This window comes from Schistocerca americana, chromosome 1 (assembly GCF_021461395.2).
Source record: "Schistocerca americana isolate TAMUIC-IGC-003095 chromosome 1, iqSchAmer2.1, whole genome shotgun sequence".
Taxonomy (NCBI): Eukaryota; Metazoa; Arthropoda; class Insecta; order Orthoptera; family Acrididae; genus Schistocerca; species Schistocerca americana.
In genome coordinates, this window is record NC_060119.1 from 989,859,969 (window position 1) to 989,932,057 (window position 72,089).

Below are 72,089 nucleotides of genomic sequence, written 5' to 3' on the forward strand. Positions count from 1 at the left end.
GTTTACTACCGTATCAGTAAAAAATGGTTCAAATGGCTCTGAGCACTATGGGACTTCTGAGGTCATCAGTCCCCTAGAACTTAGAACTATTTAAACCTAACTAACTTAAGGACATGACAAACATCCATGCCCGAGGCAGGTTTCGAACCTGCGGTCGGAGCGGTCGCGCGGTTCCAGACTATAGCGCCTAGAATCGCTCGGCCACCCCGGCCAGCCATTATCAGTAATATTGTATTAACTTAAACATTTTAAATGATGTTAAACTGTTATTAATTGAAATCACAATGAAATTTTAGTGATTTTGTAAGTATTTATGAATTGGTGGAAGGCTGCATCAAGCCAGTCAGAAGACTGATGACTCAAAAAAAGTATTTAAAACCTAAAATTAACGAAATAAGTTTTATACATGTAATTCTGTGTCTCATATTCTCTTTTGTCCCTGAGCTTCGCCTTGTCACACTAATGTCCATTTCCTTCGTTATCTGTTATGAAATGTCTCGTACAGCAATCATCCATTACTCCTATATGTATATATTTCTGAAATATGAGAAAGGTTTCAGGAGCATTATTGTTTCCATTTCTTTCCTACGTAGTCTTCAATTTATATCTATAATCTTGAAATGAGATTACACAGGGTGTAAATTTTGTTGACAATCCAGAATAACTCGTGAAATATACTTCAGACGAAAAAAATCTGTAGAATCCAAAGTTGATTATTTTCGAGGGGGACATCTGCTGGTGCTAAAATTAGCCCACCAACCCAGCCCACTGAGGGTGGAGCGGGAGTCAGCTTTAAAATTTCAAATGGGAACCTCCATCGTTTTATTGCAGAATCAGATTCTACACAAAAATCTACGTACATTTTGTTGTAAACATTTGCTTTGATTCTTGGTAGTTGGAGCTGTAATTGAAGAAAATCCATGTTCTCATTTTTGCGTGGAAAGTGGTTGCGGATAAATAAAAAATACTTATTTACTCCGTAAATTTTGATTCGATAAAACTAAAAATCTCCCTCTCTCCCCATAGAGTGGGGTTTGTGAGAGTGGAACTAGAGTTTTACAAATGTTGACCCAAATATTAATTTTTTCCGCAGAATCGGATAAGTTTTGTCAACAGTTATAAAACTCTAATTGCTCCCACTATGGAGAGAGGGAGAATTTTAGATTTACCGAATCAAAATTCTAGAACTAAATAAGTATTTTTTATTTATCCGTAACCATTTTCCACGAAAAATGAGAACATGGATATTCTTGAATTACAGCGGCAACTACCAAAAACTAAAACAAATATTTAAGACAAAATGTATGTAGTTTTTTCTGCATAATCTGGTTCTGCAATAAAAAATGGTGGTTTCTGTTTGAAATTGTAAAGTTGCCTCCCGCCCCACCCCCAGGGGGCTGGGGTGGAAGGCTAATTTTATCGCCAGCACATGGCCCCCCTCGAAAATAATCAAATTTGGATTCTACACATTTTTTCACGTGAGGCTTATTTTTGAAGTTATTTTGGTTTGTTAACTTAAAATTTACACCCTGTATACTGAGCTTGAGATACATTTCTCCCATGGAATGTGTCGCACGTTGCACCTCTGCCTGATCAGTCATCGGAATGGCAGGCGGAGCAAGTGACGCGTGTTGGCTTCGGATCGGCGCTGGCGCCCATTGCCAGGCAGCTCGCTGAAAGAGTCCCGGGGGCAGCGCAGCCCTCCGCTTCCTGCACAGTGGCGGCGGCGGCGGCGGCGGCGGCGGGGGTGGCAGTGGCAATGGGTACCTCCGCCGAGGAACGCTGCGCTCAAAATCGATACGGCCCACCGCCCAGCAGCCGCTGCCGCCTCCTCCAGCAGCGATGAGAACCACTTCCACTAACGAGCTCCCAGATCACTGTTTCTGAATTTATACCCACGGCTATGACAAGTACCCGCTGTGAGGAAAGACAGCAGCTGGGGTGATCTCTTGAGACGCAGTTTACCTAGCTTTCGTGGCAAGCCCTTGAAACTTGTAGTTTCTAGTGGAAGGAAACACCACATTTTTGCGTAACACAATTCTTTTGACTAAACAATGACCTGGAAGTTCTGATTCTCCAGATTCCACATCCGTGTCAATGACACATCCAAATCAGTCAAATTGGGCAACATTCGAGCATCGACCGTAAGACAACCGCGTGCGTTTAACGGTTGTTCGTTTCATTCTGCTGTACTCCATGAGTGACGTCAAATGTAAAATTTGAGCAATAATAACATTTACATTTCCGTAGTAAAGAGCAAAAAGTGTTTTTGGTAATTTCATTGCTAGTTTAAGTCACATTTAGCAAGTCATCCTTTTACTCTCACATCATCAACGGAATCGACTAAGTAAGCCTAGGCTACGAACACTCACGAGTAACTGAATTAGAGTTAGACACTGTGTTGGGAAAGATAACATCTCTGTCACGGCAGCAAATTAATTAATTCGTCCTCTCATATTACCGAGAAGACGTCAGCACCTTTACTGCTTCGGTGTTACTGTGGAACGTATAACGGACAAGAAGCTCCTTTCCAGAGCATTTTATTGAGAAAAACTGTCGACCTCGCCGCAGGCAACATTTCGTCTCCAACGATGCGCAAGCGCTAGGTTTCCCATGTAACATTAACACCTGGATGCGGGTGAAACATTGTCGCTGCAGTCCGTCTTAATGAAAGGAAATACCTCTTACTCTAGAGAATTGGAACAGCAGATAAATAGGTCCCAGTGTAGCAAATCACTCGCCGATTAAATGCTTCACGACCTCAAAGTGTGTGACTTGCTGTATTATTTGTTCGTAAAGAACCGCTCCACGCTTACCGCTGCTCAGTGCATGTCACAGGTCGAAGGTCATAAAGGGAGGAAAATCTGTGTTAAACATTTGAAACATGGGAAGAAGATTCGTTGATACTTGACGATCACTGAATAATTTGAAAACAACGTAAAGACATGTATCTCCTTTGTTAAAAGGAAAAATGATTACTTGTGATGAGACTGACTCCAGTCACTTGCGTGAAATCGACTGTCCTTGACGATAGAGGGTTTTGGAGATCAACATACAGTTTTCCAGGTCACATGTCTTTGGGATATGTATATATGACAAGTAACTGTTCCATCTTTCACGCATTTTGATTTACAGGTGCAACAGTAACAGTTATTCACCATTGGTGTTACCAATTAACAAACGCGTAAAAAGTTGACAAATAACCGTAAAAGTTTCTTTCTTAGTGACAGTTGTAAATTAACGGCGTTACACTTAGCCACGTTACAATTCCGGTTTAATGGCTGCGGCATCTGTAGCATGCCATGTTTACTCCATAATTATTCCCGCCGGCCTGGGTGGCCGAGCGGTTCTAGGCGCTACAGTCTGGAACCGCGCGACCGCTACGGTCGTAGGTTAGAATCCTGCCTCGGGCATGGATGTGTGTGATGTCCTTAGGTCAGTTAGGTTCAAGTAGTTCTAAGTTATAGGGGCTGATGACCTCAGAAGTTAAGTTCCATAAAGATCAGAGCCATTTCAACCAATTGAATTAATTCTACACTACAGTAATCGATGAACGATACAAAAACCTACTGACTGATCACATGGAAACGATTGTTCGTCTACGAACATGGGCGTTGAAATGCATACCTTAAGGGCTGTGAGCACTAGTTCATCTTCGTTACTTCGAGGTGCACGTCTTATTCCGACAATTCTTTGGTTTCTGCGAGTTCAGAAGTGGCGGCGTGAACGAAAATAAGAAAAAATTGTTCAATAAACCTGGACTCTAAAGTAATCGATGAATCTTTGGAACTATGGGTATCTGTTCATCTTCGCTGCTGTGAAATACATACCTTCTACCGAACAAGTGCTCATAGCTATTAAGATCCGCATCTTAGAGCTCGTGTTTTCTTTGTTTTCTTACATACTACCAGTTCTGAAATTTAATTGGTAGAGAGTGAGGAGAGAGAGAGTATGAATGTTTGTTAGAAAAATCTATTCATAGCTTGAGGAAAGTTTTACTTTTGACACTCAACCGAAAAAGTAAGGTCACTGCCCATATAATGCTGTCTTTTCTGTTGCAATAAACTCTTTTACGGCGTTTAGTAATCAAACACGCTGTACAAACATAACAAGGTATCCGCAAACAAAGAAGACGTTAAAAAGAATTCTCTTTATCAGTAAGATTAAGAAACACTGGTCGAAAACAACGAGCATGTGATCTCCGTCATAAAGACAATATTCCACTAATCTCGATGTCAGTATGGCTAGAGGAATAGTTTGTGTAGTCCAACAAATCGTTCCTGTTTCATGACGTTGTTCATACACAGGATACTACTGAATAAGATGAGTGCGATCAATTTAAGGTACAGGTTGTGGCTCAGCAGTCATAGATGAGGTCGGCTGTCTTACTCTTTCCACGTTTTTCTGCAGGCTATGCCATCATTATAGCGCACACCTATTTTCCTCAGAATTTCTGACATATTGCACCACTTTACTTTGTAAAACGGTATTTCATGGTCCACGATCCTAAGAACATGTCTTTATTTTCCTTAAATTTTGCTTCCATTATCATGTTCAATGTGTGAACTGCCTCTTTAGTGCTTTTACATTTCCTAAAGCCAAACAAATAGTTGTTTAACAGATCGGTAAATTTGTTTCTCTTTCTTGTGCATATTATTATTATTGCTGGAAAGTTTGATTCATGAGACATTAAGCTATGTAGGTTAGTTTTGACACTTACCTGCCGTTGCTATAATCGCAATTCTGCAGATGACATTATTTCGTATGTCTTGGTACATCTCCAGTAGCATGGATTCTACAAAGAAACTTGAATAATTTGGTAGACAATTCGCTCAGTGAGAAACTCCGAAGAAATGTGGTCTACTCCTGCCTTCTTATTTAATCTCTAGTCTTACAAAGCTCGGTTTAACTCTAACACTGGATCCCATTAGTCTTCCATACCACAACCCAGTTCTTCTCGCGTCACGCTGTAGAAATTTCCTCGGACTCGTAGATGCCTTCAGTGTATCCTTTCCACCTATCCATTGTTTCCTCTTCGTTTAACAGTGGAGTTCCTCTTGCATTCTTAATAATGATGTTTTGTTTTTAATGTCACGGAATTTCTTTCGATTTTTATAGGCTGAATGTGTCCTTTCGAAGACCATTTTTTTTCTATCTCCTCCTGTCTTTCTAGCATCAATTTCGCTTTAGCTTCACTGCGATTCCTATGTATTTCATTTCTAAATGTCTTCTGTTGCTGTACATCTGCCTTATCCTGAGTATTTTTGTGCTTATTTTTTCGGCTTCTCTATTGCCTCTGCTTACCCACATTTCTCTCTCCAGCATAAGTGACTGCACCTTTTAGAGATGTCATTTTCTCTTCAACTAAAGCTACTAGTTTGGTATCCAGCATATACAGCCATAGGGAATTACAGATGCACATCATCATCCCTCAACTGATCTGCATCATAATAATTTTCATATAACTTATTCCAGATGATTTTCATAACCCTATCTATTAATCTTCATCCATATCTGAACCTGGGTGCGCTACACTACTCATCGGCTGATATGGAAATCACTACCTCAACGTGATGTAATCCAGCTCAGATCTTTCCATGACGCCACCCTTTCTAAGTAAACCTTCCCTTTTGTGAATGTGAACAGTGTATTCTCCGTTGCTATTTGAAATTTATTTCATATCTCAATTGCTCTCTGTCTTCTCTCATTCGTCTTACCGACCACTTTACATACCGTACTACCCTTGGTTGTCCTTATACAACTTCTTTACCTCTATATCTTTTGCTTGTGACGTCGGTATGTATACCTGATTTATTGTTATTGCTGTAGGTTTGGTATAGATTCCGACGAAAATAATCCTATCAATGAACTGTTCACAGTAACTCATTCTCTGCCTACCTTGCCATTGATAAGGAATCCCACTCCCGTTACACCGTTTTGTGTTGCTGTTTTGTGTTACACTGTTTTGTCTTAGCAGAAATCCTATTCTTCTTTCCATTTCACTTCACTGACCGCTACTCCGTCTAAAGCAAGTCTCCGCATTTCCGTTTTCATAGCTTACAAGGTCCCTACCACGTCCAAACTTCTGACATTCTGCACTCCGAAGCGTAGAATGTGATCCTCCCGTTGGTTATTCGAAGTAACTGATTCCTGGAGTGGTAGTCAATATTTCTTATTTTCCACTCCTTATCACACGTTTCGATTTGTATCATCTTCAAATCTTAATGGATACTTAATATCAGAAGATACTGCGAAGCGAAAGGGGTCTTAAGGAATAAAAATTAAAGATATATTGACCAATAAATTTATTTGATCATAAAATCGTTGCACACACCTTGAATGACTTCATGTCTAAAGCAGTGTTACTTATTCAAACTCTTCCTCGGAAGTCCTCTCCCAGAGAACCGAATGGGGGCTAATTAGTAATGTTTTGCCAATACAGAGATCATATAATTTTTTTCAGTTATGGGCCACACTTGCTGTGGATACACATATTTTTAACTGTGGTTTACATTGTCTTCTACATCCTCATGCCTTTGACCATTGTTTATTCCCAGACCTTTTAGAGGCAGCTTCCCCGATCACACTCCAAAAGGCATGAAAGTGTCCCCAAACACTGTCCGTTCCTTCGATCTCATAGTTAAGGCAGTTGGAAAGATAAGGAAGACTCCTTAAATTGGAAGTTTCCTGCGCCATTGCTAATTATTTTAATTCAGAATTTAAGCAGAGGCTGAATCGAATCAAGGACCCAGAAAAATTTTGTTACTAATCAAAAGACACTACTCGTGCACCACGTGCGTCCTAGCAACCATATGGCCTGCAATGATGCACTGACGAAAGCGAATTTGACGAAGGCGCCTGGCGCCTGACAACGAGCATCACGGAAACTATGAAGCTTGTCGGCCTTTCGCGTGTTGCTATCGTGAGCATCAATGAAATTTCATTGAAGGATAGTAATACTCAGAGCAGGTGACGCGCTTTTGGAACTTCGTGGCTCATCACACCTCATTACAGAACGTGGAGATCTGAGGGTGGCCAGCTCTGTAAGACAGGTTATGCGACGATCTGTGGCAGATTCGATGGCAGTGCAATGCCGCTGCACACACAAGTGTTGCGGAGCACATCGTTCAGCGCACATCACTGACGTGGATTTTCGCTGTTGACTATCCGTACGAGTTTCCGTGTTGAACGAATGACACCTTCAGTTCCAACTGCAACACCCTTGTCGTAATTGAAATAGGGCCTTGGATAGATTGGAAACCTGGCCATCATATGAAGCACGTTTCATGCGGTGCCAGTGGATGTTCGTGGCCGGATATTTCGTCAACCGGGCGGACAGCTGCTGCAAGCTTTGTGACAGCTTAGAACTATGTGAACATCTGTTCACACTTCTATCTCCCACTACGTTGATGGCATCTTCGAGCAGGATAACTGACGATGACAAGAGAACAAAATTGTGCCGCAATGGTTTGAGGAGCATGAGAGAGAAGTCATGTTAATGTCGTGGCCACCATATTCACCTACCTAATCTGTCCACGATGTAACACATCTCTGACGCTATGGGGCACCAGATCGACGTCCACAAACCACCTGCCCGTAAAACACAAGAATTACATGATCATTAAGTGCACATTCGGCCAAGGGCTTGTAGAGTACACTTCAAGCAGAAGCGGTGGTGTATAGCGTTCCAAAGTTACACTAAACCGCTATTAATCAGGTGGTTATAATGTCTTGCTCATAAGTGTATGTTAATAAGGCAAAGCAGCCAGTATGTGTGGAAATTTCGGCGTTCACCTGCAAGTAACCAGTAATGGTAGGCACTAGATAGTGAAAAATGAGCAAAAAGTTGACTGCCTTAGATACATTGTATGCAGGTGTTCCTAGCGAAATTAGATTCCCTGACGAGGTACCCATTGATTGCGAGGCCGCAACAGATCAGTGATGTTTATGGCATTCGACGCCCCACATATTGTCTACCGTGCGGCAACAACATTGGTAGCAGATGGCAACTGGGCGGGACTCGAGGTCACAGTATATGACTGCGGAACGCCGTTGAACTGCTTAGTCGACGAGTAACTCACAAAATGCTGCACTGCTAGCAATGTTGATTCAAAGCGCAGAAATGACAACGATAACCAAGCAAACATTTTATTACATCTGTAACAACAGTCGGCAGAAAGTAATCAGAGGAACTTCGCAGAGGGAGAAAGAAGAGGAAAATGAAATACACTATGTGATCAAAAGGACACGGACACCCCTAAAAACATACGGTTTTCATATTAGGTGCATTGTGGTGCCACTTACTGTCTGGTACTCCATATCAGTGACCTCAGTAATTATCAGACATCGTGAGAGAGAAGAATGGGGCGCTCCGCGGAGTTCACGAACTTCGAAAGTGGTTAGGTAATTGGGTGCCACTTGTGTCATACGTCCGTGCGCGAGATTTCCACTTTCCTAAACATCCCTAGGTCCACTGTTTCCGATGTGATAGTGAAGTGGAAACGTGAAGGGACACGTACAGCACAATAGCGTAGAGGACGACCTAGTTTGTTGACTGACAGAGACCGCCGACAGTTGAAGAGGGTCGTAATGTGTAATAGGCAGACATCTATCCAGACCATCACATTGGAATTCCAAAGTACATCAGGATCCACTGCAAGTATTATCACAGTTAGGCTGGAGGTCAGAAAACTTGAATTTCATGGTCGAGCGGCTGCTCATAAGCCACACATCACGCCGGTAACTGCCAAACGACGCCTTGCTTCGTGTAAGAACCGTGGAAAAACGCTTTGTGGAGTAACGAATCACGATACATTAGGCGGCGATTCGATAGCAGGGTGTGGGTGTGGCGAATGCCCTGTGAACGTCGTCTGCCAGCGTGTGTAGTGCAAATAGTAAAATTCCGAGGCAGTGGTGTTATTGTGAGGTCGTGTTTTTTATGGAGGGGCCTTGTATCCCTTGTTTTTTGCGTGGCACTATCACATCACGGCCCTACATTGATGTTTTAAGCACCTTCTTGCATTCTACTGTTGAAGAGAAATAAGGAAATGGCGATTGCATCTTTCAACATGATCGATCACCTGTTCATAATGCACGGCCTGTGGCTGAGTTGTTACACGACAAGAACATCCCTGTAATAGACTATCCTGCACAGAATCCTGATCTGATTCCTATAGAACCTCTTTGGGATGTTTAGGAACGCCGACTTCGTGCCAGGCCTCACCGACCGACATCGATACCTCTCCTCAGAGCAGCACTCCGTGAACATGGGCTGCCATTCCCCAAGAAATCTTCCAGCACCTGACTGAACGTATGCCTGCTGGAGTGGAAGCTGTCATCAAGGCCGAGGGTGGGCCACCATCATACTGAATTCCGGTATTACCGATGGAGGGCGCCACGAACTTGTAAGTCATTTTCAGCCAGGAGTCCGGATACTTTTGATCACATAGTGTATTAGCCTTTGTGCTAGATGAGTCAGTGGAATGAGGATGCGTCGTATATGCTCAGCTGTACATGAGGAGTACAATGAAGACGGTAAGTGCTTAACAAGTGAAAATGATATAGAAGCAGGTGTCGAGCCATGTAGCTCATTATCTTTGTCGGACAGGGAGCCACAAATCCCGTCTGCAGTGAAACGTCGTAAAAGACGATATTTACCCAAGGAGCGGTTACTAAACATAAGTACGTACATGGAAAATCATCTGTAGCGTAGTAAAAACAAAAGAAAGAAATATATATGAGCAGATTTCGAATACGCCGAGCGTTGTAGCTCAGTGATTAGTACACTGTACTCGCATTCGGGTGGACGATGGTTTAAAGCCGCGTCCGGCCTTCTTAATTTGGACTCTCCGTGATTTCTCTAAATCGCTTAAGGCAAATTCCGCGATGGTTCGTTCGGAAGGGCAAGGACGCTTTCCTTCTTGTACTCCGCCTCTAATGACCTCGTTGTCGACGGGACATTAAACACCAATCACCTCCCCACCTCCTTCGGCAGCAATATGACCGTGTAGTGTATAACAAAGACTACGGATCTTCAAGGGAGGTAATGCCTTGTTACAAAACCTGGTGCTCGCGCGTTTCAAGGAAGCTCTATAAAATTTTTAGGATATGCATGACAGTTACCTAGGACGCTATGGATATCAAATTGCGCACGACATGCACTGAAGTGCCAAGGAAACACGTATAGGCGTATATATCCAAATACAGAGATACATATACAGTCAGAATACGGCACTGCGGTCGACAACGCCTATATAACACAACAAGTGACTGGCGCAGTTGTTAGATTTGTTACTGCTGCTACAATGGCAGGGTATTAAGATTTAAATGAGATTGAACGTGGTGTTATGGTTGGCACACGTGTGATGGGGGACAGCATCTTCGAGGTAGCGATGAAGCGGGAATTTTCCAGTCCGACGATTTCACGAATGTGCCGTGAATATCACGAATCTTGTAAAAAATCAAATCTCCATCACTGCGGCCGGAAAAAGATCCTCGAACCAACGACGTCTGAAGAGAAAAGTTCAGCGTGACAGAAGTGCAACACTTCCGCATATTGCTGCAGATCTCTGTTCTGAGCCATAACAAATGTCATCGTGAGACCCATTCAACGCATCATCATCGATATGGGTTTTCGGAGCCGAAGGCCCACTCGTCTACCCCTGATGACTGCACGACGCAAAACTTTGTGCCTCGCCTGGGTCTATCAGCATTAACACTGGACTGTCTTGATTACTGGAAACATGTTACGTGGTGGGACGGGTCTCGTTTCAAATTGTATCGAGCGGATAGACGTGTACGAGTATGGAGACAACCTCACGAATCCATGGATCCTGCATGTCAGCAGGGGACTGTTCGAGTTGGTGGAGGCTCTGTAATAGTGAAATGCGTGTGCATTTGGTGTGATATGGTACCCATGATACGTCTAGGCACGATTCTGAGAGGTGACAGGTACCTAAGCAACTTTTCTGATCACCTGCATCAATTTATGTCCATTGTGAATTCCGACGGTCTTGAGCAATTCCAGCAGGGCAATGCGACACCCCACACATCCGTAATTGCTACAGAGTGGCTACAGGAACACACTTCTGAGTTTAAACATTTTCGCTGGTCACCAAATTTGACAGACATAAACGTTATTGCCCATATCTGGCATGTCTTGCAACATTCTGTTCAGAAGAGATCTCCACCCCTCATACTCATACGGATTTATGGACAGCCCTGCAGGATTCATGGTGTCAATTCTCTCCAGCACTACTTCAGACATTAGTCGAGTCACTGCCACATCGTGTTGTGGCACTACTGCCTGCTCGCGAGGGCCCTACACGGTACTAGGCAGGCGTACCAGTTTCTTGCAGTGTAGATTCCGGTGATTTCAAGGGAAGCAGTTGATGGCTAGATAACTTCAGAGAGTGCTTCAAACAAATCGTCAACTTAAGAATGCCCAGTAAGCTGCGGAATCGGCTCGAAAATTTATGGATGAGATAAACAAGCTTATCGTATCGTTCAGTATGAAATTTGTTTTCAACTCCGACCAATCGATATATGAAGAGGAAATGTACATGGGACAAACCTGGAAATTAGAAGTACCGAGAGAGTTGCATCAAGATCGATTAACTTCAATGCCTTAACCTATTCGTATACAATTATGCCGTCTATCAATCTGGATGGTAAACTGGCTGAAAAGTTATTTATTGCGCTTCGAGAAGTTGGTGGTGCTTTGCCCCGTACGATTCTTTCTCTTATGCGTGATCCTGTTCAAAGGTGGGTGAAGTCTTATGGGACTTAACTGCTAAGAGCATCAGTCCCTAAGCTTACACACTACTTAACCCAAATTATCTGAAGGACAAACACACACACACACAGACATGCCCGAGGGAGGACTCGAACCTCCGCCGGGACTAGCCACACAGTTCATGACAGCAGCGCCTCAGACCGCTCGGCTAATCCAGCGCGGCATGCGTGATCTTGCAAGGTCAACAGGCAATATTTACTTCACAGCAAACAGGAGTGAGAAAAGGGCGTACGAGAACTATAACTATCGTATAAGCGTTTCTTTTTGTCAATAGCCGATCAGAATGACTTGCTTTTACTTGATTTCTGGTCGGTGTATAAAAATCATACTCCACTAGAGCAAACTGTCACTCCTGCAAAGTTGTGACATTACAATTGATATCACCTAGAACCGCCGGACAAATTCAGCCTCTACCTTTAAAGCATATTATCGAACTATCTGTGGCGTGCCATATTTCATTCGGCGTTCATAATGCACGTTAACGGCTTTTTTTAACGTTTCATGAATGTCGACGATGTCCATTTTCTCAAGTTCATTGCACACATCCCATAGCAGCTTGATCTCTGCAGTTTCTGATGCACGTGGTGATTTATTGGCAGCTAATATTTTTCCTATCGTAATTTTTAATACAATACTTTCAAATGAGCGTTACTAAAGACTGAACTTATGACCGCGTACACATGTGCATCCTTGTGAGGAAATCCTAACGGTAATCAACAGTTGGAAGCACAAGCGTTTCATTTTAAGGTACGATGTGGAAAAATGCTGATAACTTCTAGCAAACTGGAGCCGTATCCTCAGCCAAGTTTACGTTATCATCGATTGTGAATGGTAGTTGAAAATTTTATACAACTAGTGTTTTTCAGGCACTTGGTTTGAAGTAAGCATTTCTGAAGTTAATTTTTTAGGACATATCCGGCCATACTGTAGAAAACAATGAACAGCCTTGGAATTTCTGTTGGCAGTTAATGTAACGGACACAAGTTTCAGTATCAGTATCACTTTTTCGTTTTTAATTGTGTTAGCTCTGATGTGTAATTCACACAAGAACTCTCACGCTCAATGTCGTTCGAGGTGTTCCATACTGATATAAACGCAATGATGTACGCCGCCGGCTGCATACTCTCTTTCACATCTCCTACCTAAAGGCCTCCGTCGTTTTCTTTGTGCACAGTAATAAATGTAACAAAATGTCATTCATTGTTTCCTTGAAAATATATTACTCTGTAATCTGATTTGTCCATTGTAAATGGACTTTTGGAAGCCTGTGACGATCATAACATGATTTTGTTTACAAATATCTTTTCTGATTCCAGTCACGGTTTTTTGTTCATATCTTACACGATGTGTTTCGGGAAATGATTCCCATTTTCAGGTGTGTTTTCACGTTGTACTATGCCATTTTTACGTTATATTATCGATGTGTTAGGCTCTACTTTTTTATTGCCTTTACTGCAATATATAAGGAACGCCCAATTTTTATATGTAGTTCGTGGCAAAATTTGGAAGAACTTTACCTAATTTTCTGCATTTGTGCAGAGACTCACACCTTTTAAACATCACATACAACTTTTCGTACACAATACGCACAGAGAATAACTTACGTAAACAAATAGTTACAAAGATGTTTCTTGATGTAGTTGACAGGGGCCTTCCATAGATTATGATAGGCTTTTGTATATAAAGTATATAAAGTATATAAAGTATATAAAGTATATATCTTTGGTGTGACGTCATAAGCGCGTGACTGCGTGTGAGATCGCTCTCTAAGTTTTCATCTATTTTTAGTTTTCAGATATATATTTTAACTGTTTTTGTGATAATATTTACTATATAAGTGACTTATTAGTGGTTTCTTCATTCACCTCTGCATTTCGTGTGTTGTGGCCTGATATTTGTGAGTGTTTCGTATCGAGCAACTTAACCTCTTACCCGTGTTTACATTCCGCGCTGACCAGTTGCAGCTGTAGCGGCGCATCGAAAGCTAAGTACTAATTAATTGTTTGTGTATAGTATTTTATTTAGGAACTTTAGTGGTCTTCAACCGGTGTTCTTGGTGTTTTCCGGTGAAATAACTTCAGAAGAAATTTTTGCGAACTGCTTTCAGTTTCGTTACTGTCATTAGACGTTTGATTTTCTTTCTGTGTTAGTATTTTGTTATATTCTCATTTGTTGTTGATTAATACTTTCAATAATAGTAGTTACTTCCCTTGTAGAGCAAGTTTGTGATAATTGTAGTCAGTTTTTAACATCTTCTTATTGTAGTAGCGGAACTTAGATAAAGTTGTTTTCTTGTTTCAATAATTGTAAAATTTTACCATGAGTGAGAAGTGTGGGCTTTGCCGTAGGTTCGTGAGTAGTGGATTGCGGTGTGAGACTTGTTCGAAGTATTTTCACTGGGGGGAATGCAGTGGGGAAGCCAGTGGGCATTCTGGTGAGACCCTCTCCTGGAACTGCAGGTTATGTAGCAAGAGTAAGTTGATAGAGGAGCAGGAGCGTAAGATCTGTGCCCTTCAGGTGCAGTTGAAAAACGCACAGGAGGAGCTAGATAGGATGAGGAGGGAGAAGGGGGTTGGGGAATGGGAGCTGGCTGTTGGCAAGAGATCTGCTAGGAGAAGGAGATTTTCAGATAGCTTTACTATTGGTGTTTGTAATAGATATGACCAACTGTCAGAGTCTAGTGGAGAGGAATCTCTAGTAGCTGTAGATGTAGGAAGTATGCAGCAGACCTCAGCAGTTACGGTGGCTAGGACAGTTGCAAAGTCTAAGAGAAAGAAGAAGGTTCTGCTGTTAGGTAGTTCTCATGGTAGAGGTGTAGGCCAGCAGTTGCAGGAAGTTTTGGGGAGTGAGTACCAGGTCACCAGCATTGTGAAGCCTAATGCAGGATTGGCTCAGGTGACTTTTAACATAGGGGGGTTATGTAGGGATTTTACTAAAGAGGATCAGGTAGTGATTGTGGGTGGGGCTGGTAATAGTATTGATAGGGATGGGAAGTATGACATAGATGGTGACCTGGAAAAGATAGCCACTCAGACTGGCAACACGAATGTGCATTTCGTGGAACTGTTTCAGCGTCACGATCGGCCTCATCTTAATATAGCCGTCAGGCATAATAACATGAGACTTGGGGGTGCGCTGATGACAGAAGGCATGAGTCACATTTCAGTGGTGTCGGTGGAGTCTATCAGTAGGACGGGTTTCACTAGACATGGCCTGCACCTCAACAGGTATGGGAAGGGGAGGTTGGCAAAACTTATAGGTGACAGCATAGGTGGGGGTGGTGGGATCACTCATGGGAAAATTCCGGTAGTTGTGGGTGTTAGAGCTGTACCTTTTTTAGATTGAAGTCAGCTGATAGGTATTCCTGCTTAAGGGAAGTCTCTCTAACAAAGAAACCACTTTCTACAAAGCTTGGGTATCCGATTAATGAGGGAATTAGTATATTTCATCAAAATATACAAGGTATTCGAGATAAAGTTAGTGAACTGCTTATAGATGTTGACTCTGAAATTATTGGTATATCTGAACACTTCTTAAATAAGGAGATAATTCAGAGGCTTCCTTTACCAGGATACAGGTTGGCTGGCAGCTTTTCTAGGAGCTCTTTGCGGTGTGGGGGAGTAGCCATGTATGTGAAAAACGGTATCCCATTTGAGTCAATTGATGTTTCAAAGTACTGCACTGAAAAGGTGTTTGAATGTTGTGCAGGTGTGGTTAAATTTAGTGGAGCTAAACTTCTTACTGTTGTTATTTATAGATCCCCAGACTCCGATTTCACAACATTTTTGCTAAAGCTAGAGAAGGTTCTTGGTTCACTTTATAGGAAATACAAAAAGTTAGTTATATGTGGTGACTTCAATATTAATTGTATAAGTGATTGTGCAAGGAAAAGGATGCTGGTAGACCTCCTTAATTCATATAATCTTATGCAAACCGTATTCTTTCCAACGAGAGTGCAAGGGAACAGTAGAACAACCATAGACAATATTTTTGTTCATTCGTCATTATTAGAAGGGCATTCTGTTAGCAAAAAGGTGAATGGCCTTTCAGATCATGATGCACAAATTTTAAGTCTAAAAGATTTTTGTGCTTCAACACATGTTAAATATAGTTACCAACTTTTTAGGAAAGCTGATCCAGTTGCTGTACAGACTTTTGTAAACCTTATCAAGGAACAAGATTGGCAAGATGTTTATAGTGCTGATACAGTAGACGATAAATATAATGCTTTCCTCAAGACTTTTCTCGTGCTCTTTGAAAGTTGCTTTCCGTTAGAACGTTTAAAACAGGGTACTAGCACAAACAGGCAGCCTGGGTGGCTGACTAAAGGGATAAGAATATCTTGTAGAACAAAGTGGCAATTATATCAAAACGTTAGAAACAGTCAAAATCTAAATGCAGCAGCCCATTACAAACAGTATTGTAAGGTGCTTAAAAAAGTTATTAGGAAGGCAAAACGTATGTGGTATGCAGATAGAATAGCTAAGTCTCAGGATAAAATTAAAACCATATGGTCAGTCGTAAAGGAAGTGGCTGGTCTGCAGAGACAGGTCGAGGATATAGAATCAGTGCGTAGTGGGGATGTCCGTGTTGCTGATAAGTCGCATATATGTACAGTACTTAATAATCACTTTCTGAATATAGCAGGTGAACTAAATAGAAACCTAGTCCCAACAGGGAATCATATAGCGCTCTTAGAAAAAAGTGTTCCGAGACTGTTACCTGAAATGCTCCTCCATGATACTGACAAGAGGGAGATTGAGTTAATAATTAAATCACTAAAGACCAAGAACTCTCATGGATATGACGGGGTATCTAGCAGAATACTGAAGTATTGTTCCACGTATATTAGCTCAGTACTTAGCCATATCTGTAACTTTTCCTTTAGCAGTGGTCGGTTTCCTGACCGATTAAAGTACTCGGTAGTGAAGCCACTTTATAAAAAGGGAGACAGGGATAATGTTGACAATTATAGACCTATTTCTATGCCATCGGTGTTTGCTAAAGTTATCGAGAGGCTTGTATATACAAGGTTACTGCAGCATTTAAATTCACATAATTTGCTGTCAAATGTACAGTTTGGTTTTAGAAATGGCTTAACAACTGAAAATGCTATATTCTCTTTTCTCTGTGAGGTTTTGGACGGATTAAATAAAAGGTTGAGAACGTTAGGTGTTTTCTTTGATTTAACGAAGGCTTTTGACTGTGTTGACCACAAAATATTACTGCAGAAGTTGGAACATTATGGAGTAAGGGGAGTAGCTTACAATTGGTTCGCCTCCTACTTTAAGAACAGAAAGCAGAAGGTAATCCTCCGCAATATTGAGAGTGGTAATGATGTTCAGTCCCAATGGGGCACTGTTAAATGGGGCGTTCCCCAAGGGTCGGTGCTGGGGCCACTGCTGTTCCTTATTTATGTAAATGATATGCCTTCTAGTATTACTGGTGATTCAAAAATATTTCTGTTTGCTGATGACACCACCTTGGTAGTGAAGGATCTTGTGTGTAATATTGAAACATTATCAAATAATGTAGTTCATGAAGTAAGTTCGTGGCTTGTGGAAAATAATTTGATGCTAAATCACAGTAAGACTCAGTTTTTACAGTTTCTAACCCACAATTCAACAAGAACTGACATTTTAATCAGACAGAATGGGCATGTTATAAGCGAGACGGAACAGTTCAAGTTCCTAGGCGTACGGATAGATAGTAAGCTGTTGTGGAAAGCCCATGTTCAGGATCTTGTTCAGAAACTAAATGCCGCTTTATTTACCATTAGAACAGTATCTGAAATAAGTGACATTTCAACACGAAAAGTAGTATACTTCGCATATTTTCATACGCTTATGTCATATGGTATTATTTTTTGGGGTAATTCTTCTGATTCAAAAAGGGTATTTTTGTCTCAAAAACGGGCTGTTCGAGCTATGTATGGTGTAAGTTCGAAAACCTCTTGTCGACCCCTATTCAATAGTCTGGGAATTTTGACATTGCCCTCACAGTATGTATTTTCTTTAATGTCGTTTGTTGTTAGCAATATTAGCTTATTCCCAAGAGTTAGCAGCTTTCACTCAGTTAATACTAGGCAGAAATCAAATCTGCATGTGGAATGCACTTCCTTGACTCTTGTGCAGAAAGGAGTGCAGTATTCTGCTGCATCCATTTTCAATAAGCTACCACAAGAACTCAAAAATCTTAGCAGTAGCCCAAACACTTTTAAGTCTAAACTGAAGAGTTTCCTCATGGCTCACTCCTTCTATTCTGTCGAGGAGCTCCTGGAAGAGAGAAAAAATTAAGCAAATTCCAGTGTTACATTCTTGATTTTCTTTATTTAAACTAACGACTTGTTTCATTTTATGTGTTTCTACAATCGTGTTATAATTTCATGTATTGACTCGTTCCATGACCATGGAGACTTCTCCTAAATGTGGTCCCACGGAACAATAAATAAATAAATAAAATAAATAAAAAAATCTTACCAGTATGGATTATAATTTGCTTAGATCTATTTTACAATTGTACCTATTTCTACGTGTTACAATTTTTATTTAAGTATATTGCCGAAGCATCTGAAGATATTCACCGATTCATTTTCAAGTTTTTCGTTTAACTTTTTGTCTTTATATTTTCTGTAATATGAATGTATCTCTTAAAATGTTAGTACGAAATTTATACAGATTTTTTTTTACTTGAGCAAAGTTTGCGTAATCATAAGCTTCTGATCTTCCTGAATGCGTTACCAGGAAAGTCAAATTTTAGCTCGAAGAATTTGTTGATACAATTTAAAGGGTTAGTTCAAAAAAATTTAAATTTTCTTCTTTCTGTTTTCTTAAAATTATGATTCAGTCTATTTTTCTCAACTGAGTTAGTGTTGATTAAATGCCCAAACACGAAACTTTCAGTATATGTTCCGACGTGATCAATACTTTTCAAACTACACTGGTCGCTAGTAATTTCCAAAGGAGCTTCAAATATATATTACTCAAAGGATTTTCACTGTTACTCAAAAATCAGTAAAATTGAAAACTATTTATATTGCCTGTTGGTAGGATTACATCACTACTCAAGATACGTAGGCGACACACATATAAATTAACACAGATTTTGGTAATAACACGTTGATATAACATACAATGATCATTACAAGTTCAAAACCTCTTGTGAGCTAATACACCATACATAGATTAGTTTCAAACAACCGCTTAATGAGAATGCAGAATGGTGATCTGACAATTACGTCACGTTTTTCTCACCGCCGCGAACCGTCGGCGCCCTTTTGTTTAGTGATCCGCACTGCCAATTGCTGCGTCGGTAGAATACCGTTGGACCACATTGGAAGCATCATCCCCGTTTTAGTACTCACATCAAATGCAAAATACGTAATTAAATAACTCACGTTTCTTACCTACCTGATGTCGCTCAAGCAAAGATGTTGCCCACTAAAATCTGAGAACCAACATGTTACATTTCTTACATGTCGAAGATATGATTATGAGTACCACTCTACAGATATAGCCGCTGATCAGACTAAATAAGAAAAATATGGATTTATTTTAGGGCATCAATCTTATGACTGGTTTAATCCGGCCCTCCACGGATTGCTTTTAGCCACTGTTTGCATTTCAGAATAGCACTTGCACCAAACGTCCTCCATTATCTCTTAGGATACATTCTAATCTTTGTCTTCCCGTACAGTGTTTACCCTCTATAACTCGGTCTAATATCACGGAAGTTATTCCCTGATCTCTTAAAACGCCCTATGAGCATATCTGTACATATTGTCAGCGTTTCCTATGTTTTCTTTCATTGCATATTCTATTCTGCAGCGCGGGATTAGCCTAGCGGTCTAGGCGCTGCAGTCATGGACTGTGCGGCTGGTCCCGGCGGAGGTTCGAGTCCTCCCTCGGGCATGGGTGTGTGTGTTTGTCCTTAGGATACTTTAGGTTAAGTAGTGTGCAAGCTTAGGGACTGATGACCTTAGCAGGTAAGTCCCACGAGATTTCACACACATCGTATATTCTGAGCGCGGAACTTGCTTATTCCTTACCTCACCAGTCGACCTAATTTTCAACTTCTTGTATCGCACTACATCTCAAATGATCGATTCTCTCCCGGTGTACCCGTTGCCCATGGTTCACCACCTAGCAATGATGTACTCCAGACGTACTGTCTTAGAAATTTCTTCCCCAAGTGAAAGTTGATGTTAAGTAGATTCGTGATGGCCAGGAATGCTTTTTTGCCAGTCCTAGTCCGTCTGTTACATCGTCCTTGTTCCGTCCGTAATGTGTTGTTTTGCATCGAAGGTAGCGGATTTCCTCAATTTCGTCTGCTTCGTGGATCCCAGTTTTGATCACTTTGTCGATAATCTTATTTCTGCTACTCCTCACAACTTTGCTCTTTCTTCGTTTTACCCTCAGTCCATATTCACATTCACTAGGTGGTCTGGTGTTTCATCTTCACTTTGACTGATAATAGTAATGTCATCAACGAATCTTGTCTTTAATATCATTTCAAACTGAATTTCAATCTAACTCTTGAATCTTTCATTTCTTTCCGTCGTGCTCCTTCGACAGGCTGTTTTTCCCTGTCTCGCACTTTTAATCCAAGTACTTAATTCGTGATCGTCCATCAAAGTTGATTTTTTTATTTTTTATTTTTAGAATTTTGTAATCTCGCACCATTTTGCACTGTCTAAGGCCATTTGCTAGTTCGAAAAATCCCAATGTATGTGTCTAGATTTATCTTAAGTCTTGCTACCATTAGCTAGCGCAACGTCTAAACTGCCTCTCTGTTGTATTTACCTTTCACAAAGTCAAACTATTCTTGTAACAGATCTTCAATATTCTTTCTAATTTTTCTGTGTATTACTCTCGTAATGAACTTTGGTGTATCAGTTATTAAGCTGATCGTATGAGAGTCTCCGTCTTATGGACTCTGCTACTTTGGGACTGTGTGGAATACATTATTATTAAAATCTGATGGTGCGTCTACAGTCTCATAAATTCTAGACAGGAACTTGAGTAGATACTTCATTGGTGCTTCCTCCAGTGTTTTCTGAAATTCTATAGAACTATTGTCCATGCTGTCCGTCTTATTTGTGTTCCAAACTATGTCTTTAATATAAACTCCTACTTGTTCTTCCATCACCTCATGAGACAGTTCCTCTCCATCACAGAGGCCTTCAACATATTCTTTCCATTTTTCTACATGCTGAATCAGTCCTTCCTAATATCTTTTCTTTTTTGATTTCCTCAAATTCTTCCTGCAGCCTTTTTGCCTTAGCCGCCATCCATTTCCTACTTATTTCATTGCCAGGTGACTTATATCCCTGCGCTCCTGTCTTTCCATGAGCGTTTCTCTACTTTCGTCCTTTCTCTGTGAAGTATCTCCCCTGATACCCAAGGTTTCTTCGCAGTTACTTTCACAGGTTCGTCTGTTCAACTTACCCCTCTTAGAGACATCCAGTCCTCTTCAACCGTGCTGGCTGCTGTGGTATGCATTATCTCAGTATCTACTGCCGTAGAGAATTTCAGGCATATACGCGTATTAACCTACCATCCTTCCTCAGTAGCCGCGCGGGATTAGCCGAGCGGTCTATGGCGCTGCAGTCATGGACTGTGCGACTGGTTCCTGTGGAGATTCGAGTCCTCCCTCAGGCATGGCTGTGTGTGTTTGACCTTAGGATAATTTAGGTTAAGTAGTGTGTAAGCTTAGAGACTGATGACCTTAGCAGTTAAGTCCTATAAGATTTCACACACATTACATTACCTTCCTCAGTAGTTTAGTAGTTTCGTATCCACTGCTTTGCACGTTGAATCTCCGGAGCTATTCTCTAGAAATGCGGTCTAAGCATCATAAACTGGTGTCCAAACTTAATGCAACAAACCACTATTTTCCCGTCCTGTGTTTAATTCACAATATAACCATATAACCGTACAAACTGTCAATAGATTCGTACGTTTGTATTCTGCGTGGAATATGGCATTCCGGCCAATGGACAACCACGCCAATGATGACGTCAGGGTACCTCTAAAACTGTGTAGTGTTTGCCGAGTAGTCCCACATACACAGTAGCCATGTACACAGTCACAAACGGTGCAATATGGCACAGAGAAAACGCCTAACAGACTCTGCGGTGGAGGGCCACCGGAAGAAGGACAGTCGTAAACTGATGTGGCTCGATGGCTTAATGTGAATAGTTCTGTTGTTTCTTAGCTGTGGGGGCAGTTTATAGAGACCGAAACTGTATCCCAAAGACGTGGATAGGGCCCACCACATGTGACGTCAGAGAGGGAGGACCTGTTATGGCTGTATGGGCACGACGGTAACGCCTTAGTACTGCGCGGCGACTGGCACCTGACCTCGCAGCATGTACTGGACGTGTTGTATCGAGACAAATAGCGTACAGAAGACTCGGGCAGGTTGGCCTTTATTGTTGAAGACCTGCAATTTTTTTTTTTTTTTTTTTTTTTTTTTTTTTTTTTTTTTTTTTAGGGCGCAAAACTGCCCTAGAGTGGGCCAATGTTCTTCTCACAGGCGAGTTCCGATTTGATCTGGAGAGTGATTCTCGACGGATTCTCATCTGAAGTGGACGTGGAACACGATTTTAGGATCTGTGGCGTCAGGATCACCTTCGAGTTGACACGACTCGGTGGTGATGGTTGTCCCAGTCGTTATGACGTGGACCGACGTCTGCCGTTCCCGTTGACGACAACTAGTAGAAAAACACAAACTCCTCGCGTGGTTTGGTCATATTTTAGATACCGTCTTTCGTGATTAATGTCACTATTTCGATAGAGCTCCGCATCAGAATGTGTCAGCCGCCCTTGTTTCTTCACTGATAAACACGGCAATTGCACCACTCGATGACGTGATGACTCCTTTGGCCTAATGATGACCACTACTTCTCCTTTGTTGTGAGTCCGAAACAGACTTTTCAGCTTGAGAAAACTGGCATACTGCAGTTCTTCTTTTTATTATGCCCAGTTACATAATGGATGTTGAATATTAATAATATAAAGTTGTGAATCTCCAACCCATCACCCAAGTCGTGGCCACATTGTGGAATTGCGAGGATGTTAAGTTGATAAATTGTTATGCCGTCGTCAAGACGACACTACGTCGCGTGTTCTATAACTACGTGACATAATTCCAGAGATAACATATACTTATGCAATGATCAGTATGTGTCATAATCTTGGGACAAATCGATGACTGTTCTCTGTTAAATAACCATGAATTCATTCTTCGGTTCATAATATTCTAAAGGTCAATTAATTTTCACTAACTCTCATGATAATGTCTATTCAATTATGTAGGCGACACGAAGAATTAAAGTTGGAATTCGATTCAATTGTTCCTTGTAATTAATTGTCCCTACGCTGAGCACACACACCGATTTCTCACTTAGGGAATTGCTTTCGTTTGCACCGGTAATCCTGTCGTTGACGACAACTTTTGACAACTCGGCGCAATTGTACGTTCTTCGTGTTTGCGTTTGTCTGTTACCTATTCCAGACTAATATTTGTTTTTTCTGTCGGCGATCTTTCTTTTTCAATGTCCTTGAATGTTCGTGGTTATTCAGTATCACGAAGACTAAGTCCCATCACAAGTCTCACACGATTTAATTTCGTCACGAATCTCCGTGTCCCGTTACCTTGCTAACGGTAAAGATGACTTGACTTTAGTATGACTTCTGAATAAAACTTCAGGCTATATCGCAAAACTTTCAAACTTCCGATTAACTTAAAACAATCTAGTAGCGCTAACATGCATGCTACTATCGCAATAGTACTAGAGAGCGACTAGATAGCAACTGAACATTTCCATTTCCGAGTTACATGATTGTCACATCGAACTTCCTTCTCGATGCGTCTACAACTCTCTTCTATGTTAATGTTATCTTTGGCCAATTTACTATATGGGCCTTAACCTTAAAAAAAAAAAAAAAAAAAAAAAAAAAGGTTCAAATGGCTCTCAGCACTATAGGACTTAACATCTGAGGTCATCAGTCCCCTAGAATTTAGAACTAATCAAACCTAACTAACCTAAGGACATCACACACATCCATGCCAAAGGCAGGATTCGAACCTGCGACCGTAGCGGTCGCGCGGTTCCAGACTGAAGCGCCTAAAACCGCTCGGCCACATTGGCCGGCCCTTAACCTTCGTTATTATTAATTTTTCAATTATTTCTTTGATGTTTTTGTTGTGTATCGTACCAGATTCTTTCATTCAGTCTCTATTTCATCAAAAATATTATTATTCACATGAAATTCCTGTTGATCAAATTATCACAAGCGTAAATTTTGTCGTCAGTAGTTGCCGTCTGCAGTCAGGATGACTGATTTTCCTATTTCTTTTACAACAATGGGTTGTTTACTAGGGTTTCTGTAATTGGGGTGTTACAGATCCGAACACTGTGGAAACAGGCCAATACCGACGAGGATCAGTAATGGTGTGGGCAGGGATTATGTTGACCAGCCGACCTCCATGAAACTGTATGAGTGAATTGGCAAGGCTTAACTGCTGTCAGGTATCGTGAAGAGATCTTGAGAACTCATGTGCAGTTGTTGCGAGGAGCTGTGGTCCTAGACTTCGTACTGATGGACAATAATGCTCGTCCCCATGGAACACAGGTGTTTGATGTTTCCAAGGAAACGAAAGATTTGGCACGCGCGTAGTGGCCTGATCGCTCTCCCGATTTTAATCCTATAGAGCATGTCTGGGCTGCAGTAGGGAAACGTGCTACCCCGCATCAGCATCCACCAACCACTCCACGAGGCATAGGAGCAGCTTTTCGGGAAAAAAGGGCGTAACTGTCTCAACATGAGACTGATAACATCATTTGCAGACTGCCCCGTACTTGTCAGGCTTATATTCCTGCCAGAGGTAGTCACACCACATACTGAGCACATTAAGCAGTTTTCAGAATGTGTGTGTAAATGCGACAAGCTGGAAGAAACGGAGAACATGATTGTCTGCTGCTATGCATGTTGCACGTGTTTTCGTTCTGTATTCTTTACATTGTTTCTACTTTAGTATGACCTGTGTATACAGTTTTGTGGCTAAACAAAAGTAACCTTGCAAAATATCCGTTTCTTGCTTTAATTTTGGACATCGTTGTAGTTTATATATATATATATATATATATATATATATATATATATATATATATATATATCGTCTATTCATGAAGTAATCCAGCTAGAATCTTCCCGCGTCCCAGGACATACGCAAGTATACTTCTTCTTCTTACGATTTTTGAGCAGTGGAATCAGCGAATCATGAAAAGTTGCCAGGAAAAAGAGAACAATCATGAAAGTATAAATATTAGTTGTAAGCCTTGTAACTTAGGTAGAGACGTACAGTGCAAGCTGCTTCTGTGAGAGGCCGCACGCATTCGAAAACCGAAGATTTCAGACTTATTGATTGCGAGCTGGAGGTAAAAAGCGGCGCAATCATTTATCTTCTACAAACAAAAATGCTCAACCGCCTTACATAGATTCCCTCAACCGCACAGAGGATTAAAGTTCTGCAGAGCTCGAGAATTTCAGCGAACGACAGCAGGCTCGGATGAACGCGCCTACAGCAGTTACTATTTGAGGGAATACCAGACTCAGTTAACTTTTTGCGCTAAGAAGGACTTGCAAAGCTTGTCAATATGTACCCCTGGACTAGTGTTAATGTTTCCCATCGTGAATTTGTTTGTATGTACCTATGTCTGTGCGCCACTTTCACTGTGACGAGTACTTAACGTTTCTTTTAGAAAAATAGATTCTGGTACTCTATCGTTCGTTGTCAGTAGTACCATATGTTACTGTCTCCTGACAAAGTTATAGGTCGAGGTTGCCATTTGTTTTAGTAAGCCTCATCTATATTTTTGTAAACCAGTGTCTGTGCTCTGCTGCATGTTCGTTGCTAACATGTAAAGAAGCAATGAAAAGCATACCAGTACGCCCGTACAGTGTCTCATTTCACTTCATGACTACACCTACCTCAGTTAGCCTGACATCTAACTGTTTCTGTACTGTCTCCAACCGCAGAGACATAAAATATCTCAGCTTTACCCCTCCGCTGTTTCACTCCTGTACGCACCCGCTTGCATAGTAGGAATCGGATGACCAGCAATACCGCGTCGCCCCCCGGTCTGAGCGTGACCTTTTGAAGTAAATATGTCGTGACCCACGTCGAATTAAGACAAAAGTTATTCACTATTAGTTCCTGAATTTTATTGCAAAACTAAATTAGTATATCTCCTGCCTCATTTCGTTCCTGCCACTGAGCGCCAATTCTCCGTAACTTTGTCTGTCTGCTAGTACAATGCCTCAATACAACATGATTATTAGAGTTTCATATCCCTTTACATACTGTATTACTCGTATACGCCCTTGGAGTTTGGAAAGATTGAAGGACGAAGGCAGAAAATGAATGAAGAATGAGTAAGATTGTATGTATGAATAAGATAATACCAGGAAAAAATGCCGGAAAATTTCATGCCCCCAGTATTGGTAGTCATCTATTCACACGTTACCTTCAGATATTTTTTATTTAACAGAATCTTGTCTCTCAGGTGATATACTGCACAGCTGGGTTTGTGTTAAGAATGTAACATTTTCTAGAGCTGTAGGCCCATGTCATTGGTACGACAGATGTATGATAGATATTCTAGGAACGCTAATTTCTTCGAATTTGAGTGATTCACAAATCCGATTGGCTTCTATATTGAGCTCCGTATCCATGATCACTGCGACCTCTGTCCTGGGTTCACAATATAACTTGAGGGTCGCAGCTCTCGTTAATTACGTTTCGCGACGCAGAACTGATTCGCAGCCTCAATACCGCCGCTACTGTAAAGCACTGAATATGAAGAGGGCCACTACCAATATGGAATTATTGGCTTGTGGTGTGTGCAGATAACAACCCAGGTGCAAGAAATACTGCCGCTGCCAGACGAGAATAATGGATTTCGATTCGCGTCGTGATGGAGACGCCCACAATACCACCGTGCCCACCCCACAACTCTCGTTATAGCAGTGGCCGCAATGCAGGTTTATTCCAGTTTGTTTACCCCAGTGGACGGCAGTTTTACAAATGACGAGCGAAACAGGTGAGTAGGCGACTCAAGTCTGAACTTCATCCTTGTTCAACACATTTATACCAACACTTACGGTGTAACAATAAGCTGTAAGTAGAATTTTCAACTGAGCACTAACAACGTTTCAAAGAATTTGTGAAACACGAAGGAAATATAATTGATTAGGTTTTCAGCAATAGTAGTACATAACAAACGCACACAGCACAGACAGTAGGAGACAAATGAGAATGTAATTAATGACTTCAAAAAGTTAGTTGTGCAGATTAATAGTTCACGCAGGCTTCCCGTGTAAAAACCATGTAGAGCGTTGCAAGAGTTCAATCACCAAACTGTGTCAAGTATGAAGTGGTTGAGAACAGAAATAATCAACAGCATTAGAGAAACACGTTTGAATTAACCAATTTAGGAAGCTATCAGAGATATCAAGACATTCTGTTCCTCATAATATAGTAAAAAGAGTGTCACCGTTTATGTCATCTTATATTTTATTCAGCAAAAGGCTTCCACCCTTTTCTACGTCATCTTGATTCAGGAATTACTAAAAAGGGAAGAAAATAGTGTACAGTAGCACAAAGATAGTTATGTAGTGCCTTAAAAACACATACAGTGGCAGATTAAGAAATTAAAATAGAATAATATGACGCAAAAGACTCCGAAGTATTGCGGATTGCGCATTACCAGTCGTCAAAAATTCATTTTAAACAACTGAATTTATGTAAAGTAACATACAAGGAGACTTATGCACGACTGACCTGTACCAAATGCAGAACGTTGAGATGGACATACAAGACTAATATGTGTCTCTTACTGTGACTTGGTTTATCCTAGTTAGTATTTATATGCTTGAGGATAAACTGGTACGTCCTAGTCTGGACTAGTTTTGCCCGGTCGGAACGCATGTCGCTGCCTGTACGAACGGGCTCACCCCTCGAGCCTCCGCTGTCCGCTCGCAGTGTTCTTTATATTGAACAGTATTTTGCATCGACGAGTGCGCGTGTTAAGTTGCTGGTTGGGTTTAATAGACTTTATTAATATCCTAGTATAATTATTGTGAGGCGTTCCATGATGGATGAGCCTTCGTGTTGTAGGTAAGCCAATCAAAAGCCGTGGAGAGAAAAGTTATTGGAGGAGATTTTGCAGAGTGAAAACAAAAAGTAGACGAATATGCGGATTTGGTCACTCAAGTAGAAGACGCGGAAAAGTTGAAAAAAATAACACCATTACAAAGAAGAAGACTGAAACGATTTGAAACTATTTGCTATTTTGAAAATTGTTGCTGTGAAAACACTCATGAAGTAAATATTAAATACTTTGTTCCAGCTGATGAACTTTATGATGTGATTGACGCAGCTCATGTAGCTGCGGATCATGGTGGTCGCGATAGGATGTTAGCCGAGACATCAAAAAAATATGCCAATATCAAAAAGGCAATTTTTTTATCAGTGTGTGATATTTGTCAACAAAAGAAGTCAAAAAAGAAAAGAGGGCTTGTTCCAAAGCAGACACCAAGTCTATTTGATTGATTTCCAAACACAACCAGACAGGAATTTAAAATTCATTCTAGTTTACCAAGACCATCTCACCAAATTTTGTTCTACTTCGTGCGTTAACATCAAAGAGGGATGAAGAAGTGGCTTATCATTTGAATTATATATTCCTAACAGTAGGGGTGACGTGCATTCTTCAATTTGTTAATGGCAGAGAATTTGTCAATAATGTTATAAGTGATCTCGCAGAGCTTTAGTCAGAATTGAAAATTGTGCGGGGAAAACCAAGGCAAAGCCAAAGACAGGGTTCTGTCTAATGTGCCATCCAAGACATTGGAAATGTGGTAAGGTCTTCGTTAAAGGACAACAATTCGACGAAGTGGTCGGACGGATTAAGGTACGTCCAATTCATGAAAATCGAGCTCACCACTCTGGCATAAAACAATAACCTTACAAAGCATTATTCGGAATCGAACCTAGAATAGGACTTTCCACTTCCTTGTTGCCTCAAGAAATTGTAAATGATATTCTGGATGAAGATGACCTAAAGAAAGCAATCGAAGATGACAGCAGTACTGAACAGTACGAACACAGAGATGATGATAACGTTGTGAAAATTGACACAATCTACATTCAAAATGCTAGAAAAACAGCGACAGAAAATTAAAAAGGAAAACAAGCTGAAACAATGAAAGCTTCCTCTGACAAATCCCATCCATCAGGTTATATTTAGGACAACTTAATCATACCTATTCCAGATGCAGGTAAAGGCAGAGGTAATTGGAGTAATACTTCAAAAGACTGATGAGGGCCTCTTCAAAGTTAGCACCTAACATGGCGTACATCAAAAATGTTATTGCAGGATTAAATTTCCATATTTGTGTAATAAAGCATTAAAAATATTTGTTTTAACTTCTTTTTTATTTTTATGAACTGATTTCGACGTCTGCATTCAGAAGGTTTTAGATGTGGGAGATATTAACCAGGATATTAAAATATCTTTAAGGACTACAGCCACAAAATGTTCTGTCGGATCAGGGCAAGGCTTCGTGAAGTGCAGTTGCATGAAAAACAGATGCAATTGTAAGAAAAACCAAGTGCTCTGCAATTCTAAGTGCCAACAAATTAAACCTTGCTAAAATAAGTAAATAATCAAATTGCACATAAGGTGATTTCTGTGGATAGATATATGTAAGTTGATCTAGTGATAGATGTGAATTTACTGATTAGTTAATAAATAACTTTAATGAATCATATTGACTATTTTATTACTATTCCTATGTTCAGTTTACTTTGAAAAGCTTATAGAAGATATAAACTATATGAAATTAGTTGAGACTAGGACGTACCAGTTTATCCTAAGGCAAATAAATTATAACTAGGATAAAGTCATTTGACATTGGCTAAACTGTTTTAACCTATCGGTAACAGGATGAACCAGTTTGACCTAGGAGAAACTAGTTCATCCTAAAATCGGCTTTGGCCGGTAACATATACACTATATGATCAAAAGTATCAGCACACCCCTATTTTAAAGCAGACTTTGTCACCAAAGGTGAACCCATCGGTATGGAAAGAGGCGGAGAATAATGTTGTCTAAAGAAAGTGCTACGTGGACTTCCAGATCTTGGTATGTCAGACATTATTATAAGTGGCACAGGTACCGTGGCACTTCCGTCCAACCGTTTCTGCACCGTGACCAGAGATCTCACACTAGTGGTTTACGAAAATCGTTCACCAGTAGGGGATGAGTTGTCACCGAAAGTCAGGTAGTGCCCTTGCCGCGAGCCTTCGTTGCACTGCGGTTTCGTATACTACTTGAGTTCTCTACACTGTAACGGAAATAATTACTTCAAAAAAGAAGTGATGTCTTTCCTAGGCTGCTTATCGCTCCTGGGTGCACAGAAAATGTGATGAATTGTACTGCGTGAATTCCGGACAGTGTAAGTGCTGAGGCCATTTAAAAGTTGCAAATGGCAGACTCATGGCTGTACAGCAAGCTTCTCGTCCATCTGACGAAACGAATTATGTAGAGCAAGAAAATCAACAAGCCTCTCTCTAGTTCGAAGATTCAAATGTGCGAAGACATTTTGAAATTAACTGAATAGTTTTTTGAAAGTTGGCGGGTGATTTCCTAACAAAAGAATCGTGGTTTTTCGTTGTGGTGAACGGTTGTAAATACTGATATGAAATCAGTAGAAATGCTACCAGCAGCCTAGCTCGCACAATGACTGTGCAAAGGGAGTTAAAAGAATTGGGTGCAGTAGTCGAGCACCTCCTTACATGCCACATATTCCTTTACTCCCGTGATGAGCCAAATGCTCCATCTTTGGGACGAGTTAGATCGTCGACTTCGCTCAATAAATCAGCGCCCAACATCAACACCGTCTCGGGTTTCGGCTTTCAGGGAAGAATAGGCTGCCATTCCTCCAGCGACATTCAGACAACTAAGTGTCCATTGGTGATGCCATATTGTCCGTAATTACTTTACAATTCCAGAAGGTATTTTCGTTCTGTCTTTGCAACAACAGGAAATAGCGTCGTTTTGTTTTCACCAGACGCGTTGCGCTTTTTTGAGGTAAAACATTATGAGTGGTCTTTATTAAAGATATTTACAACATGATTTGTTTTTAAGATCTAAAAAAGTTCTTTAAAAATACATGGCTTTTACTTACGGTGGTTTCCGCTTGGTTTGTCGCCTACGTTGGGAAACGTCGTCTGCTAGGACATCTTTGGTATTTTTCTTCGTTAGGCACTGATACGTGTAATCAAATGTTTGGTTCCTCTGCAGAACTACACATTTCCTATGTCAACAAATTCACACAGAAAATAGGTAACACATTCAAAAAACGAAGCATAAACATGACTTGCAAAACAAACAACTCAGTGCAAAAGCACACCCCAAAATTGAAATCAAAAGCAGATACTAAGAGTCTGGTTGCAAAGATTGTGAAAAAACAGTCACTGGAGTGTCTGTCATGACGTTCGACACAAGATATGATGAACACGTCATAGCATTTAAATACGATACAAAACATTCAACATTTGCAGGTCATCTAAAATAAGACCAAGCAATATTGAAAAGGAAATGAACATCATTAGAATCAGTAGACAGCCACCTACTAGCTTTCCAAGAAATTTCCACATACACAGAGCATGAACACAAAATAAACACATGCTCAGTGACCAAATAAATATTGGAAACCAGACATTATATAAAATAAGTGAAGGAATTACATGAAAAATAAAAGAGCTTTTTCCATCCTTCACCCTCTCGCACTCAACCCCTCGCCCCCTTGCAATTTCATTTTATTTCTTGCTTCTCATCTTCTTCTCCAACCCAGACTTATGTCCACTCAGCATGGCTTCTCCCTCCCACACAAAAAAGAAAGAGAAGAGGTCAAAGGCAAACTAGTGGCAATATTATATTGGCAGCGCTTCAAAACACAAACCGCAATACATATCTAGAAGTATAAAAAGAAACAGAAAACAGTGATGTGCGAAAAAGTGTGGTGCGCAAAACGTAAGAAATGCTTAGTTCTGCAGGGTAACTACAATTATCAGTGTCTAACGAACAAAGACACCAAATATTTGCTAGCAGACGGCATTTCCCGATGTAGGCGAGAAACCAATCGGAAATCACCGTAAGCAAAAAGCAACACGTTAACCAATTTTTTTGGATGTTAAAAACAAGTGAAATTGGAAATTTCGTTAATCACGGGCCACTGTTGATGCTTTACCTCAATAAAGCGAAACGCTTCTGCTGAAAAAAACACGCTATTCCTCGTAGCTGCGACGTCAGAATGAAAATACCGTCAGGAATCCAGACATTTCACTGAAAGTGTCCACAGCTGTGCTCAAGTCGTCACAAGGCGAAGGTTATACACATGCCATATTAATGTCCACTAATAAGTGTTAGGATACCTTTGATGAGATAGTGCATGACCGATTTTCAGCGGGAGTATTTATGTGTTCAGTTATCGCAAGTGTGTTAGAGACATATAACATAAAAACTTACGTTTGTGGTTCAAGGCAGCTATGTCATAATACTTAGGAAATCAAGATGATAAAGTGTCTTTTTGTCTAGTAACTCTTAATTGGCATGTATGCTATGTACGATATTATAACATTTCTCATATTATAATAATTCTCACAATTAAAAGCTGAGAGCGTTGTCAGCTTTGTTAATCGTCAGATGCTCCATGATGCTCCACATACAAAGAAACCTGCAACAAATTTAAACAAAGTTTCTACAACAGCTGATAATGTATACAAACATGTTCTTCATTTAATATATTACAGCTGGAGAACCACTTGGAAAAAATATTTCGTGGAGTTATACAGTCACATTACGGCCACGAGCCACATAATATGTGCCCTTTTGGCTTTGTATTAGTTCTTAAGTACATTAAAATACAAGAGCAGGAAGGCCTCACCCGGTGTGTTTGTCTAGCAAATCCGCAAATCAGATATACTGCGACCTGATGCTATGGTATTGTGCAATCCTATTCCAGAGATTTTACTACAGCAAGCAGACCGCGCAGCCCCTAACGTGACCGTACTTGTCTTAGTCGAGAGTTTGGTATTTCTCATTCACTGACGCGAAACAAAATCGAGAGAAGTGAGTCCAGGCCCCTCACTCAGTCCGGTCTCTTTGGCGCAGCTCTGCCGTACATGTTGCTTCACTCAGGCCTCGGCGGCTGTGGTTACCACAGGCGCCGTTTTCCCACGCATTGTAGCTACAAGCCTTTGATTTTCGTGCTGCGTGTATTTGCTTCACTGCACCGGATGACAAGGACGTCTCGGCAAATAACGTATACGTTTCTTTCGGTGCTCATGTCCCTGTGTGCTTCGAAGCAGCAACTGTAAACTCGTGAACGTCGGAATCGTAATGTAGCAGCAGAATGCATACAAAGGCGTTCACTCTTTTATCTTCGCAGCGTGCAGTCGCAGACCTACGAAATCCGTGGTGACCTTCATAGTAATGAACTTCCGTTCTCAAGTGTTTTTTGGCGACAAAAGGAATGCAGATTGAACTAAGACGGAAATACATTTGTGGAAGTGTTACCTTCCTACCGTCCCCCGGTTCCCTCCACACCCGCTTCCACCGTTCCACGTTCCCCTTTCTTAGTTATCTTTTGTTCTAGTTTCTGTATTTCTTTCTCTCCCTACTCCTTCAAAGGCACACACACACAAACACACACACACACACACACACACACACACACACACACACACACACACACAGAGTAGTGAAAACTGAATAAACCACGGAATAATGTAGATACAGAGGTACAAACTGACACATGCTTGGAATGACATTAGAACCAAAAAAAATACAAAAGTTCAAAAAACGTCCGATAGATGGCGCTTAATCCGATCAGAATAGCAATAATTAGCATAACAAAGTAAGACAAAGCAAAGATGATGTTCTTTACAGGAAATCCTCAATATGTCCACCATCATTTCTTAACAATAACTGTAGTCGAGGAGTAATGCTGCGAAGAGCACTGTAAAGCATGTCCAGAGTTATGGTGAGGCAGTGGCGTCGGATGTTGTCTTTCAGCATCCCTTGAGATGTCGGTCGATCACGATACACTTGCGACTTCAGGTAATCCCAAAGCCAACAATCGCACGGACTGAGGTCTGGGGACCTGGGAGGCCAAGCATGACGAAAGTGGCGGCTGAGCACACGATCATCACCAAACGACGCACAAGAGATCTTTCACGCGTCTAGCAATATGGGGTGGAGCGCCATGCTGCATAAACATCGCACATTCCAGCAGGTGTTTATCAGCCAGGCTGGGGATGATGCGATTCTGTAATATACCGGCGTACCTCTCACCCGTAACGGTAGCAGCTTTGCTGCCCATCGCCATCTGTAGGACATTTTGTGAACTTTGTTTTTTTTGGTTCTAGTAAAACCCCATGTCATTCCAAGCATGTGCGTCAATTTTTACCTCTCTATCTACATTATTCCGTGGTTTACTAAGTTTTTAAATTTATACTGACTTTTTGATCATCCGATGTATTATTTGTCTAGACGTATAAACGTGCTTGACATAGAGACCAGGTGTGACAGCAGTCGACACAGGATAAAGAGTGGTACCATCACAGAGACTAGTACCCAAGCAAGGAACTGTCTCTCCGGACTGGAACATGGCGTTGTAGAATGTACAGAATGTCATTCAGGTAGGCCTCAGATGCTCAAAAGGTTCAGGAGTCATGAAAGAACTACACAGTAGGATAAGTGATTTCTCAGCAGAATGCACGATGGTTGGTCTGAAAGAAAAACATTAGACATAAAAATCTAAAATTGCCGTTATTGACATCAAGTAAAGGGATATAAATTTAACACGTTTTTTGTGTTTATCCTATAGATCCGTTAGATTTTCTGCCAAGGGACTTTTCTTAAGGACTATTTTGTCTTATTTTGTTCACTATTTATCGACACGCTTTAACCACACAGTTTCAGTGATTGCCGTACATCACAACGCAGTCGTTATCATCCCAGTTCGCCACAAATGTTCATAACACGCACTACGCATTAGTGCCCATGTCATTCATTCTCTACACGTTCATTGGGACTTCATATCATTCGAAATTCTGCAACGGCGGTACTTGCGCAGTAGAGAGGTCGACAATCAAGTATATGGTACGTAGTCAGGATTGTCCCCGGGCGTGCCCACGCGACGCAGCAGTCAGTTGAGCGCAGCCTCAGGGTATGTGTGTAACGTGTTCCCGCGTGAGAAATGGAAACATGATACCGCTATGAAGGGCCCAAGGTTGTCCACCATCTCACACTATAGACGGAAAATATTCAACTGCTCGCAGGATATAGTCCAGGTAAACAAATCATTTGTTAAGAAACTTCCTGGCAGACCAAAACTGTGCGCCCGACCGAGACTCGAACTCGGGACCTTTGCCTTTCGCGGGCAAGTGCTCTACCAACTGAGCTACCGAAGCACGACTCACGCCCGGTACCCACAGCTTTACTTCTGCCAGTACCTCGTCTCCTACCTTCCAAACTTTACAGAAGCTCTCCTGCGAAACTTGCAGAACTAGCACTCCTGAAAGAAAGGATATTGCGGAGACATGGCTTAGCCACAGCCTGGGGGATGTTTCCAGAATGAGATTTTCACTCTGCAGCGGAGTGTGCGCTGATATGAAACTTCCTGGCAGACCAAAACTGTGCGCCCGACCGAGACTCGAACTCGGGACCTTTGCCTTTCGCGGGCAAGTGCTCTACCAACTGAGCTACCGAAGCACGACTCACGCCCGGTACCCACAGCTTTACTTCTGCCAGTACCTCGTCTCCTACCTTCCAAACTTTACAGAAGCTCTCCTGCGAAACTTGCAGAACTAGCACTCCTGAAAGAAAGGATATTGCGGAGACATGGCTTAGCCACAGCCTGGGGGATGTTTCCAGAATGAGATTTTCACTCTGCAGCGGAGTGTGCGCTGATATGAAACTTCCTGGCAGACCAAAACTGTGCGCCCGACCGAGACTCGAACTCGGGACCTTTGCCTTTCGCGGGCAAGTGCTCTACCAACTGAGCTACCGAAGCACGACTCACGCCCGGTACCCACAGCTTTACTTCTGCCAGTACCCCGCCTCCTACCTTCCAAACTTTACAGAAGCTCTCCTGCGAAACTTGCAGAACTAGCACTCCTGAAAGAAAGGATATTGCGAAGACATGGCTTAGCCACAGCCTGGGGGATGTTTCCAGAATGAGATTTTCACTCTGCAGCGGAGTGTGCGCTGATATGAAACTTCCTGGCAGACCAAAACTGTGCGCCCGACCGAGACTAGAACTCGGGACCTTTGCCTTTCGCGGGCAAGTGCTCTACCAACTGAGCTACCGAAGCACGACTCACGCCCGGTACCCACAGCTTTACTTCTGCCAGTACCTCGTCTCCTACCTTCCAAACTTTACAGAAGCTCTCCTGCGAAACTTGCAGAACTAGCACTCCTGAAAGAAAGGATACTGCGGAGACATGGCTTAGCCACAGCCTGGGGGATGTTTCCAGAATGAGATTTTCACTCTGCAGCGGAGTGTGCGCTGATATGAAACTTCCTGGCAGACCAAAACCGTGCGCCCGACCGAGACTCGAACTCGGGACCTTTGCCTTTCGCGGGCAAGTGCTCTACCAACTGAGCTACCGAAGCACGACTCACGCCCGGTACCCACAGCTTTACTTCTGCCAGTACCTCGTCTCCTACCTTCCAAACTTTACAGAAGCTCTCCTGCGAACCTTGCAGAACTAGCACTCCTGAAAGAAAGGATATTGCGGAGACATGGCTTAGCCACAGCCTGGAGGATGTTTCCAGAATGAGATTTTCACTCTGCAGCGGAGTGTGCGCTGATATGAAACTTCCTGGCAGACCAAAACTGTGCGCCCGATCGAGACTCGAACTCGGGACCTTTGCCTTTCGCGGGCAAGTGCTCTACCAACTGAGCTACCGAAGCACGACTCACGCCCGGTACCCACAGCTTTACTTCTGCCAGTACCTCGTCTCCTACCTTCCAAACTTTACAGAAGCTCTCCTGCGAAACTTGCAGAACTAGCAATCCTGAAAGAAAGGATATTGCGGAGACATGGCTTAGCCACAGCCTGGGGGATGTTTCCAGAATGAGATTTTCACTCAGCAGCGGAGTGTGCGCTGATATGAAACTTCCTGGCAGACCAAAACTGTGCGCCCGACTGAGAATCGAACTCGGGACCTTTGCCTTTCGCGGGCAAGTGTTCTACCAACTGAGCTACCGAAGCACGATTCACGCCCGGTACCCACAGCTTTACTTCTGCCAGTACCTCGTCTCCTACCTTCCAAACTTTACAGAAGCTCTCCTGCGAAACTTGCAGAACTAGCACTCTTGAAAGAAAGGATATTGCGGAGACATAGGTTAGCCACAGCCTGGGGGATGTTTCCAGAATGAGATTTTCACTCTGCAGCGGAGTGTGCGCTGATATGAAACTTCCTGGCAGACCAAAACTGTGCGCCCGACCGAGACTCGAACTCGGGACCTTTGCCTTTCGCGGGCAAGTGCTCTACCAACTGAGCTACCGAAGCACGACTCACGCCCGGTACCCACAGCTTTACTTCTGCCAGTACCTCGTCTCCTACCTTCCAAACTTTACAGAAGCTCTCCTGCGAAACTTGCAGAACTAGCACTCCTGAAAGAAAGGATATTGCGGAGACATGGCTTAGCCACAGCCTGGGGGATGTTTCCAGAATGAGATTTTCACTCTGCAGCGGAGTGTGCGCTGATATGAAACTTCCTGGCAGACCAAAACTGTGCGCCCAACCGAGACTCGAACTCGGGACCTTTGCCTTTCGCGGGCAAGTGCTCTACCAACTGAGCTACCGAAGCACGACTCACGCCCGGTACCCACAGCTTTACTTCTGCCAGTACCTCGTCTCCTACCTTCCAAACTTTACAGAAGCTCTCCTGCGAAACTTGCAGAACTAGCACTCCTGAAAGAAAGGATATTGCGGAGACATGGCTTAGCCACAGCCTGGGGGATGTTTCCAGAATGAGATTTTCACTCTGCAGCGGAGTGTGCGCTGATATGAAACTTCCTGGCAGACCAAAACTGTGCGCCCGACCGAGACTCGAACTCGGGACCTTTGCCTTTCGCGGGCAAGTGCTCTACCAACTGAGCTACCGAAGCACGACTCACGCCCCGTACCCACAGCTTTACTTCTGCCAGTACCTCGCCTCCTACCTTCCAAACTTTACAGAAGCTCTCCTGCGAAACTTGCAGAACTAGCACTCCTGAAAGAAAGGATATTGCGAAGACATGGCTTAGCCACAGCCTGGGGGATGTTTCCAGAATGAGATTTTCACTCTGCAGCGGAGTGTGCGCTGATATGAAACTTCCTGGCAGACCAAAACTGTGCGCCCGACCGAGACTAGAACTCGGGACCTTTGCCTTTCGCGGGCAAGTGCTCTACCAACTGAGCTACCGAAGCACGACTCACGCCCGGTACCCACAGCTTTACTTCTGCCAGTACCTCGTCTCCTACCTTCCAAACTTTACAGAAGCTCTCCTGCGAAACTTGCAGAACTAGCACTCCTGAAAGAAAGGATATTGCGGAGACATGGCTTAGCCACAGCCTGGGGGATGTTTCCAGAATGAGATTTTCACTCTGCAGCGGAGTGTGCGCTGATATGAAACTTCCTGGCAGCCCAAAACCGTGCGCCCGACCGAGACTCGAACTCGGGACCTTTGCCTTTCGCGGGCAAGTGCTCTACCAACTGAGCTACCGAAGCACGACTCACGCCCGGTACCCACAGCTTTACTTCTGCCAGTACCTCGTCTCCTACCTTCCAAACTTTACAGAAGCTCTCCTGCGAACCTTGCAGAACTAGCACTCCTGAAAGAAAGGATATTGCGGAGACATGGCTTAGCCACAGCCTGGAGGATGTTTCCAGAATGAGATTTTCACTCTGCAGCGGAGTGTGCGCTGATATGAAACTTCCTGGCAGACCAAAACTGTGCGCCCGATCGAGACTCGAACTCGGGACCTTTGCCTTTCGCGGGCAAGTGCTCTACCAACTGAGCTACCGAAGCACGACTCACGCCCGGTACCCACAGCTTTACTTCTGCCAGTACCTCGTCTCCTACCTTCCAAACTTTACAGAAGCTCTCCTGCGAAACTTGCAGAACTAGCAATCCTGAAAGAAAGGATATTGCGGAGACATGGCTTAGCCACAGCCTGGGGGATGTTTCCAGAATGAGATTTTCACTCAGCAGCGGAGTGTGCGCTGATATGAAACTTCCTGGCAGACCAAAACTGTGCGCCCGACCGAGACTCTAACTCGGGACCTTTGCCTTTCGCGGGCAAGTGCTCTACCAACTGAGCTACCGAAGCACGACTCACGCCCGGTACCCACAGCTTTACTTCTGCCAGTACCTCGTCTCCTACCTTCCAAACTTTACAGAAGCTCTCCTGCGAAACTTGCAGAACTAGCACTCCTGAAAGAAAGGATATTGCGGAGACATGGCTTAGCCACAGCCTGGGGGATGTTTCCAGAATGAGATTTTCACTCTGCAGCGGAGTGTGCGCTGATATGAAACTTCCTGGCAGACCAAAACTGTGCGCCCGACCGAGACTCGAACTCGGGACCTTTGCCTTTCGCGGGCAAGTGCTCTACCAACTGAGCTACCGAAGCACGACTCACGCCCGGTACCCACAGCTTTACCTCTGCCAGTACCTCGTCTCCTACCTTCCAAACTTTACAGTAGTTCTCCTGCGAAACTTGCAGAACTAGCAATCCTGAAAGAAAGGATATTGCGGAGACATGGCTTAGCCACAGCCTGGGGGATGTTTCCAGAATGAGATTTTCACTCAGCAGCGGAGTGTGCGCTGATATGAAACTTCCTGGCAGACCAAAACTGTGCGCCCGACCGAGACTCGAACTCGGGACCTTTGCCTTTCGCGGGCAAGTGTTCTACCAACTGAGCTACCGAAGCACGACTCACGCCCGGTACCCACAGCTTTACTTCTGCCAGTACCACGTCTCCTACCTTCCAAACTTTACAGAAGCTCTCCTGCGAAACTTGCAGAACTAGCACTCCTGAAAGAAAGGATATTGCGGAGACATGGCTTAGCCACAGCCTGGGGGATGTTTCCAGAATGAGATTTTCACTCTGCAGCGGAGTGTGCGCTGATATGAAACTTCCTGGCAGACCAAAACTGTGCGCTCGACCGAGACTCGAACTCGGGACCTTTGCCTTTCGCGGGCAAGTGCTCTACCAACTGAGCTACCGAAGCACGTCTCACGCCCCGTACCCACAGCTTTACTTCTGCCAGTACCTCGTCTCCTACCTTCCAAACTTTACAGAAGCTCTCCTGCGAAACTTGCAGAACTAGCACTCCTGAAAGAAAGGATATTGCGGAGACATGGCTTAGCCACAGCCTGGGGGATGTTTCCAGAATGAGATTTTCACTCTGCAGCGGAGTGTGCGCTGATATGAAACTTCCTGGCAGAGCAAAACTGTGCGCCCGACCGAGACTCGAACTCGGGACCTTTGCCTTTCGCGGGCAAGTGCTCTACCAACTGAGCTACCGAAGCACGACTCACGCCCGGTACCCACAGCTTTACTTCTGCCAGTACCTCGTCTCCTACCTTCCAAACTTTACAGGAGCTCTCCTGCGAAACTTGCAGAACTAGCACTCCTGAAAGAAAGGATATTGCGGAGACATGGCTTAGCCACAGCCTGGGGGATGTTTCCAGAATGAGATTTTCACTCTGCAGCGGAGTGTGCGCTGATATGAAACTTCCTGGCAGACCAAAACTGCGCGCCCGACCGAGACTCGAACTCGGGACCTTTGCCTTTCGCGGGCAAGTGCTCTACCAACTGATCTACCGAAGCACGACTCACGCCCGGTACCCACAGCTTTACTTCTGCCAGTACCTCGTCTCCTACCTTCCAAACTTTACAGAAGCTCTCCTGCGAAACTTGCAGAACTAGCACTCCTGAAAGAAAGGATATTGCGGAGACATGGCTTAGCCACAGCCTGGGGGATGGCAGAAGTAAAGCTATGGGTACCGAGCGTAAGTCGTGCTTCGGTAGCTCTGTTGGTAGAGCACTTGCCCGCGAAAGGCAAAGGTCCCGAGTTCGAGTCTCGGTCGGGCGCACAGTTTTGGTCTGCCAGGAAGTTTCATATCAGCGCACACTCCGCTGCAGAGTGAAAATCTCATTCTGGAAACATCCCCTAGGCTGTGGCTAAGCCATGTCTCCGCAATATCCTTTCTTTCAGGAGTGCTAGTTCTGCAAGTTTCGCAGGAGATCTTCCGTAAAATTTGGAAGGTAGGAGACGAGGTACTGGCAGAAGTAAAGCTGTGGGTACCGGGCGTGAGTCGTGCTTCGGTAGCTCAGTTGGTAGAGCACTTGCCCGCGAAAGGCAAAGGTTCCCGAGTTCGAGCCTCGGTCGGGCGCACAGTTTTGGTCTTCCAGGAAGTTTCATATCAGCGCACACTCCGCTGCAGAGTGAAAATCTCATTCTGGAAACATCCCCCAGGCTGTGGCTAAGCCATGTCTCCGCAATATCCTTTCTTTCAGGAGTGCTAGTTCTGCAAGTTTCGCAGGAGGGCTTCTGTAAAGTTTGGAAGGTAGGAGACGAGGTACTGGCAGAAGTAAAGCTGTGGGTACCGGGCGTGAGTCGTGCTTCGGTAGCTCAGTTGGTAGAGCACTTGCCCGCGAAAGGCAAAGGTCCCGAGTTCGAGTCTCGGTCGGGCGCACAGTTTTGGTCTGCCAGGAAGTTTCATATAAGCGCACACTCCGCTGCAGAGTGAAAATCTCATTCTGGAAACATCCCCCAGGCTGTGGCTAAGCCATGTCTCTGCAATATCCTGTCTTTCAGGAGTGCTAGTTCTGCAAGTTTCGCAGGAGAGCTTCTGTAAAGTTTGGAAGGTAGGAGACGAGGTACTGGCAGATGTAAAGCTGTGGGTACCGGGCGTGAGTCGTGCTTCGGTAGATCAGTTGGTAGAGCACTTGCCCGCGAAAGGCAAAGGTCCCGAGTTCGAGTCTCGGTCGGGCGCACAGTTTTGGTCTGCCAGGAAGTTTCATATCAGCACACACTCCGCTGCAGAGTGAAAATCTCATTCTGGAAATCATTTGTTCTTTCTTTTAAGTGTTGGCGAAATATTCCGTTCACAGTGTGGGGTGGCGGGTGGAATTTATTATTGTTTAATGTTCCTATTATTTATGCTGTTGTTTTGCCGTTCTCAACACTGGCTCTCTAACTACAATATTGGCAACCAGAAAGTGAGTAGCAAAACGTGAAGCCTGTAATTAGAATTCCTAGTGGCCACTTGATGTCAGATCCCTTAATCGGACAGGTAGGTTAGAAAATTTAAAAAGGGAAATGGATAGGTTGAAGTTAGATATAGTGGGAATTAGTGAAGTTCGGTGGCAGGAGGAACAAGACTTCTGGTCAGGTGACTACAGGGTTATAAACACAAAATCAAATAGGGGTAATGCAGGAGTAGGTTTAATAATGAATAGGAAAATAGGAATGCGGGTAAGCTACTACAAACAGCATAGTGAACGCATTATTGTGGCCAAGATAGATACGAAGCCCACGCCTACTACAGTAGTACAAGTTTATATGCCAACTAGCTCTGCAGATGACGAAGAAATTGAAGAAATGTGTGATGAAATAAAAGAAATTATTCAGATTGTGAAGGGAGACGAAAATTTAATAGTCATGGGTGACTGGAATTCGAGTGTAGGAAAAGGGAGAGAAGGAAACGTAGTAGGTGAATATGGATTGGGGGACAGAAATGAAAGAGGAAGCCGCCTGGTCGAATTTTGCACAGAGCACAACATAATCATAACTAACACTTGGTTTAAGAATCATGAAAGAAGGTTGTATACATGGAAAAACCCTGGAGATACTTAAAGGTATCAGATAGATTATATAATGGTAAGACAGAGATTTAGGAACCAGGTTTTAAATTGTAAGACATTTCCAGGGGCAGATGTGGACTCTGACCACAATCTATTGGTTATGACCTGTAGATTAAAACTGAAGAAACGGCAAATAGGTGGGAATTTAAGGAGATGGGACCTGGATAAACTAAAAGAACCAGAGGTTGTTCAGAGATTCAGGGAGAGCATAAGGGAGCAATTGACAGGAATGGGGGAAATAAATACAGTAGAAGAAGAATGGGTAGCTTTGAGGGATGAAGTAGTGAAGGCAGCAGAGGATCAAGTAGGTAAAAAGACTAGGGCTAGTAGAAATCCTTGGGTAACAGAAGAAATATTGAATTTAATTGATGAAAGGAGAAAATATAAAAATGCAGTAAGTGAAACAGGCAGAAAGGAATACAAACGTCTCAAAAATGAGATCGACAGGAAGTGCAAAATGGCTAAGCAGGGATGGCTAGAGGACAAATGTAAGGATGTAGAGGCCTATCTCACTAGGGGTAAGATAGATACCGCTTACAGGAAAATTAAAGAGACCTTTGGAGATAAGAGAACGACTTGTATGAATATCAAGAGCTCAGATGGAAACCCAGTTCTAAGCAAAGAAGGGAAAGCAGAAAGGTGGAAGGAGTATATAGAGGGTCTATACAAGGGCGATGTACTTGAGGACAATATTATGGAAATGGAAGAGGATGTAGATGAAGATGAAATGGGAGATATGATACTGCGTGAAGAGTTTGACAGAGCACTGAAAGACCTGAGTCGAAACAAGGCCCCCGGAGTAGACAATATTCCATTGGAACTACTGACGGCCGTGGGAGAGCCAGTCCTGACAAAACTCTACCATCTGGTGAGCAAGATGTATGAAATAGGCGAAATACCCTCAGACTTCAAGAAGAATATAATAATTCCAATCCCAAAGAAAGCAGGTGTTGACAGATGTGAAAATTACCGAACTATCAGCTTAATAAGTCACAGCTGCAAAATACTAACACGAATTCTTTACAGACGAATGGAAAAACTAGTAGAAGCCAACCTCGGGGAAGATCAGTTTGGAATCCGTAGAAATGTTGGAACACGTGAGGCAATACTAACCTTACGACTTATCTTAGAAGAAAGATTAAGAAAAGGCAAACCTACGTTTCTAGCATTTGTAGACTTAAAGAAAGCTTTTGACAACGTTAACTGGAATACTCTCTTTCAAATTCTGAAGGTGGCAGGGGTAAAATACAGGGAGCGAAAGGCTATTTACAATTTGTACAGAAACCAGATGGCAGTTATAAGAGTCGAGGGACATGAAAGGGAAGCAGTGGTTGGGAAGGGAGTGAGACAGGGTTGAAGCCTCTCCCTGATGTTGTTCAATCTGTATATTCAGCAAGCAGTAAAGGAAACAAAAGAAGAATTCGGAGTAGGTATTAAAATTCATGGAGAAGAAATAAAAACGTTGAGGTTCGCCGATGACATTGTAATTCTGTCAGAGACAGCAAAGGACTTGGAAGAGCAGTTGAATGGAATGGGCAGTGTCTTGAAAGGAGGATATAAGATGAACATCAACAAAAGCAAAACAAGGATAATGGAATGTAGTCTAATCAAGTCGGGTGATGCTGAGGGAATTAGATTAGGAAATGAGGCACCTAAAGTAGTAAAGGAGTTTTGCTATTTGGGGAGCAAAATAACTGATGATGGTCGAAGTAGAGAGGATATAAAATGTAGTCTGGCAATGCAAGGAAAGCGTTTCTGAAGAAGAGAAATTTGTTAACATCGAGTATAGATTTAAGTGTCAGGAAGTCATTTCTGAAAGTATTCGTATGGAGTGTAGCCATGTATGGAAGTGAAACATGGACGATAAATAGTTTGGACAAGAAGAGAATAGAAGCTTTCGAAATGTGGCGCTACAGAGGAATGCTGAAGATTAGATGGGTAGATCACATAACTAATGAGGAAGTATTGAATAGGATTGGGGAGAAGAGAAGTTTGTGGCACAACTTGACCAGAAGAAGGGATCGGTTGGTAGGACATGTTTTGAGGCATCAAGGGATCACCAATTTAGTATTGGAGGGCAGTGTGGAGGGTAAAAATCGTAGAGGGAGACCAAGAGATGAATACACTAAGCAGATTCAGAAGGATGTAGGTTGCAGTAGGTACTGGGAGATGAAAAAGCTTGCACAGGATAGAGTAGCATGGAGAGCTGCATCAAACCAGTCTCAGGACTGAAGACCACAACAACAACAACAACAACAACAACAGTGGCCACTTCATCTGAGAAATACACTTATAGTTACAGCTTAAAGCTCTGAGGAATTAGGAAATTGTCTGGAATTCATAATCAAAAACGATCGTAAAAAACGTTCTCTATATTCTGAAAGTCATAGATGAAAAAAAAAAAAAGAATCCACACAATCTGACTAACAGAGCAGTTCAGAGTCTAATGCGCTGATGCAACTATAAACTATAAACTATAAATGTTTAAGTGAATGCTCGCCATAATTTGATGATGAGGTTCATCAAACGCCACGCTAAATAATTGTGGAATGTCTGTCCCACGGCGGCATGTGAAAATACGACATACGCAAACTGAAGATAGATAATTAAAGTCATCCGAGAATTAACACTTCACTTGAAAGTGATTTCATGGTTACGCATATCCCGAGTAACTTATTACGGCATCCAAGGCTGTTTATAGCAATGATACCGACGCGACGCGACTCCCGACACAGATGGTGTGCTATTCAGCGTCTGGAGAGAACTGGGGCCTTTTCCTCGCGCAGCGTTCTTATATATAAAGCCGCGGTGCCGACGGCTAAGGGAACGCCTGATCAAATCGGCGCTCCCAACTAGCCGCTGGGCTAGTAACGCACCACTTTAAGTTACCGAATAAATCATAGCTTCTGTTGCTGATGGCCGATGAAGCTCTCAATTTAAATGTGCATTCAGCACACAGGTAAGTAATCATAATGAAAGTTTGACGTGGCTAAGTTAAATGTTTTCGGCGAGAGAATTAATTTAATTACACTACACGCAGTGGACGAGCTCTGAACTTGCCCTTTGGAGGTACGCTACCGCTATAGTTTTATAGTCATTCAGTTGAAATTTCTCACATCTTTATGATTATAGCGCATCTCCCTTCTACTTAAATTTAAACATCCTAGCCTTATTTATTAGCCTACTTAATCTATCTTGCTTCCTTAATTTTTAAGACAAAAATCAGAGAATCGTGAATTTCCACTAAAATTTTAATTTGTGAAATCCAAAGTACTGTTTCTGTTAGATTATTATGAAAAGGAATCTAAATATAAAATTTTAGGACGGCCGAAGTGGCCGTGCGGTTAAAGGTGCTGCAGTCTGGAACCGCGAGACCGCTACGGTCGCAGGTTCGAATCCTGCCTCGGGCATGGATGTTTGTGATGTCCTTAGGTTAGTTAGGTTTAACTAGTTCTAAATTCTAGGGGACTAATGACCTCAGCAGTTGAGTCCCATAGTGCTCAGAGCCATTTGAACCATTTTATAAAATTTTAAGTCTCTAGCTCTTTTCTGTTGCGCCAATGATTGTTACATAAAAACATCCAAATTTCGAAAATATTTAAAATTATTGAACTGACATTCAACACATATTGATTTAGTATTACTCCTGACATTCTAGAACCGTTTCAGGTTATATACTTGTTTTTTAAAGTATTGCGCAACATTTATGACGTCAGAGCTAGTTACAGCGGACTAGGCTGGGGCACAATTTAAAGACTGATAAGAATTTATTACGGGGTGAGTAGGCTGCTTCTCTACATCACCCTCAACTTAAATTTTTTTGTTTTTGAATGTTAATGAATGAAAAAAAAATTAATTACAAAAAGGGAAGCAGGAGTACAGCTTAACACTCTATGAAAAATTCAAATTGAAATGTAGACATATAGAAATATTAGAAGAAAACTGATTACCTACTTCAATTACTTAAATTACTGGCATGGTCACTGCCTCTTAAGCAATATTATCCCTCAAAATTTAACCAAAATCAATGAAACATTTTGGCATACATATATCCTTAGACAAACAAACACATAAAAATATGTAAAATTATGACAATCTTAAATCCATTAAATACATTTTTACATACATAAATTCAAAGAAAATAACACAGTTATTCATGATACATAAACAGATGATTATATCTTAGCAGTCTTTTCTAAACCTGACGTTCATTCTAAATTACATGGGGAAAGGGGAGGGGTCACTGTGAGTTGTGTCCAAGTCACTCCACGCTTTCTCGCAGCTACCAGCCTGCAATTATCTGGTTTGTCCTGTAGAACAAACAAAAAGAGTGCCTCAGACTCTGTTCACTTATTATCTAAGGGTGGATCACCATGAAATGGGGATATATACATTTTATCCTTCAATATTTTGTTGGAACAAAGTTAACAGAACTTTTTCAATTTTACTCTCACGGTTACTTAACTGTCAAAATCGATAAACAAATGGCTCAAAACGCCTTTAGTCACGTACTAGAGAAAATTTATGCTCAAGGCATACAATCATAAATTCTATTTAAATTCAATTTATTATTTCTGGGCCGGAACACTGAACCAATGCTCGGTACATTCCTGACAAATCTGTATTTTATATACTTAACTGACTCATCTTCGATTACCTTATTCTTAGATATAGTATGAGTATATTTGATTAGTAGTTGTCTTCTCAGCTTCTTTGTACATGTGAGTAACTTGTGGTAATAGTACAGTTCTGAGTGTTCAAAACACACTACGTTTAGTTTACTACTAACTCCACTTTTTGGTCCTCTGCTGCTGTGTCAGTTCCACGTCTGCAATTATGTACTTACTTCGTCGAAGTGTATTTATGCTGAGCTATAAATAGTGTTTTGCGTCTGCCATTATGTTACTCAATTATGTTGCTAGTGCATGTACTTATTTAACACTCACTCTATTAACATTTAAAGCATAGGATAGCACAATTATTTCATATCGAAAGTGTATTGCAGCTGATCAGTTTGCTCACGTGGCAATTCATTTCCACTCGATCGGACGCTGAAACCACAGGTAGTCTCTCTCGACCTACCACTAAAATGCATCAAGTAATTATGGACGAGGGTAATGCTAAATTCCTTAAACCTATAGGACACCATGAGCTGCTCTGTCTCATCTAACATAAGGGTACCTATGGTCGCATTCACGCCTCCAACTCATAACCTCAATACGTGTAGGTGTGTCCTGTCACACACTACACCAAAATAATGGCCAGCTCCAACCTTATCAATACTTCAAGGACGTGTCCTTCACGTCTCAACCACAAACACTGTTCAATTCTATTACACTGCCATTCCTTGCTACACAAGGTGAGTTCATTCTTACAACTTATCTGCATAATTTTCATAACACTAAGCAATCTCTCTTACTATTTATTAGTTAGCTCTAATGCATACAATAGGTTTCACTGCCACTTCAGATCCTGCTTGAACACATCTTTTTAAAATATTATTGTGGGACCATTTCCAATAAAACAACAACTTTGTACTTATAATATTACCAGGGTTCTATACATACTTGTTACTCAAATACATTGTATCTTAATTACGTCATACTTCTCTGTTGTTTATGTCACTGTTAGGTTTGTCACATTAGGTTTTTTTTTCACTAATCGGTGGATAGAATTTCCGATAATCATGACGGAAAATTTTTGTATTGCAGAGAAGGAGTCGAAACTTTGGTGGATAGGAAAGATGAAGGTTGAGTGAGACCTGAAATGGAAAGAAGATCTCACACAGCTGGGACTACACCTCTGCCACACTGTTTAGAGGTTACAGAACAACCTCCTCCCTACAGAGTTCATTTGTTTATTATTGGCTTGATAGTCGTACCGGAAGATTCTAGTATTTGAGAGTAAGAGCCGAAATTTTGGTGGATAGGAAAGATGAAGAATGAGTGAGACCTGAAAAGGAAAGAAGATCACACACAGCTGGGACCGCACAGCTGCCACACTGTGTAGAGGTTACAGAACAGCCTCCTCCCTACAGCATTCCTTCACTGCCTATGAACTTCTTTAGGTCGATCACGTTCCTGAGACCTAATAGCTTTTTACTTTTAGGGTACTCTAGCCTATATGCATTGGCATGTGGTTTTCCTATGATCCTAAAAGGTCCTTGGTATACGAACATGAATTTCTTTGCTTCTGCATTTATTTTCTTTGATTTTTCCTTGGTTTTGACAAGGACTAACTGACCTATTTCAAAATTGGTGGGTACAGCTTTTGCGTCATGACGCTTCTTTCTTTCCAATGCTCTTTTTCTTATATTTGCCCTAGCGTTTAACTTCTTCTCGTCTGTGGATATTTGCGTTTCAATAGGGAATTCTACCATATCTGCAATCACATTGTGCGGTTCTTGGCCAAACATCAATTCGCAAGGCGCAAAACCAGTTGCATCATGTCTTAAGTTGTTAATTACATTCTCAAAATACTTCATGTGCTCTGCCCAACATGAGTGTTTCCGAGCACAATAAGTTCTGCAAAGCCTATTCAATTCTCTCATAATACGTTCACTCATATTTCCTTAGGGGAAATACGCAGATATTTTCAGATGTTTCACTCCGGCCTTATCTAGACACTCCTTAAATCTATCAGAAGTAAATTGAGGCCCATTGTCTGACAGCAAATTCTTCGGAACGCCAACGTTCACGAAGAAATCTTTTTCCAACTTACGTACCAACGTTTTTGCATTTGCTCTTTTAATTGGGTATAGCTTAACATATTTACTGAATCCATACACAACAACAAAAACATGGGTGCACCCACCTCTCGAAGCAGGAAGAGGGCCAAAACAAACACAAGCCAGTAATTCTAGGGTTTCAGTTGGCACTACTGAATGCATATCCCCTTATATTCTGGAGTTAGCAGCACGGACTTTCTGGCACACTACACAAGATGCTAGACGCTTGGCAACACGGCAGTACATGTTGTCAAACACAACCTTCTCTCTTAATTTTGCCATGCATTTCTTTGCAACGTAGTGCCCATACCTCAGGTGTACATAGTCGATTAGTAAGTCTACATGTTGTGAGGGAAAGCACAGCTTCCACTCAGAAACACCTACCTTTTTCCTCCTAAACAGAATACCTTTATGCAGACAATAGTATTGCGAAACCTTAGGATAGTTCACATTTCCTAAATAGCTCTTCACTAATTTCAGCTGGTCATCTGCATTCTGCTCACGTCTCAAGTTCTTAATCACTCTCTTTAATGCACTTTCTTCCTTCACTTCGTGCAATGCAAACATTCGTACTTCACTTAGGTCTGTTGCTGTAATTCCTGCGTCATCACAGAGCTCCGCACTTCTAGATAACCCATCAGCTACCAGATTGTCTTTCCCTTGAGTATATTTAACCTCAAGGTCAAATAGCTGGAGATACAATGACCATCTTACCAAACGAGCATTCCTCAACCTACAGGTCTTTAAAAAGGTCAACGCCTTATGGTCACTGTAAACAATTATCTTGTGACCCAATAGATACTGCTCAAACTTCTGTACCCCAAATACAATTGCCAATGCTTCCAGTTCTGCGATGCCATAATTTCTCTCTGCTGCCTCTAAAGATCGACTTGCGAAAGCTATACTTTTGTGCACTTCTTGTTTGTTCTCTTTTTCTACATGGAATATCTCCACAGCTATACCACAGCCACTAGCATCAACAGACATACAGAATGGTTTTTCAAAATCATGATTATGTAAAATAGGACTATTAATTAAAGATTATTTAAGCACCTCAAACGCCTGTTGACATTCTGCTGTCCAAACCCAAGGGGTATTCTTTTTCAGCAGGAGGTGAAGACAGGGCGCATTAAAAGCCTGATCACTAACAAAACGCCTATAGAAGCCGAAAAGATCGAACATCGATCTCAACTGCTTCTTGTTTCTGGGAGCCTCAAATTTTCCAATGACTGGGTCAGGCAGAATACCTTTTCCACTTATCATATACCCCAAGAAACCTATTTCCTCTTTAACGCACTCTGTCTTTTCAATCTTTAGTTTCATACCACCTCTCTCAATAGCCTCTAACCCTTCCTCTAATAAAGCTATGTGTTCTTCCCAGGTAGGAGTTGCTATTAACAGATCATCTACGTAGACTATTATTTTATTACTTAATGCTGGTCCTAAAACATGGCACATCACACGTGCGAAGGCACAAACAGAGATATTAAGTCAGAAAGGTACCACACGATACTGGTAACAAACTCCTTCGTAGAAGAAAGCTGTGTACTTGCTTTAACTTTCCGCCAGTGGCAAATTCCAATATCCACACGTGATGTCCATAGAAGTTAAGAATTTTACTCACCGAAACTTTTGCATTAACTCGTCCTTGTTCTGCGGTCTATCACTTTCCCTAAACACTATTTCATTCAACCAACGAGCGTCCAAGACCAATCTGACACTCCCGTCTCTTTTTGGTACAACAACAAGAGGATTATCGTACTCACTGACCGCTTTTTCAATCACACCCCACTCTAGCATTCTATGTATCTCCTTTCGAACCGCCTCCTTCCTAGCTACATGTATTTGGTATGGCTTCCTGAAAAACACTTGGCCAGGTTTCACCTTTAATTGACATTCATAACCTTTGACCACACCAGGTCTATTTGAAAATATCTTATGATGCCTTTATAAAACCTGTCTCAGTTCTTCCTTCTGATTAGCTGAAATTTTATCGATTTCCTGCAATTTAGTTTCTATTTTGTCCAAAATAATTGCTTCTTCTTCTTCTGTGTTTAGCTTACTTGTACTAAGATTAACACCTTCGTCCCAATATCTCCTATTTTTCAGAACTTGTATAGGCAGCTCCCAAGTTTCATCGTTAGTTAGTACATGTTTCTCAATAAAAGGTACCGTAATTACTCCAGTTATTGGCAAGACCATTTTTAACTGGCTTCTTTCAAAGTCAACAGCACTCTGATATTTCGACAAGAAATCTATGCCAATTAAAACCTCAATACTGAGATTGCTTACAATTAAGCAAGGATGATCAATTAAATTACCATTAATACTATAGGGCAGCAAAGTTTCTTGCTTTACCGTTTTTGACACCTTTCCAGTAGCACCAATTATTCTTAGTCCTGATACCCTCATTACTGTAAGCTTGTCTTTACCAGGTAACGCATCAAGGAAGGACTGAGATATCGCACTCACCTCACTTCCACTGTCTAAGAGGCAACGTACATTGATACCCAACATATTCACTATTATTTTAGGGTGGCTTATTCTCTGTTGTACAGGTGGTTCCTCAAACTCATCCAACAGTTCCTTTTGGATTTTTCTCCAATTAAAGTGATCGACATCTGTTTTCATTACTTTTAGGTCAAAATGTGTAGGAGTTTCCTGAACTATATTTTCAGCTGCCTTTTCCAGTCGGTCTATTAATTTCAAATCGAAACACCGCACAACTTCATTACACTTAGTTTGCGGAACATGACCCAAATTACTGTAGTCTGAGCGATTCTGCGCCTCCAGACCGGGCATAACATTAGTTACAGCTAAACCACTTTCGTTATTATCGTCAGGTTCCTTCTCAAGTGACAACTGGTCACAGCTGCTGGGTTCATCGACCCCCAACATGCTACCCTCTGCATTCTCACTTACCTCCAGTTCTAAATCTATTAGTACAGTGTCAACATCCTGCACAGGCACTTTAGATAAGAGCACATCATCCTCATCGCAAATATAAGCATGAATTTCTTCTGCTTCTTCACCTGACAATTCAGTATCTTGTAGCTCCTCCCTATCGCTACACTGCTGCGCCTTCTCTTTCTCTTCCCACTTAGAAAGCGTCTCTAACACGATATCTATCAAATACTGTGAGTGATGTAATATTTCTGCTGTATTCTTAGATGCTACCGACCCTTCATCCACATGTTCAGTCTGAGTATTATGATCTGTCTTACCAATTCCCGTAACTACTGGCTTAGGAAAAATAACCGATAAAAGCGGCGCTTGCAGCTACAATTTGTTGCATACTACCATTACCAGAAGTTACTGAAGCTACTTTACTCTCAATGTTAGCAATGTTAGTACTAATATTTTCTACTCTCATTTCAACATTATCTACTCTTTGCACAATATGAGTAGTATCAGTTTTAATGGCATCTACTTCTGCTTGACATATGTTTACTTTTATATTAACATCTTTAAATCTATCTGAGCACAGTTCAGATTCCGCCTCGTTCTTTTCTGTTAACTTGTGCTCCAGCCTCACATCTTCCGTTTGGAAGTCTCTGCAAACCTCAGCAACTTCGGATTTTACTGCTTTATACATTTCAGAAAATTGTTGAGCAACCTTTTTCTTAATATCCTCATGAGTGTAATCAATTTTATAATTCAATCTGTCCAGATCCTCTTTCAACTTATTGCAACCAGCCTTGAAGGTATTGTCCATTTCCTCAAACCGTTTATTAAAAGTGGTTTGGCTGGCCACAATTTCAGACTTTAATTCAGCTGTCATTTTTGCATTACTGGCTGACATTTTTGCGTTAGTGGCAGCTATTGCTTGAAATATAACATTTAAATCAATAGCCCCAGCATCTTTGGGTTGCTCGCTAGCTGGCTTTTTATCACACTCAGGTGACAAAAAACTAGCTCCAATACCAGAATAATCAAAACTAAATGAAACTTCTGATTGATCAGTCATATCTAAGTTATCCTTTTTAAACTCTACCACCTCTGACGACTGTTTCATTTTTAATTCAACAAAGAAACTATCATCCAATAAATTAACAATTTCTGATTTCTGTTTTACTACAGGGGTCTCTATTATTGAATCATTGCCCCTTTTCACACTACTGTCAGGAGACAATACTTCATATTTCACTTTAACATTATTATTTTCATGCATATTTACACTTGAACCGTTGTCTGGCTTTACAGTTCCCTCAACAGACATAGGTTCTGATTTAAGTTTAACCTCAGTTTCTTCTGGCAGTTCCATCGCCGGCAGTCTTTTAGTGCAGGTTAGTAAAATTGATACCAGCTTTTCACTTAACTTGGTTCCTTCTGCACGACGTATGGCGTTGCCAGCGCCGCGTACCAGGATTACTGATGCGACGCAGCGCGTTGAACTGCAGACGGCACTCCGACGGCTGTTGTGTGTATGCGTGGCCCGCAACTGCAGGCGCGGCTCCAGTTGCTCCGGCGGACGACTGCGGTGAGGCGAAACTGGCTTCTCGCGATGCCGGCAGCGCCGCTAGACTCAGTGCCAGCTCCGTCAATCCAGATGCGTTGTTAATCCAACTGCGTCGACCACATGCACATGTAACTCTTTCACTGTTCTATTACGCAGTTGCATGTCGCATTTCACTCGCGAATCCGAACATTTAAAATCGCTTTCACTTTTACTCAGTTGCACCATATGTGGGGTGGCGGGTGGAATTTATTATTATTTAATGTTCCTATTGTTTATGCTGTTGTTTTTCCGTTCTCAACAGTGGCTCTCTAACTACAATATTGGCAACCAGAAAGTGATTAGCAAAACGTGAAGCCTGTAATTAGAATTCCTAGTGCCCTCTTCATCTGAGAAATACACTTATAGTTACAGCTTAAAGCTCTGAGGAATTAGGAAATTGTCTGGAATTCATAATCAAAAACGATCGTGAAAAAACGTTCTCTATATTCTGAAAGTCACAGATGAAAAAAAAAAAAAATAGAATCCACACAATCTGACTAACAGAGCAGTTCAGAGTGTAATGCGCTCATGCAACTATAACTGTTCAAATTAAATGTTTAAGTGAATGCTCGCCATAATTTGATGATAAAGTTCGTTAAACGCCACGCTAAATAATGGTAGAATGTCTGTCCCGCGGCAGCACGTGAAAATACGACTTACGCAAACTGAAGATAGATAATGAAAGTCATCCGAGAATTAACACTTCACTCGAAAATGATATCATGGTTACGCGTATCCCGAGTAACTTATTACAGCATCTGAGGCTGTTTATAGCAATGATACCGACGCGACGCGACTCCCGACACAGATGGAGTGCTATTCAGCGTCTGGAGAGAACTGGGGCCTTTTCCTCGCGCAGCGTTCTATATATAAAGCCGCGGTGCCGACGGCTAAGGGAACGCCTGATCAAATCGGCTCTCCCGACTAACCGCTGGGCTAGTAATGCACCACTTTAAGTTACCGAATAAATCATAGCTTCTTTTGCTGATGGCCGATGAAGCTCTCAATTTAAATGTGCATTCAGCACACAGGTAAGTAATCATAATGAAAGTTTGACATGTCTAAGTTAAATATTTTCGGCGAGAGAATTAATTTAATTACACTACACGCAGTGGACGAGCTCTGAACTTGCCCTTTGGAGGTACGCTACCGCTATAGTTTTATAGTCATTCAGTTGAAATTTCTCACATCTTTATGATTATAGCGCATCTCCCTTCTACTTAAATTTAAACATCCTAGCCTTATTTATTAGCCTACTTAATCTATCTTGCTTCCTTAATTTTTAAGACAAAAACCAGAGAATCATGAATTTCCACTAAAATTTTAATTTGTAAAATCCAAAGTACTGTTTCTATTAGATTATTATGAAAAAGGAATCTAAATATAAAATTTTAAGTCTCTAGCTCTTTTCTGTTGCGCCAATGATTGTTACAGAAAAACATCCAAGTTTCGAAAATGGTTAAAATTATTGAACTGACATTCAACACATATTGATTTACTATTACTCCTGACATGTTAGAACCGTTTCAGGCTATATACTTGATTTTTAAAGGATTGCGCAAAATTTATGACGTCCGAGCTAGTTACAGCGGACTAGGCTGGCACACAATGGAAAGGCTGATGATAATTTATTACGGCGTGAGTAGGCTGCTTCCCTACAACAGGTAGCATCTTACACCATATACTCATCCCTGACAGTGTTTAAATTTTTACTTTCACGAGTACGTCACGGCAGATTTCAGTCTAGTTTTCGTATAGTATGTTAACTTCATAGTTTGTCATAGATTTTAAAAGTCACAAGAACATTTCAAATTTGGTCCTCCCATCTCAACAAGAAATAGTTTTACTTATTATATTCAGTCTACTTAGAAACATTAACAGTTTTCTTTTGCGTAAGTGAGTCTAGCCTTGTCCTTTACAAAAGTGTATAATTTGTGTGTCATTACATTGGGTAAAGGCGAGTAAATAGCAGTTAGCAATAAAAAAAAGTAAAGAAAATAAAAACACCTGCTATCAGGATAGTGCCTTAAATATGCTTTGAATGTTTTTTCTTACTCAAATTACCGTACTGCTCCAGTGATGTGAAACATTTACATAAAGAAAATTGCTTTGGCGTTTGCCGTAAATACTCACGTCATACGTAGTCAGCATTACCCTGCGTAGCAGGACTTATAGACGAGTACATACAAAATATTCATATTACTCTTCAACACAACGTTGTAGTAAGACGTTAATTTTATTTTTCATATAGAACAATAGTGACGTATTACTCAGGTAAATTGTTTGTCCTGCACAAAGTGTCCGCATTGATATTACAATGTAGTATACATACAAATACAACTTCTCACTAAAGGTAACGTAAATAAGCAGCAACACTGCGATTGCAGAACTTAAGTGCATGTCTTTCATTCCAAACAAAATAGCGGAAATACAGAGTAGATGTTTAGATGTTACATTGCTCCTTAGTCTTTTAAAGAAATAATTCATCAATCGAGTGTACTCAGTTGTTCTTGTTGTGGTCTTCAGTCCAGACACTGGTTTGATGCAGCTCTCCATGCTACTCTATCCTGTGCAAGCTTCTTCGTCTCCCAGTACCTACTGCAACGTACATCCTTCTAAATCTGTGTAGTGTATTCATCTCTTGGTCTCCCACTACGATTTTTACTCTCCACACTGCCCTCCAATACTAAATTGGTGATCCCTTAATGCCTGAGAATATATCCTACCAACCGATCCCTTCTTCTAGTCAAGTTGTGCGGCAAATTTCTCTTCTCCCCAATTCTATTCAATACCTCATCATTAGTTATGTTATCTACCTATATAATCTTAAGCATTCTTCTTTAGCACCACATTTCGAAAGCTTCTATTCTGTTCTGGTCTAAACTTGTCCACGTTTTACTTCCATAGATGTCTACACTCCATACAAATACTTTCAGAAACTGCTTCCTGACACTTAAATATATACTCGATGTTAACAAATTTCTCTTATTCAGAAACGCTTTCCTTGCCGATGCCAGTCTACATTTTATATGCTCTCTACTTCGACCATCATCAGTTATTTTGCTCCCCAAATAGCAAAACTCATTTACTCATTTAAGCGCCTCGTTTCCTAATCTAATTCCCTCAGCATCACCAGATTTAATTCTACTACATTCCATTCTGACATTCCACGCTCCAGTTTTCATTCTCCTGATAACAACGTGCTCCTGAGTAGTCCCCGCTTGGAGATCCGAATGGCGGACTATTTTACCTCCGGAATATTTTAACCAAGAGGACGCCATCATCGTTTAACCACACAGTAAAGCTGCATGCCCTCGGGAAAAATTACGATTGTAGTTTCTACTTGCTTTCAGCCGTTCGTAGTACCAGCACAGCAAGGCCGTTTTCGTTACTGTTATAAGGCCAGATCAGTCAATCATCCAGACTGTTGCCCCTACAACTACTGAAAAGGCTGCTGCCCCATGACGCGTTTGTCTGGCCTCTCAACAGATATCCCTCCGTTGTGGTGCGGCTATCTATATGACTGAGGCACACAAGCCTCCCCACCAGCGGCAACGTCCAGTACACTCAGTATACTGACTTTAATGATTTTTGACAAAATGTAGTTACATGTACATAAACGTATATTTGTCATGGTATTTTACACTTTACCAGTATCAAACAGATTTTTGTTTTCAAATGTTTCTCAGCTTGGAAACTTCTGGCTATGTAGATACCTCTTCAGGTCCCATTGGGCATGTGAACTTTAATTTTCTCCGATCTTGGAAAAGTCAAACGATAACTGCCAGGATAAGGTATGATACTGATCTTATATGGAATGGTGTAGAGCAGTTGCTATTTGCTGTAGTGTTTATGCAGTGTGGAACATTTCACATCTGATTTAGGCAATGTTGTTTCCCAAGTGTGTATGTTTGAAGTCGTCATAACTCTTTATCGTGTGTTTTCTGTCGAATTCAAGCGCGTTCTGTCACTGTGATTAGTATTTCTCTTACCTTTTCTTGTAGAATGATTTCTTCTTAGCCGGCTAGGCAAGGGATTTATTCAATCAGTTGCTTCACTGTTGTTCAGTAATTCAGCAGGTTTGTATGATGTACTGCAAACTGACAGGTTATTTACTATTTGTTCAAAAGGTTCTATAAAGTATACCTAGCAAGTGTGTAATGTATTTGCGCATGCTCTTATAACTGGATTGAGTTTCCTAAAAATGCGTACGATGGAGTTGCTTTGTGGATGCATGCGAGATATCAAAACATGCTTAATGCCATTGTCTTTAAGAAAATCTATCCGTTTCCTACATGTAAAGTTCGGGACACTGACTGTAAGAAATGCCAACTGTGGGTATGTACTGTTTGTGAATTCTGATTTTATAGTAGATGCTGGTCTTGACTTCAGAGCAAATAATGTAACGTATTTAGAGGAAACATCGTAGAAATCTAGTAAATATTTGACACCACCTCATGCAGTCGGCGCAGGCCCAGCCGTATCAACAGATGCTAAATGCATTGGTTGTGTTGGTAATAATGACTGGGTGTTGTGTGAAGTCCTTAGGTTAGTTAGGTTTAAGTGGTTCTAAGTTCTAGGGGACTGATGACCATAGATGTTAAGTCCCATGGTGCTCAGAGCCATTTCTGTGTTGGTAATATTGGATTTAGTTCGATGTTACAGATTACAGTATTTGTTTTTTGGCTTAGCCTTATGGCACGTGAGATTGATTTTAATAGATATTGAGGTTATCTGTGCATATTTCGGAAATAACAATATAAGGTCAGTTTCCTGGCCCATTTGGTAGCACACGTAGTGACCACGAGCATAGTTAGTACACCAAACTAAGGATCCTCTACATGTATTTGTGATACCTAAACACGACTCATTGCTACTAACATTACTTTGTTAGAAGAGTATGTCATTGTGAATCTTGTAATGTCGTTTAATTCCCTCAAATGGGTTGCCTGAGAAAAGAGATTTTGCCTTATGCCACCTAAGATCTGAATCCTGTAATGTTGCCCTGCTAGTACAATTATCTAAATAATATTGTGTTTAGTGTGCGTCTTTCATCAAAAGTATTCAGTAATCTGTGGTATCTATCAGTGAGATTTGAAAATTCAGTTACATTTTGTGGGAGAAGGGATAAAGCATCATCGACGACATTATTCTTAATTAGGACACACATTTCTTCAGAGTTGTACTCTTGAAGAAATGCTGTCCATTTTTCAGTTCTACAGTACAGTAATTTAAATACTAATTGAGGGCTAATCGTAGTACACGTTCATATGTTTACTACAAATGTAACAATTAAATTTCCTTAAAGCCCAGCTAGGGGTTTGAGTTCAGTAGCTGAACATCCATGTTCGCATTTAGATAAAGGTCTAGTTGCAAAACTATTAATCTAACTTCACCATCTGTCTTCGTCATCTGAAAGAGACAAGCACTTATTCCAGAAAAGGATGCATCAGTGGCAATACAAAAGCCTAACCTCATGTGAGAGTGCTATATCAGAATCCACAAGCTCTTCTTTAATACCATAAAAATCTATTTGATAGCTATCTGACCAAACCCAAACTATGTCCTCCTTCAGTAAACCTAAGACTGACGCGCTGTTCAGTAGTTTATTGTGCACAAAACTTTGAAGAAGGAACTAAAACGAACAAATGCTTTCAACTGACATTTCATGTGAGGTGCAGGAAAACTATTAATTGCACTTGTTTTACTGGGCTCAGGTACTATGCCTGGTGGGAAAATATTATGACCTATAAAATTAATCTCCTCTCGACCAAACTTTGATAAACGTATAACATTTTCTTGTCTATCAAATTACATGTGAGCATAGTGTCTGGCGCTGCAAAACAGACACCAGAGCTCATATTACGCTAGAGGGCAAAACACGATATTGATAGCTCCTACAAATGTGATAAAAGCTGTATGTTTAAAAAAACTGATAATGGGTTTTGCCAGTAAGAAGCTCTCTAATGTAGGCTAGGTAAATAGTATACGTTGGAACTTTTAAAGTTGGTTTTCCTAATTCTCAGGTGTATGTGTATTTACTGGTACTTAAATTGTGTTAACTGCTCATGTGTCTAGGACTAGACATCCCTTTCTAGTAAGTTAAGTAACAAATGACTACAATAGAGGGAGTGAGAACGTACCATGACGTTCTCTTCATCTCGCGGCCTACAGCCTCACATTTCGATCGTGGGATGGGGTATTATTTCCTACAAAAACTATTACGTGGTGGCATGTTCAAGTAATAGACATAATCGTTTATTACTCCAGGTTTTTTGTCGAATACTTGAAAATGTGCCCTTATTAATTACGTCAGTTGTTGTCGTTGTTGCTCATCAAGATGTGGTGACTTAAGCATATTAGTGATTATCAGAATAATTCTTACCACTTATCTGGGCAGAAGTCTATCGTTGCTTCCTTGTCCCTTGAAAGCTCAATGCCTATCAGACAGTCAGCAAAAAGATTCTTTAAAATCAGGAATGGGTATAAAGTCACACCATTACATATAGAAATATTTAGAGGAGTTTGCCATTAGACAGGCTATGACCTCGCACCAAAAGCTGCTATTATCTGACAATCCTGTACTGGATATATTGGTGCTTCGTTTACTTCTTTAATTTTATTAAACATATTTTGCGACATGACAATCACAAAGGCACCAGTATCTAGAATAATAGTAGTAGAGATAGCCCTGCGATAGCATTTATAGATGGTTACACTAGAACTTGCATTTCGTTCGAAACTGTATGCTGATCGTTGCACAGTTCTTCTCTAGTGTCATTACCTTAATTACGTCTCAACATGTTAACGTGGCGACCAGCAGTGCCCCCACACTACGATACACACTTAAAATGAGGTCGGAATTATGTTGTTGAACCATTCGTTACTTAAATGAGATTCATGCAATGACCTTGATTTGGCCACCTGTTGTCAGGTGAATAGGGTTTCGATGGTGTCGGTAAGAAATATTTTCATAAATCTGGTTCTGGTTTACATTGTGTGCATGCCATTAACCATTATTATTGTTTCTGTAATTATGTCCACCGTCATTTTCTTGATAGCAGGGATGATGCCTATTATTATTATTATTATTATTATTATTATTATTATGCGTCCTATTAATAAAAATTTCTATTCGGATTCTGTGAACGATGATCAGATCGTCTCATGTTATACCCGGATGACGTCGGCTGTGACGTCATAAGCGACTGCGGAAGCCATGCGTCTGGCCGTTACAGAGTAGCTGCGCGTGGGGCTGGCTCGGCGGCGCCGCGTCCTTGTAGAATTCATTCTTATTGTTATTAGCCTTCAGCTCTTCGTGTATAAGGTCAGTTGAATCTAGAACCGACATGAAATGTTCTAGGTCGTCTTCTGGTACGTGTATTAAGTTTTAACGAATATCTAATGTCCGTTTTGCCTTCAGACTTCTCAGCACATGTTTGTGCTTGATTGGCTCCTACCAGTAAAGTATTTTGCCCTTAGAAGTGTCTATTAAGCTTAGAATAGAATTTTTCTGTGTTAAAATCCTTTTATAGGCATTTACTGACGATCACAGCCCTAAATTTCGAAAAAAGGTTCGCTCGAACTGTTCATAAGTTGGACATTACTCGGCCATTTATGTCGCCCATACTGTTCCCTCTTCCGTTATATACCCTGTCGTGAAGCGTATCATTTGCTGCTCCAACCAGGATGGCAGCAAAACGCCTTTGAAGCCCTTTAAGGACACAATCGAATGAGGAATTAACTTTTCTATTATAAAAATCTGGAATTGTCTGTGTTCAAGCAAGATATTGTGCAACATATGTGTTGTTGGTATTTCGTACGGTGCATTAATCGGAAACAAACCACTAGGAGTCATTGCATCACTGTACCGCTTGGGAAGAACAGCACATATTGTGCTGGCAATCCATGCTGCATTTCGTACTATACCTCTGACAGTGTAGATATTTCTTGCTAAATGTTAGCTATCTGCATTGTTATCTTCACAAATGTAGTGACTAGAGGCTAAACGTAGAACCTCTCTTCATTCCCCAGAGATCCTAAGCGAGTGGCGCCATTCAGGAAGGCAGCCGTCAGAGAGAACCATGGAGAAACTTCTGGACAAGTCCACAGAAGCGCTGCGGCAAAAAGATTTTTGTGGAGCGGGACACCGTCAAAATTAACTGGAATTGCCGAGAGCTGTCTGAATACAGAGTCACAGAAGTAGTTTTCTCAAGAATAGAAGCTGCCAGACGCCGTAAAAAGAACAAAAGATTTCCGTCTAGCCTCCTCTTGGCTTTTATGTGAATTGCACTGTTATTGCTGGCTACTGTTGTAGTAATTGCGTAGTAGCACCGCTTTAATTGCCACTGTGACAACCGCAGTCCTATGAACTAAGTATACTACAAGAATCTCTTTCAAATTGATACAATTATTAGCGGGATAATGAAGATAAAATTTAATGTTAGCAACTGCCAATTATATACGGCGAGACAGCAGAAAATGTAAACCCCGACGAAATGATGTCAAGTTAATGAAATCTTGTTGTCTCTATACAGTACGAACAGACTGTCTGTGGTAACGAATTCTGTATTTTGTATAGCCTCGTGTATTCACTAATGCACTCATTTAATCGTGTATTCAGACGGCCATAAGAGTTCTGTTGTGCTCCACGTGTTTTTGCGTTTGCTCACTCGATTTAGCCAGTAATGCGGACTACAATTTATTACATTTCATCATGCCAGAATTATAACAGAAGATAAATCTGGGGATCGATCCGTACCAAATTAGTAGAAACGGTTGTTGTTAAAGTGGAGGAAATGGCAGAACACTGATGAAGATCAGTCTTAGATAAAATCGCACTCACTCTCCCCCAAATCTCACCCATGATAACCAGCACCATACCACATAATGGTAGAGAGGCCTAACATTGTTCAGATGTTCTAAAACAACTAAGTAAATCTAAGTAAAACAAGACAAACACTAAGACTGACAGAAATACGTGTCTGGCGTATCACAAGGAAAAAATTAGAAAACAATTCACAGAATCTTGAAAGTCATACCACACGCTTTTCACCGTCGGCAAATGAACTGCCACCCTCTGGTACGAAAATGAAACATAGAGCACCAAAATAAGAAATGTGCGGCACAAACATCAAGTATTGGAGGTTCTCTCGCCGTAGCAAGAAGTCTTGCACCATAGGGTTGGGGCCCAGGTGAAGGCGAATAAGGAGGATCTCATGCCGCCTGTGGGGCTGGAAGAAGGTACGCCATGGCCTCGTTGTGGATTTTCCTAGAGGCAGCTTGTTGTCACTTCCAGTCACTATTCTACTCATTGACACATGACTTTGCACCTCGACAGTGAAGGAATAGCATGCATGGCATATTGATCTATCTGATAATCACGACGCGTCTCCTTCGCTGCTATATCCGCCCTTTTGTTCGACGTAATATCCATGTGCCCTGCCTCCCTGCAGTTAGACATCCTCTTACCCAGCTTTTGTACGTGGACGAGGGCGTCCTGAATATTACAGACTACGTTATCTGCTGGGTGCAAACGTTGTGGAGAGTGTGGGGCACTCGGGGAATCGGAACAGACAAGGAATAGAGCACTCAAAATACATCTCGCATGCTCCAATGCCCGCAAGGTCGCTTACAATTCTGCAGTGGAGACAGTAAAGTCTTGAGTCAATCGGATCCTTACCATACGATCGGGGGAAACAACCGAGCAATAAACGTAGTGGTCCTGTTTTGACCCATCCGCAAACACATCTACAGAGCCATGCTGCTTATTCAAAAGGTATAAAATGGTGTACTAAAACATATGCAGGCGTGCAACCTCTTGGCCGGCCGGGTTGGCCGAGCGGTTCTAGGCGCTGCAGTCTGGAACCGCGCGACCGCTACGGTCGCAGGTTCGAATCCTGCCTCGGGCATGGATGTGTGTTATGTCCTTAGGTTAGTTAGGTTTAAGTAGTTCTAAGTTCTAGGGGACTGATGACCTCAGATGTTAAGTCCCATAGTGCTCAGAGCCATTTCAACCATTTTTTTGCAACCTCTTCTGTAGTGCGCTACGGATAAAATAGTCCAGACCTCTGCAGTAACCAAGGTTGCAGGCGGCAAAAACGCTGGATTTGGCATTCCACTTGCTTTACACGAAATAACTCCGGCACAGGCTGCACGTAGGTCATAATAGAGTTGTTGGTCTTTGACGATTGCAGAAAAGGCGTTCCAGAAACGGATAAACAACAATACTGTATGAAAATTCCTGGGAGAATAAAACCGTGTGCCGGCCGATGTTCGAACTCAGGATCTTTACCTTTCACAGGCAAGTGCTCTGCCAACTGTGCTACCCAAGCACGAGTCAGCAGCTGCCCTTACATCTGTACTTCCGGCAATACCTCGTCACCTACATTTCAAATTTCACAGAAACTGTTTTGGAAACAGAAAGAAAGGATATTGCGGAAACAAGGCTTAGCCACAGACTGGAAGATGTTCCAAGATGAAATTATCACTCTGCAGCGGAGTGTGGGCTGATATGAAACCCCATGACAGATTTAGTGAAGTTTGGAAGGTAGAAGACGAGGTACTGGCAGAAGTACAGCTGTGAGGACGGATCGTGACTCGTGCTAGGGTTGCTCATCATGGGTCAAAATTTCATTCTGGGAACAATATGGTGTGTTCGTGAATTCGGAATAGTGAGAAACTTGCATGCCTGACGCACCAGGAGGAGCTGCCACTGTATGATGAGAGGTTGTTCCCCAGCCTAAGCACAGAGACTGGGCATGGGGCTCGTCCTTTAAGCTTCCTTAGCCGGCCATATACCTCATTTTGGATAGCGTCAGCGATCTTCAGATAAGAAGCCTCGATGTTTCATACGATCTGCACTGCAGCCATTATCTGGTCACGATCTTACGAAAGCATTAAAAAACTGTAGACTTGTTTCGAAGGCAATTTAAGATATTCAGTGTCGGCTTTCAGGTGCCTCAGGTGTGGTAACTACAACAGATGGAGTAAAAAATGAGACCCAGAAACCTCACTGCGTCTTTAACACGTACAATGGCGTCCCTCCTATGGAAGACTGACGGTAAAATATGCAGTTGTATCCCTTATATGAAAGTCAGCTAAATTAAAAATACGTCGAGAGCGATTAAAAGGAACACACACTTCCCTTCAGAGAAATGAAAACCTCTTTCTGTAGCCTCTCACTGTAAGATGCAAATGACATGTCGCTGTTGCATTACTTGAAGAGGAACAGAAAACTGCAGAATCGTCCACAAATAAGGAGCATTTCACAAGACTTCGTATTGTAGATGTATGGGTGTGGCAAAGAGGATAACACATAAAACACCGCCCTCAAAACGATCCGATAGCAAGTCATCAATTCGGAACCTCAAAGAACGGTGAATGAAGTTGGGGAGGCGACCATAAAAGCCCCGTCGGCGTGGCTACCCCAGAATACTGCGTCTTCAAGCAGTGTCGTACTCCTTCTGGTGTCGTAGAGCAGATATATACAGTTCTGTTTGCTAAGGAAAGCCCGCAGGATTGAAGCCTCTAGCAGGGTCATTGTTGTCGACAGTGGTACATCTCCAGAATACACACTGAAAGCGGCTAAGGAATTATCTGGTCTCTAACATCAAGACGACGGTGAACCATTTGTTTCAATGTCTTTCCTACGCAGTTCGTTAAGGCGTCGCTACTGTAACTACAGGGAGAAATTGGGTCCTTTCCTGATGTGAGGAGGAGAGCTGTCGAAACTGCGTCTCTCCATGAGCTGGAATAGTGGTCTGTCTCCCTCATAAAATTAAAAAAATTCGAGGAGGATTTTCTTTTACTCTTTGCAAATGTCGAAGCATGCAGTACTAATCTGGTTCAGTATCAAGATCCTTAGATAGTACAGATCCTGTTCCCATGCCGAGAAACGGCAGTTGTATGACCCCGAATTGACCGATCTGAATTCCAACTAGCCCCTCTCAGCATCTCGGAAAGCCGGATCCTGGCTGGAATTGCCAGTGATTGTTCCGTCGTCGTTTGGACGATGTCTGCGGCCGTTGTTTGGAGGCACCTGTGTTTCAGCACTACTGCTGTTGATATATAACTGCATCTATCGGAAATCATCTTGATGATTATCCATATTCATGTAGAACAAACGTAACGTTTGACAGAGTCCAGGAACGGTTGCCATAAACTTTTATTGTTATTCTTATGATCGAGTCTTGGCTCTCCAATCTCGAAAGTCTGCGAGGCTGTTGGGCGGCATTTAAACTGAAGTACAGCCACGTACCTGACCCAGACTGCTGGGTCGCACTCATTGGGCCACAAAAGTACAGGTTTCTCTCTAATATTCCCTGTCAATTTTGGGATCGATAAGTCAGTGGCAACGTGGATCAGTCGTGTGGTACGGCCCATCCATTCCTGGAGGCTTCCATGGTCTTCAAACGCAGCGGCACAGTGGATCAGTCGTGTGGTATGGCCCATCCACTCCTGGAGATTGCCTTAGTGTTGAAACACAGCTAGCTGGATGTACAGTGGTCAGTTAGCTCTACTGACTATCCATTTCATCGGCTTCCTTTCAAATAACGCTGCATCCAGTAGATGGATTCAGAATGGGATATGGTCGTTCGGATGAAGGTCATCGGGTTTCTTCACTCTGAGCATAGTGTGCAAGGGCTGGAAAGCAAACAGATTAATCGATGTATTAGGAGGACCCAATAGCAGCTGAGATATGAGCTAGACTGCCCATGTTGAACACGTACAGATCCGGACTGAAGTTAAGGTTCGTGGAGGTATAGCACCTGCTCCTTTCACAGTCATCATCTACCATCTGAAGATGGGTCTGAAGATGGTTTAAAACGGACCATCTGGGTAACCTTATATACAAAATAATCTTTATTGCGGTTGTGACTGTTTGTATTCAGTTTTAGATAGTAATCTACTGACCCTGGCTACTGCTTGTACATCAGGAATCAAGGAGAGAGCAGAATGATGGTGTGCGTTATTGACTAACATAGCATCTCCTCCCTTGGCCCTTCCTCAGTCAGGTTTCTCTGGTGTTAGAATGTATATCCCTGCAGCATATGGGTATCTGTAACTTTAAAATGTGTTTCTTGTGTATACGAGGACAGGGAATGTGTCTGTGGTAAGAGTTTCATGTGCCCTGTCGTATGGGAGCCATTTATCATGGGTTGCACTTTCATCCAGTGTCTTGGCTGGGAGGGAGAACCTACAATGGTGGCGATATCGTTGCTCCAGGCGGATTTCAAATTTCATTACCTCTTAAGCAGATGCAATAGAACTGTCAAATGAGACTTCAAGCTCGTATATCTTCAAGGTAAACGCCGCAATCTCTACTTAAGACAGGGTTGTTCCCAGAGCAATTTACACACATAGGAAATGTACAAATGTCACCTTCGTGGCCAGCCTTACCACATTTGCCACAAGTGACTTCTGCCTTACTCCAAGAGCAGTGTGCCCGAAGCGCTGGCGTTTAAAACAGCTCATTGGGTTAAGGGCATAGTGCTGTAAGTGTATGTGAAGGAAACCCGCCTTGATATACTCTAAGAGTTTTCTGCTTTGAAGATAAAGATAGTCGGATCTCTACCCATCGACCCATTTCGTTAGGGTAAAGATAAAAGAGTCATATCTTAACCCATCGACCCCTTTCATGAAATACTGTTCAAAAACATTACAGGAACATGACTCTGGGCATCTGCCATACTCACTGAGCAGTGATTGGGGACTGTGTATGTTATCAAATTGTACCCTTCTCTCTCAAAATTTGGGTGTAGAACAAAATATCACTATATCCTTGGTCATTTACATAAAAAGAACTGAAATGCCCGACAGGTGTCGAAAACGAAACCCTAGGTGCTTTTCATTGGATGACGAGAACTTCATTAACGTGTATGCTCACTGCGAGTGTTTATTACTGCCTGACGCCTATGTACAGTACGTTTTTTTTTTTTTTTTTGTGGTCATCAGTCTACTGATTGGTTTGATGCGGCCCGCCACGAATTCCTTTCCTGTGCTAACCTCTTCATCTCAGAGTAGCACTTGCAACCTACGTCCTCAATTATTTGCTTGACGTACTCCAGTCTCTGTTTTCCTCTACAGTTATTGCCCTCTACAGCTCCCTCTAGTACCATGGAAGTCATTCCCTCATGTCTTAGCAGATGTCCTATCATACTGTCCCTTCTCCTTATCAGTGTTTTCCACATATTCCTTTCCTCCCCGATTCTGCGTAGAACCTCCTCATTCCTTACCATATCAGTCCACCTAATTTTCAACATTCGTCTATAGCACCTCATCTCAAATGCTTCGATTCTCTTCTGTTCCGGTTTTCCTACAGTCCATGTTTCACTACCATACAATGCTGTACTCCAGACGTACATCTTCAGAAATTTCTTCCTCAAATTAAGGCCGGTATTTGATATTAGTAGACTTCTCTTGGCCAGAAATGCCTTTTTTGCCATAGCGAGTCTGCTTTTGATGTCCTCCTTGCTCCGTCCGTCATTGATTATTTTACTGCCTAGGTAGCAGAATTCCTTAACTTCACTGACTTCGTGACCATCAATCCTGATGTTAAGTTTCTCGCTGTTCTCATTTCTACTACTTCTCATTACCTTCGTCTTCCTCCGATTTACTCTCAAACCATACTGTGTACTCATTAGACTGTTCATTTCGTTCAGCAGATCATTTAATTCTTCTTCACTTTCACTCAGGATAGCAATGTCATCAGCGAATCGTATCATTGATATCCTTTCACCTTGTATTTTAATTCCACTCCTGAACCTTTCTTTTAGTTCCATCATTGCTTCCCCGATGTACAGATTGAAGAGTAGGGGCGAAAGGCTACAGCCTTGTCTTACACCCTTCTTAATACGAGCACTTCGTTCTTGATCGTCCACTCTTATTATTCCCTCTTGGTTGTTGTACATATTGTATATGACCCGTCTCTCCCTATAGCTTACCCCTACTTTTTTCAGAATCTCGAACAGCTTGCACCATTTTATATTGTCGAACGCTTTTTCCAGGTCGACAAATCCTATGAAAGTGTCTTGATTTTTCTTTATCCTTGCTTCCATTATTAGCCGTAACGTCAGAATTGCCTCTCTCGTCCCCTTACTTTTCCTAAAGCCAAACTGATCGTCATCTAGCGCATTCTCAATTTTCTTTTCCATTCTTCTGTATATTATTATTGTAAGCAGCTTCGATGCGCGAGCTGTTAAGCTGATTGTGCGATAATTCTCGCACTTGTCAGCTCTTGCCGTCTTCGGAATTGCTTGGATGATGCTTTTCCGAAAGTCTGATGGTATGTCGCCAGACTCATATATTCTACACAACAACGTGAATACTCGTTTTGTTGCCACTTCCCCCAATGATTTTAGAAATTCTGATGGAATGTTATCTATCCCTTCTGCCTTATTTGACCGTAAGTCCTCCAAAGCTCATTTAAATTAAGATCCTAATACTGGATCCCCTATCTCTTCTAAATCGACTCCTATTTCTTCTTCTATCACATCAGACAAATATTCACCCTCATAGAGGCTTTCAATGTATTCTTTCCACCTATCTGCTCTCTCCTCTGCATTTAACAGTGGAATTCCCGTTGCACTCTTAATGTTACCACCGTTGCTTTTAATGTCACCAAAGGTTGTTTTGTCTTTCCTGTATGCTGAGTCTGTCCTTCCGACAATCATATCTTTTTCGATGTCTTCACATTTTTCCTGCAGCCATTTCGTCTTAGCTTCCCTGCACTTCCTATTTATTTCATTCCTCAGCGACTTGTATTTCTGTATTCCTGATTTTCCCGGAACATGTTTGTACTTCCTCCTTTCATCAATCAACTGAAGTATTTCTTCTGTTACCCATGGTTTCTTCGCAGCTACCTTCTTTGTACCTATGTTTTCCTTCCCAACTTCTGTGATGGCCCTTTTTAGAGATGTCTAGTCCTCTTCAACTGTACTGCCTACTGCGCTATTCCTTATTGCTGTATCTATAGCGTTAGAGAACTTCAAACGTATCTCGTCATTCCTTAGTACTTCCGTATCCCACTCCTTTGCGTATTGATTCTTCCTGACTATTGTCTTGAACTTCAGCCTACTCTTCATCACTACTATATTGTGATCTGAGTCTATATCTGCTCGTGGGTACGCCTTGCAATCCAGTATCTGATTTCGGAATCTCTGACCATGATGTAATCTAATTGAAATCTTCCTGTATCTCCCGGCCTTTTCCAAGTATACCTCCTCCTCTTGTGATTTTTGAACAGGGAATTCGCTATTACGAGCTGAAACTTGTTACAGAACTCAATTAGTCTTTCTCCTCTTTCATTCATTGTCCCAAGCCCATATTCTCCTGTAACCTTTTCTTCTACTCCTTCCCCTACAAATGCATTACAGTCGCCCATGACTATCAGATTTTCGTCCCCCTTTACATACTGCATTACCCTTTCAATATCCTCATACACTTTCTCTATCTGTTCATCTTCAGCTTGCGACGTCGACATGTATACCTGAACTATCGTTGTTGGTCTGCTGTCGAATCTGATTAGAACAACCCGGTCACTGAACTGTTCACAGTAACACACCCTCTGCCCTGAGGTACCATGCCGGCTACCCATATGGGTACGTATAAATTTACAAAAGTCACCCTGTGAAATCTGTTCCTATTCTTCAATGAGGTCCTATTTGAGTTCTTGGCTGCCTGTGGTGAAACAACAGGACCACAACACACAGCTGTCAGGTACGTCCCACATATAAGCGATGGAGTTCAGGTCGGAACTCACTGCTGGACATTCCATTACTTCAATATCGAGGCTTCGCTAAATAACCCCACTGATGCCCGCCACATAGGCCTTGCCATTAGAAGTAATTCAGGGCCACCACCGTATGCAGCAGCCGCCACAAGGTCCAACTCGATTTATTCGACTTACTGCCAGGCATTTAGGTGACATGGATGAAGATAAGATCCGTAAGGCTGCCACCACATAACAGAACTTTAGACAACATTTGGCATGTACCACTTACCATAATGTCCACATACAACCACAGCAACCATCTTGCGTCAAAGATACCTGGACTCGTCTGTGAATAACGTGTTTCACCAGCGACGAAGTTGCCAGTTTATGTGGGAACGGCAGAACTGTGAGATGTTGTCGCGTCAGCTGTGGTAGTTTGGGTCATAAAGTCCTTTCCCTTAACTTGTTCCGTGCCGTCTGATCGGACGTAGGGGATCCACTTGCCTTTCTGAGATCGTCTTGCAGTTCTCTGGCTGTAGGCATACGACGCCACACCAGAAAGCAGAGATGGACAGATATCAGACTTCACGTGGAGTTATAATGTGTCGGCTACAATGTCCAACTCGCCTTTTGTACTGGTCAGTCTCCCTGTAGTGTGTTCACAACCCGTACATGACACACGGAGAGGCATTGGCATTTGCAGCAACACAATCGAAAGTCCTCCCCTTTCGGATCAAACAGACCGTCCGTGCACTGCATTAAGATGTGGCATTGTTTGTCCTTGGTTGAATAGAAAGTCCAAAAATGACAGCTTCCATCTGAGTATCTTACTAGGAAGCACTGGTACACCGATACTCACTTCCACACGAAGGGTCATCTGACGCTGTAATGCGTAGCATAGGCAATACATGAGGAATGATTTTAATTGTTGCCTACATTGAGAGCGAATATCTTAAGCGATATAATGAATCTAACTACAAAATATATTTAACATGCCGGAAGCCGATACTCGTCTTCCCATAATTCTTTTGAACAGTATTTTTCGCACGTTAAAAATAGCTTCTCCAGCCCACTCATCTTTTAGTTCTTCTTTGGGAAATTCTATACGATGTCTATATGGCAGAACACCTTTGCTGTAGTTCAAGGTGTCGTGGAGCTCTGTTTCAGTGGCATATTTCCTGAGGTATTTAGTTTTCTGGAGGATCATCGCTTTTTGGAAACTAACAGTACTGGTGTAGGTATGTAGTATGTGGTGCATTTTAAACTTAAATCATCTTGTGAAGTGCAAGTGTTTCAGGAGGTCACTTACAGTCTGAGGCTGAGTCAATGAACTTTCACCTTGACCTTA

General features: G+C 42.0%; 12 non-coding genes across 12 annotated transcripts; 1 reads left to right on the forward strand and 11 right to left on the reverse strand.

The window, feature by feature from the left end:
* Positions 1-35,269: 35,269 nt before the first annotated feature.
* Trnas-cga lies at positions 35,270-35,344 on the reverse strand. The gene has a single exon. It is a non-coding gene; the product is annotated as a tRNA-Ser (tRNA).
* A 226-nt stretch (positions 35,345-35,570) lies between these two features.
* Trnas-cga lies at positions 35,571-35,645 on the reverse strand. Its single transcript has one exon. It is a non-coding gene; the product is annotated as a tRNA-Ser (tRNA).
* Positions 35,646-35,871: 226 nt separating this feature from the next.
* On the reverse strand, positions 35,872-35,946 carry Trnas-cga. The gene has a single exon. It is a non-coding gene; the product is annotated as a tRNA-Ser (tRNA).
* A 527-nt stretch (positions 35,947-36,473) lies between these two features.
* Trnas-cga lies at positions 36,474-36,548 on the reverse strand. Its single transcript has one exon. It is a non-coding gene; the product is annotated as a tRNA-Ser (tRNA).
* An 828-nt stretch (positions 36,549-37,376) lies between these two features.
* Positions 37,377-37,451, reverse strand: Trnas-cga. The gene has a single exon. It is a non-coding gene; the product is annotated as a tRNA-Ser (tRNA).
* Positions 37,452-37,677: 226 nt separating this feature from the next.
* On the reverse strand, positions 37,678-37,752 carry Trnas-cga. The gene has a single exon. It is a non-coding gene; the product is annotated as a tRNA-Ser (tRNA).
* A 226-nt stretch (positions 37,753-37,978) lies between these two features.
* Positions 37,979-38,053, reverse strand: Trnas-cga. Its single transcript has one exon. It is a non-coding gene; the product is annotated as a tRNA-Ser (tRNA).
* A 527-nt stretch (positions 38,054-38,580) lies between these two features.
* Positions 38,581-38,655, reverse strand: Trnas-cga. The gene has a single exon. It is a non-coding gene; the product is annotated as a tRNA-Ser (tRNA).
* Positions 38,656-39,483: 828 nt separating this feature from the next.
* Positions 39,484-39,558, reverse strand: Trnas-cga. Its single transcript has one exon. It is a non-coding gene; the product is annotated as a tRNA-Ser (tRNA).
* Positions 39,559-40,085: 527 nt separating this feature from the next.
* Positions 40,086-40,160, reverse strand: Trnas-cga. Its single transcript has one exon. It is a non-coding gene; the product is annotated as a tRNA-Ser (tRNA).
* A 226-nt stretch (positions 40,161-40,386) lies between these two features.
* Positions 40,387-40,461, reverse strand: Trnas-cga. Its single transcript has one exon. It is a non-coding gene; the product is annotated as a tRNA-Ser (tRNA).
* A 1,095-nt stretch (positions 40,462-41,556) lies between these two features.
* Trnas-cga lies at positions 41,557-41,631 on the forward strand. The gene has a single exon. It is a non-coding gene; the product is annotated as a tRNA-Ser (tRNA).
* The last annotated feature ends 30,458 nt before the right edge of the window (positions 41,632-72,089 follow it).